Source organism: Bubalus kerabau, chromosome 1, assembly GCF_029407905.1.
Source record: "Bubalus kerabau isolate K-KA32 ecotype Philippines breed swamp buffalo chromosome 1, PCC_UOA_SB_1v2, whole genome shotgun sequence".
NCBI lineage: Eukaryota > Metazoa > Chordata > Mammalia > Artiodactyla > Bovidae > Bubalus > Bubalus kerabau.
Window position 1 is genome coordinate 179,255,956 of NC_073624.1, and position 72,089 is coordinate 179,328,044.

General features: G+C 41.0%; 1 protein-coding gene across 1 annotated transcript; it reads left to right on the forward strand.

Moving 5' to 3' along the window:
- Positions 1 to 5,036: 5,036 nt before the first annotated feature.
- LOC129621734 (adhesion G protein-coupled receptor E2-like) lies at positions 5,037 to 44,600 on the forward strand. Its single transcript, XM_055538507.1, has 17 exons — positions 5,037 to 5,103; positions 8,285 to 8,338; positions 8,871 to 8,990; positions 12,241 to 12,387; positions 16,668 to 16,714; positions 16,811 to 16,888; positions 17,297 to 17,474; positions 22,387 to 22,494; positions 22,679 to 22,899; positions 23,085 to 23,264; positions 33,436 to 33,633; positions 33,905 to 34,140; positions 40,056 to 40,122; positions 40,483 to 40,574; positions 41,570 to 41,738; positions 41,824 to 41,934; positions 44,583 to 44,600. The coding sequence occupies exons 1-17, from the start codon at positions 5,037 to 5,039 to the stop codon at positions 44,598 to 44,600; spliced, it is 2,091 nt and encodes a 696-aa protein (XP_055394482.1).
- Positions 44,601 to 72,089: the final 27,489 nt, after the last annotated feature.

A 72,089-nucleotide genomic window follows, 5' to 3' on the forward strand; every position in this document is an offset into this window, starting at 1 on the left:
AGATAAGGCTGACCCCACAGAAGAGATTTGATCTCTCTTGTCTTATACTTTCTGTCTCATCCTCCTGGAGACTGATTGTTTCACCTTTATGCAAAATAGAGCTTGTACCCACCACCAATCAAGAAAGGGAATGCAAAAAGGCATATACTCAAGACCAATAAGGTAATGGAACGTGTTCTGGGCATGTTTTCTTACCAGAGGCTCTCACTCAAGTCTTTAGCTTCCTCTTTTGCAGGTTTTTTCTTTGTTTGCCCTCTGCATGGCTTTTGCTAGCCACCATCTTGGACTCCCCTTTCCATTCTAACGACCTAATATATAATGAATTAACTTCCTGACATTTTTAAGTTCCTATATCTTAGTCTTCTATTAATTTCATTCTAAGTGAGGTAATGGAGAAGGCAATAGCAACCCATTCCAGTACTCTTGCCTGGAAAATCCCATGGACAGAGGAGCCTGGTGGGCTGCAGTTCATGGGGTCGCGCGAAGAGTCAGACATGACTGAGCGAATTCCCTTTCACTTTTCATTTTCATGCATTGGAGAAGAGAATGGCAACCCACTCCACTGTTCTTGCCTGGAGAATCCCAGGGACGGGGGAGCCTGGTGTGCTCCGTCTATGGGGTCACACAGAGTCGGACACGACTGAAGTGACTTAGCAGCAAGTGAGATAAATAATGGACTAATTCATATGTCACTTAAACCAACTGACAACAAAAATTTTTATATTAAAAATGAAAAAAGTATGGCAGCAAGAGTGTTAATGGAATATAGGAAGTTGACCTTATCCTATAGCACCAATGGCACTTTGAATGCCATTAAATAGAAGAGTTGTAGAATTTATCATAATGTAAAATATATATACTCTACAACCCAAGATTAGAACCACATAATGCCTCTTGTAAGGAAAATATCAAATGTTCTCCTTATGGTACTTTTGAGATATTCACTGCAGCATTATTTTATGGGCATAAAAATAGAGAATGAAAAAATATAATTTCCTCATGTTGTAAAATCTGGATACATGCAACAGCAGCAGAAAAGAAAAATGTGGATTTACATGCAATGACATGAAAGAACTCCCCAAGAACTGCTGCTGCTGCTGCTAAGTCACTTCAGTCGTGTCCGACTCTGTGTGACCCCACAGACAGCGGCTCACCAGGCTCCCCCGTCCCTGGGATTCTCCAGGCAAGAACACTGGAGTGGGTTGCCATTTCCTTCTCCAATGCATGAAAGTGAAAAGTCAAAGTGAAGTCGCTCAGTCATGTCCAACTCTTAGCGACTCCATGGACTGCAGCCCACCAGGCTCCTCCATCCATGGGATTTTCCAGGCAAGAGTACTGAAGTGGGGTGCCATTGCCTTCTCCACCCCAAGAACTATTGCTGACTAAAGAAACTTTGAAGACAAAGTTCATAGCATGAAAAACCCTACTTGAAACACAATGACATCCAAAATATGTATCAGTTCAGTTCAGTTCAGTTCAGTCACTCAGTCGTGTCCGACTCTGCAACCCCATGAATCGCAGCACACCAGGCCTCCCTGTCCATCACCAACTCCTGGAGTTCACTCAGACTCATGTCCATCGAGTTAGTGATGCCATTAAGCCATCTCATCCTCTGTCCTCCCCTTCTCCTCCTGCCCCCAATCCCTCCCAGCATCAGAGTCTTTTCCAATGAGTCAACTCTTCGCATGAGGTGGCCAAAGTACTGGAGTTTCAGCTTTAGCATCATTCCTTCCAAAGAAATCCCAGGGCTGATCTCCTTCAGAATGAACTGGATGGATCTTTTTGCAGTCCAAGGGACTCTCAAGAGTCTTCTCCAACACCACAGTTCAAAAGCATCAATTCTTCGGCGCTCAGCCTTCTTCACAGTCCAATTCTCACATCCATACATGACCACAGGAAAAACCATAGCCTTGACTAGATGAACCTTTGTTGGCAAAGTAATGTCTCTGCTTTTCAATATGCTATCTAGGTTGGTCATAACTTTCCTTCCAAGGAGTAAGCAGATCTGTAGTGATTTTGGAGCCCAGAGAAATAAAGTCAGCCACTGTTTCCACTGTTTCCCCACCTATCTGCCATGAAGTGATGGGACCGGATGCCATGATCTCCATTTTCTGAATGTTGAGTTTTAAGCCAACTTCTTCACTCTCCTCTTTCACTTTCCTCAAGAGGCTTTTTAGTTCCTCTTCACTTTCTGCCATCAGGGTGGTGTCATCTGCATATCTGAGGTTATTGATATTTCTCCCTGCAATCTTGATTCCAGCTTGTGCTTCTTCCAGTCCAGCATTTCTCATGATGTACTCTGCATATAAGTTAAATAAGCAGGGTGACAATATACAGCCTTGATGGACTCCTTTTCCTATTTGGAACCAGTCTGTTGTTCCATGTCCAGTTCTAACTGTTACTTCCTAACCTGCATACAGGTTTCTCAAGAGGCAGGTCAGGTGGTCTGATATTCCCATCTCTTTCAGAATTTTCCACAGTTTATTGTGATCCACACAGTCAAAGGCTTTGGCATAGTCAATAAGGCAGAAATAGATGTTTTTCTGGAGCTCTCTTGCTTTTCCCATGATCCAGCGGATGTTGGCAATTTGATCTCTGGTTCCTCTGCCTTTTCTAAAACCAGCTTGAACATCTGGAAGTTCAAGGTTCATGTATTGCTGAAGCCTGGCTTGGAGAATTTTGAGCATTTATTAGCATGTGTATAAACATCTTATATATCAGACAAACATAAGACTCTAAAAGATTTAGAGAAGCAAGATAGGACAAAAACAAGTTTGTAAATATGGAGAACAGAGGTCAGAGAGGGGAAGTGGGTGAAGGGGATCAAAAGGTACAAGCATCCAGTTATAAAATAAGTCATGTAGATATAACATGCAACAAAGCAACAATAGCTAATAATATTTTATTACAAAGTTTCTAACAAAGTAAACCTTTTTTTTTAATATTCCATTCAAAATTTAATGATTCTAAATCAGTCTTATCTGTTGACAGTAATCACAGTGAGAGGCGTTCTCTCTCTCTCTCTCTCTCTCTCTCTCTCTCTCTCTCTCTTCCTCCCTCCCTCCCTCCCTCTCTCCATACTCACCAGATTAAGCAATCAGGAAATTTATTGTCTTACATATTGGGAAGTTCTGAGGTCAAACAAACTTCAGCATTGGGTGATTCAGCTGATCAACAATGTCATCAAGGTCCATTTTTCTGCTCTGCCTTTCTTACTGGACTGGTGCCCCTTTTCAGGCTTCTGGATGGAGCCATTCCAGCATTGCATCCAGAAATTGCAATGCTCAGAAAGAAAAGGGATATCAGGGGTTTTTTCTTAGGAAGGAGGAATCTTACTAGAAGCCCCACAGCTTTTGGTCCTCATTGCAAGAATGGAATCACCAATCCATTCTGAAACCAATCTCTGACTGGGGATGGGGCACCGTAGCTGTTTATGGTCAAATAGAATGTACCTTAGAAATGGGGCGGGGGTGGAAGGGGGCGGTGGTCATCGTTGTTCATAACTGGAGCTCTTGGACCTTGATGACTAAGAAAATAAATGTGAGGGACATCAAAGAACACCTGCCTATGAGTTAACTTCCCTAATTCAGTTGAATTTTTTATTGAGTTAATTTTGAATTGGCCAAAAAGTTGAAATTTCCTATCACAAGCAAAAACAATTTGTAACTCTGTGTGGTGATGGATGTTAATGACTTATTTCGGTAATCATTTGACAATATATACAAATATCAAATAATCCCGTTTCACATTTGAAACTAATATCGTGTAATGTGCCCATTACAACACAATTTTTAAATATCCACTAATAAATAAGAAATATATAATTCTGCTCACTCTGACCTAAAGGCCTCACAGAGGTAAAAAGTCCAGTATGATTATTCATGTTGGGGAGGTTTCCTTATACATAGTATCACACCTTCGGAGAGTGAAAAAGTTTGCTTAAAGCTCAACATTCAGAAAAGAAGATCATGGCATCCGGTCCCATCACTTCATGGCAGATAGATGGGGAAACAGTGGTTGACTTTATTTTTCTGGGCTCCAAAATCACTGCAGATGGTGATTGCAGCCTAAAAGATGCTTACTCCTTGGAAGGAAAGTTATGACCAACCTAGATAGCATATTCAAAAGCAGAAACATTACTTTGCCAACAAAGGTCCGTCTAGTCAAGGCTATGGTTTTTCCAGTGGTTATGTATGGATGTGAGAGTTGGACTGTGAAGAAAGCTGAGCACTGAAGAATTGATGCTTTTGAACTGTGGTGTTGGAGAAGACTCTTGAGAGTCCCTTGGACTACAAGGAGATCCAACCAGTCCATTCTGAAGGAGATCAGCCCTGGGATTTCTTTGGAAGGAATGATGCTAAAGCTGAAACTCCAGTACTTTGGCCACCTCATGCGAAGAGTTGACTCATTGGAAAAGACCCTGATGCTGGGAAAGACTGAGGGCAGGAAGAGAAGTGGACAACAGAGGATGAGATGGTTGGATGGCATCACCCACTCTATGGAAATGAGTTTGGGTGGACTCTGGAAGTTAGTGATGGACAGCGAGGCCTGGCGTGCTGCGGTTCATGAGGTCAGACATGACTGAGTGAACTGAACTGAGCTGATACCAAAAAGATTAAAAAACCACCTTCAATGAGTATTTCAGTACAAATACTATGTGAAAGTCACTCAGTCGTGTCCCACTCTTTGTGACCCCATGGACTATGCAGTTCATGGAATTCTCCAGGCCAGAATACTGGAGTAGGTAGCCTTTCCCTTCTCCAGTGGATCTTCCCGACCCAGGAATCGAATTGGGGTCTCCTACATTGCAGGCAGATTCTTTACCAGTTGACCCACAAGGGAAGCCCAAATACTAATTCAGTATAAATACCATGCACATAGTTTAAAAACAGAACTGCAGTTTCTAAGAAGCTAATCATAGGGCAGATTAAAAGGGAAGAAAGAATCCAGATCAGCATTTTCCTCAGTCAACTTCTTCAAAGTGCAAATAACACTTAAAACAAGAAGTCTTTTCAACACACACAGACCAAGATCAGATGTCTTCTGTGGCTGGACTTGCTGGTCTCTACATCATGAAAAACGGCTATCTAAGGTTGCTTCCAGGTGTGTAGAATTATAATACGGTGTATAGACAAATAGAGCTGTTTGGGGACTCTATCCAGTCTGCAAATATTCTCTTCTTTCTTTCATCCTTGATATTTAACTTGCTTTCCTACTATCTCTATAAGGGATAGACAAGTAGAAATTTTAAGGATATTAGCACACTGATAGTAAGTTTCAAAGGAGAAAACTGGTCAAACTTACTTCTGGGCAAATTGGAGACTTAAAGATATCTCATTTTGCCACCTGTATTAGTCCAGGTTTTCCTGAGAAAGAGAATTCACTGGAATGTTTAGAGAGAAGGAAAGAGAAAGGGGTTTATTGAAGGAACTGGTTCATGGGACTGCAGAGGTTGGAAAGTTCAAAATCTACAGGACAGGGAGGCAGGCTGGAAACCCTGGGAAGACCTAATGCTGCTTCTCAAGTCTAGATGCAATCTGGAAGAATTCTCTCTTCCTCAGTGAGGTCAGTCTTTTTACTATAAGGTTTTCAACTGTTATTTGGCAAAACTAATACAATTTTGTAAAGTTTAAAAATAAAAATAAATTTAAAAAAAAGAAAAAAAGAAAAAGGATCACCTATATAATGGAGAGTAATCTGCTTTACTCAAAGTCTATGGATTTAAATGTGTGTGTGCATGCGTGTTTAATCTCAAAGTCATCTCAGATTCTTTGGGAACTGATGGACTGTAATCCACCAGGCTTCTCTGTACATGGGATTTCCCAGACAAAAATACTGGAGCAAGTTGCTACTTTCTTCTCCAGGTGATCTTCCCAGCCCAGGGGCTGAACCCACATCTCCTGCTAGGCAGGCAGATTCTTTACCACTGAGTGACCTGGGAAGCCCTGCTTTAAATGTTAATCTCATTTTTAAAAAGCAAAACAAAACTCCGCAGCAGCATCTAGACTAGTGTTTGACAAAATATCTGGGTACTATGGCTGAGACAAGCCTGGTAAACTTTTTTTTTTTTTCAGAAGAGTATAAAACCAACCTATGTGAAAATTCTAATGGCATAAGAAAAACACCATTACTTAATCTATAGGCTTTATGTGGGATGGAATGATTTGAGGGAAACCACTCCAGTATTCTTGCCTGGAAAATCCCATGGACAGAGGAGCCTAGTGGGCTGCAGCCTATGGGGAGGCAAAGAATTTGACACAACTGAGCGACCAACACTTTCAATAGTGAATTGGTGAAAAAACAGTATCAGAAAGGTCAGCTTAATTCTGATGAATCTTTATTTTCTTCACTGTTTAGAATAATACCTGTTACCTAGTAAGTCAAATGTTCCTTACATGTTGTCCTCATTGCTTGTAAATTGTTTTCTGGTTTTTATGAGAATGGCCATATTTCTTATCTTCTGATATGTAGAACATGACTTTCTTAATTCTGGGCACATTTGGGGAAAATTCTGTGCAGACTCACAGATCGTAAAAAATTTTCATAGGGTTCACTGGCTCCCATGGATAAGATAACAGACTCTAATACATGCTCCACATATTGCCTATAAGAGTAAATTTTATCTTTGCACCCATAGTTATTTTCTTTTTTATTCGTTTTTTTTTTTTTTAAACTTTCATTTTGTATTGGAGTGTAGCCAATTAGGGGCTTTCCAGGTAACACAGAAGGTAAAGAACCCACCTACCAATGCAGGAGACATAATGAGATGTGGGTTTGACCCCTGGGTCAGGAAGATCCCCTGGAGAAGAGAATGGCAATCCACTCCAGTATCTTTGTCTGGAGAATTTCATGGACAAAGGAGCCTGGCAGGCTGCAGTCCATGGGATTGCAAAGAGTAAGACATGTCTGAGTGATTAACACACACACACATATGTCCAATTAATAATGTGATAGCTTCAGGTGAACAGTGAAGGGACTCAGCCATACATGTACATGTATCCATTCTCCCCCGAAATTCCTCCCATCCTGGTTGCCACATAACATTGAGCAGAGTTCCCTGTGCTATGCAGTAGGTCCTTGTTAGTTATCCACTTTAAATATAGCAGTGTGTACATGTCCATCCCCAACTCCCTAAATATCCCTTCCTCCATTCTTCCCACCCCACCACCCACCCCCCAGCAACCATAAGTTCATTCTCTATGTCTATGAGACTCTTTCTGTTTTGTAAGTTAATTTGTATTACTTCTGTTTAGATTCCACATATAAGGGTTATTTTCATAACAGAAAACTTGATAGTAACTCATTTTCTCAGACCAAACTGGGAGATCAAGAAAAAAGGCTGTGCTCTTGATACACTATAGCAGGACCAGGAGTTCACTTGGAAGGAACCATAGAAGTCATTGGACTTCCCTGGTGGCTCAGATGGTAAAGAATCTGCTGAAATGCAGGAGACCCAGATTTGATCCCTGGGTGGGGAAGATGCCCTGGAGAAAGGAATGGCTACCTACTCTAGTATTCTTGCCTGGAGAATTCCATGGACAGAGGAGTCACCTTGTGGGCTACAGTCCTTGGGGTCACAAAGAGTCAGACATGACTGAGCCACTAACTCTTTCAGTTTCATAGAAGTTATTGGTGCTATATGTGGAGAGGCCATTTAACAAGGTTATAGTGACTCTACCTTAGTTCTTCTACCTTAGAAGTTTCCTTAGTTCTTACTTCTCATATGCTCTAAACTCCCTGTCTCCTGATTCCAGGGCTCCATGCCCTGCTGACATAATTGTGAGCTAGGGCTCCAACTCAGGGCTGTTTCATTTCTACTACCCATACCCATCTGTGTCATGTATGTTAAACGTGAAGAGAGATCCTGAAAGAGAAACCTTCAGAGCAGATTTCTGCCACTGTCAGAGAACAAATAACCTAGGTACAACAATCTAAAGAACTTTCTCCTCCACAATTTAACACTTCCACTGGAAGAGGTTGGAATTTCAAAGATGTGTTGCTAACATCAGCTGTCGGTCTATATATTGCCTGTCCTTTACCTGTAGCACCTGATTTTTCCATGAGGACTGTGTCCATTGTTGACTGACTCCTCAGGGAGACCCAAGACTCAGGTGAAAGGCTGAGTTCTTGATTCTGAGTGCAGTACAGGAGAATATGACATGCCACTGGAAAGCTGAAGGATACAGGGCTCAGAAACACATCCCCAGGTGGCAATGGCTATGGGGACAGGAGATGAAAATGAGTGTGACTCTACCCTGTCATCTTTCTGTTTTTCTGCCCCCAGGATTCTTGATTCTGCTGTTTTTGCCATTGGAATCCACATCTTTGAACAAGAAACGTAAGTTTGTTCAGCCAGCCCCATTAGTGACATAAGCTGTGGAGCATATGCTGGGGTCTGTGTCCTCTTACCAACAAAGGAAGAAGAAAGTAGGCTTATGCTGAATGTAAGGTCCAGACACAGTTTTATGAATGTAAAAGAAGCTATTCCTCCCCACTCCAACATGCTCAGAAGTTTTTGTCTCTTCCTATTCCAAGAGAGGGCTTCCCAGCTGACTCAGTGGTAAAGAATGTGCCTGCCAATGCAAGAGACACAGGTTTAATTCCTGGATCATGAAGATCCCCTGGAGGAGGAAAATGGCAACTCACTCCAGCATTCTTGCCTGGAGAATCCCCTGGAGCCTGGTGGGCTAAAGTTCATGGGGTCACAAATAGTCAGACATGACTTAGTGACTAAACAAAAGTAACTTCCAATGGAAGCCATCCCATCCTTTCCTTCCCTTCCTCTATTATTAGATCACCAGCCTGAAGCAGGCTTTGTTCATTCCTTGACAATTCCTTGACCTCCATCCCCACTGCTTCTTCCCTCACAGCCTGTGCTTGGTGGTGCCCTCCAAACCCTCCATGTGTCAACACTGATGCCTGCCGCTGCATTCCAGGATTCAGTTCTGTATCTGAGGACAGCTTCACCAGCCCCTTGAAGAGTTGCCATGGTACAGAGCCTTGGGGTGGTGGAAATGCTCAGACAGATTTGGGGAGAGGCTGTGGTACATCTATAGCATTCAGCTCTGAGGGCAGCACAGAAGCACCTTGTTGAGAATAAGAAAGGAGACACTTTAAGAAAGCATGAAGGAAGTGAGCAGTCCCAGAGGGGCTGCAAATTTAATTGATACCAACAATGGAAAAAAGTCCTGTCCTCCACATCATCACTAACACTTGTTCTTTCTTGTCTTTTTGATAATAGTTATTATAACAAGTGTGAGGTGATATCTGGTTTTTATTTCCATTTCATTGATTGGTGATGTTGATCACCTTTTCATGTACCTGTTGGCCATTTGGTAGTCTTCTTTGGAAAAACGTCTATTCAGATCATCTACCCATTTTTTACTCAATCACTTTATTGGTTCTTTTTTTTTTTTTTTTTTTTTATTTTTAGACTTTACATAACTGTATTAGTTTTGCCAAATATCAAAATGAATCCACCACAGGTATACATGTGTTCCCCATTCTGAACCCTCCTCCTTCCTCCCTCCCCATTCCCTCCCTCTGGGTCGTCCCAGTGCACCAGCCCCAAGCATCCAGTATTGTGCATCGAACCTGGACTGGCAACTCATTTCATACATGATATTTTACATGTTTCAATGCCATTCTCCCAAATCTTCCCACCCTCTCCCTCTCCCACAGAGTCCATAAGTCTGTTCTATACATCAGTGTCTCTTTTGCTGTCTCGCACACAGGGTTGTTTTTTGCTATTGAGTCATATGAGTTCTTTATATATTTTGGATATTAACCCCTTATGTATGTATGATTTGTAAATTATTATCCGATATTGTAGATTTTCTTTTCATTTTTTGGATAGATTCCTTTGCTGTACAGTCTTGCCTGATAGCTCAGTTGGTAAAGAATCTGTCTGCAATGCAAGAGACGCTGGTTCAATTCCTGGGTTAGAAAGATCCTCTGGAGAAGGGATAGGCTACCCACTCCAAAATTATTGGGCTTCCCTTGTGACTCAGCTGGTAAAGAATCTGCCTGCAATGTGGGAGACCTGGGTTCAATCCTTTGGTGGGGAAGATCCCCTGGAGAAGGGAACAGCTACCCACTCAAGTATTCTGGCCTGGAGAATTCCATGTGTTGTAGAGTCCATGAGGTGGGACACGACTGAGTGATTTCACTTCATTTTGCTGTACAGAGCTGTGTAGTTTGATAGAGTCCCACCTCTCTAGTTTGCTTTTGTTGCTTTGCTTTTGCTGTCAAATCAAAAAAAAAAAAAAAAAGTTATTACCATGACCAATGTCAAGGAGCTTATACAGTATGTTTTTTTTCTATGAATTTTATGATTTCAAGGTAGCCTGAGTTTTGTAATTAGCAAATTCAGCCTCAAAGAGATTGAGTGATGTCCAAAGTTATATAACTAATAAGGTAGTAAAAACAGACCATGTCTAAAGCCAAGGAGTTTTTATTCTTCAAAAAAATAGAACCACAAAAGGAAATTACTAAACATAAAGTTAAGATGAAAACTTTTGTTATGGATATTTTACTGCAATTTTTTTTAATGAGGGAAAAGAAAATTATATGATTTTTCATCAAGAAATATTCTTCATCTACTCAAAATAGTCTGAGTTATTGGTAATAAAATAAATTATTCCTAGCATATTTGAAACAATGAGTGAAAAAAAAAAAAGAAAAAACCAACAATATTCTAGAATACTAGAATTCTGGGTGATTCCCCCCCCTTTTTTTTTTTTTTACTTTTTCCCTGTTTGCTAAGTATCCATGTATTATTTAAAATTTGGGAGAAAGTAAATTTTATTAAAGAAAGGAAAAGATGTTGCAATTACTGCACAGCCCTTACTTGACCCTGGAAGTATCCAAAAGATTCCTTTGTAAACTTGCATGTGTGTGTCTCAAGGAGATATGCAGACTCTTGAACATGGAGACGAAATCTGGCTGCTGCTGTAACTGGATTCCAGCTCCTTCCTTGGACTACACTTGTCAGGTTGAGAATCTCCCATCCTTATGTCCTCTCCTTCCAGCATTCATTCCCATATGCCCCCATTCACTCCTCCCTATCCCTCAGCCTTTAATATGGGTCTCCATCTGAGAGGAGGAAATCTCAGTTGATCAGATGCGGGCTGAACAACAATTCCTCAGGTGTGCACATCTCCCCCTTCCATTCATATCCTTATGTTAATACTACCCACAACCTGGACCTGGGGCCTTAGAAGGGAATGTCAAAAGTCTGGATAAGAAACTCTGACCTGGGAAAGACCAGTTGTCTACCCTGACTGATCATGACCATGTGAGTCCTTCCAGGCTTTAAACGTCTTTGGCCCCCTGACTGGAAGGAGATCATATATGTACAAGAGCCAAACATTCTATTCCTGAATTTTTACTAAGTTGCTGTAGTTTTTAGCATTGGTGTCCAGCACTTGCTCTATGGTTCCCTGACCTATTCCAAGGGGACCTGGCTCATGGGCACCTTTCCTCCTAAGTTTGGAACAGGGAGAGGTAAAATGCCAGAGAATACCTGCAGCTGTGAGCTGCTTCCTCTTTCCCATGCATAACAGGCTCTGATAAAATGGGATTTCTACCGAAGTGGAGAGAGCAAGTCTCCCCTAGAGACATCCTGGGGAATCTCAAGAAGTCTTAACATGAGAGCTGAGGGAGCGCTTGATGAAGATTGTGGGGTGTACTAGGACTGCTATGACTAAAGTGGAGGTGGAGGGGATCAATGGGTAAGAGCCTGATCACCTACCCCTAACCTCAGCTGTAAATGATGGATATCACTCTGGACAGTCCTCCAGCCATGACTGCCTCCATTTCCTCAGCATCTTGGGAAGCCTTCAGTGTCACTGTCACTCACAGTTAGGAATGACTGGAGCTCAAATGCATGTCTCTGATGATGCAAACAGCAACCAAGAGGATGGTCCGGAACCAAGTCATTTTTTCTGTCTACCTCAAAAGGCTTGCAGCGGGGAGGCAGACCTCCTTTCAGTCCCCATATGACACAGCAGAGTGTTTGAATCAAGGTACATGCAGATCCAGTCAGAGAGCAGAGATGAGCAGAACAGCAAGCCAGCTTTCTGGAGCAACTGATGCTAGTTCAGCCTAACCCTACAAGAGCTAATGAGGAGCTGAGTCAGTTCAGTCTTGTGTCAAGATCAGGACGGAGGTGAGTGCCATGTGAATTCACAATGGAATTCATACCTTTGAGAGGTGACATTTTGTCCTATTGTGTTCCAGACATCAACAAGTGTGGACCATCATGGAACGTGTCCTATGGAATATATGTAGACTGCCAGAACTTTAACAACACAGAGGGTCGATGCAGAGGAATCATAACTCTTTCTCAAAAAGAATTTGAGGACGAGTGTACTAAGAAAATGTTTGGTAAGAAGGAATCCATTTCTTTCATTTCCTCATTCATTAAGTTTGGCCACTTACTCTAGGCCACAGAGGTCTGTTCTCAGCACCTACTTGTATTCCCTCTCTCTCCAAACCCCAAGGGTCAGAACCCCACATAGAGTGTCATTTCTGTAATATTGGATGCCCCCTTGACACTTGGCATCTTATTTTCTCAAAATAAACAGAAGAGTGGTATTCAAGACATTTCAGGAGTTGATGTCCAGTGCAATGAGTCCCAGGGAATTATCTGTATTCTTCATCATTAATTGCCAACATGAGACCTTTCTCACCTGGATCCCATACAGATTTGAGCAAGCTAGGGGTCCTTTCAGACTCTTCTGGAATGATGGACCTGAGAACTCTGTCTAGAAATGTTGGAAGGGGGATATTCAAGGGTGGTCCCATCTTCCCCAGCCAGCCCTGCCCCTGGGTAACCTTACCCAGTTCCTTGGCCACTCAGCCTTTGTCTATTTCACTATGCAAGTATCCACCATGCCCCTGATCAATAATTTCTATTAACAAGCCTATGGGAAACTCAAATGACTGGGACCGGGAGGATGTTATGTCAGAATGGGTATATGACATGAACCACACCACATATACTCAAAGTGGCTCCCATCTGGCATAGGTGGAAAGAGAGAGTGTCACTGGGCTTCATTGTCCTGGCCCAACTCTCTACTTAGGAGGTCAACAAAGGCCCTACATTGACTCAGACCATTTGAGCCTTGCGCAGAAGGAGCCCACAAGTTTGCATCCCTAGCTGGATGCCCAGGGCAAAGAAGACAGAAACACCAGCCACTCCTCATCCATCAGCACCTGCTTCCTTCTTCAGCCACCCAGCCCTCTCACAAAGCTGGCCTCACTCAGATGATGAGTCTTACCATTTCATTTCAGTTTGGAAAACGCCTTCCAAGGGTACAGGAAATGGATCCTCACAACACCAAGTCTGCACGGCTGGAAGTAGACCTCCACTGTATCCCCAGTCTGGTCCCCAGTGTCCAGGAGCCTCTAGCCTGTCTGGCATCATCTTTACACGCCTCACCCCTTCCTGAAAGCATATTGATGGTCCTGGCTCAGGGATGGGTCTTGGACCAGCTTCATGGAGCTAGAGTGTGAGCTAGCACGGACGGGAGAGCACTATTCTTTCTACAAACGTGTAGCACATGAGGTTCCACAGGGGCTGCGTCTATCAGTGACTGATCCCTCAAGAGGCTGAGAAATGGAGGGGAAGTGTTGATTCCTTGATTCCAAGTAAAGTACAGGAGCCTCAGGAATGTTGCTCAGAGTGATGGGCTATAGAGCCAGAGCCATCCAGTAAGAAGGCAAAGGCCATGGGGATAGTGGTTGCAATTAGAGCTCAACTCTCTCCTCTTTGTCATCTCTGTCTTTCTGCCACAGAACTGAATCTACTACTGCTGAAGACAAAGAACACTGCAGTCCAGAACCTTAAAAGTGAGTCTCTGCACCCAGCCTCATTGGAGACGTAAGCTTGAGAGTGTGTGCCATGGTCTGGGTCCTCTCACCAATAAAATGGGGAAAGGAGGTTTATTCTGCAAAAGTATCCTCTAAGGATACTAACAGCTGTTACTCTTCCCCATTATGTCCAGAGTTTTCTGAGGCTTTTCACTCCTAGTGGCAGCCATTCAACACTTTCCTCCCCTCCTCTACTATTGGGTCTCTAGCATGAAGCTGACTTCTTCAGTTTCTTGGGTCTTCTGACCATGATTTTCATCCACACAGCCTCTATCACAACTCGTTGTGCTCGGTGGTGCCCTCCAAACTCCAAATGTGTTGATGCCAACACCTGTCGCTGCATTCCAGGATTCACATCTTCAACTGGGGAAGTCATCACCAGCCGCTCAGAGACTTGTGATGGTACAGAGGCTTGGGGGTGGCATTAACTTGTGGGTGGCATATGCTTGGGGGTGGTATATAGAGATTGTGTGAGGACACAATGGGACCTCCAGAGCCCTCAGCCATTGGAGCAGCTCAAAAGTATTTTAACAAGCGTAACATAAAAGTGACAGCACAGGAAAGTATGAGGGGAGTGGGTAATCTTGTTTTCATGATCAGCTGGGAGAGGGCTGAGAGCCGACACAGCAGAGCTGGGCTACGACACAGGCTCTTTGACAGTTAGGAAGTTGCTTTCCTCTTTGTGCATTATTTGCTAGTCTGTAAACCAGAGGTAGTCGTTGTACCTACCCCATATGGATGAACTTAGATTTAATATTTACCTTAGTTAAGAAAAGCTAAAGTTTCAGTTCAGTTCAATTCAGTTGCTCAGTCGTGTCCAACTCTTTGCGAAACTATGAACCACAGCACACCAGGCCTCCTTGTCCATCACCAACTGCCGGAGTCCACCCAAACCTATGTCCATTGAGTCAGTGATGCCACCCAACCATCTCATCCTCTGCCATCCCCTTCTCCTCCTGCCCTCAATCTTTCCCAGCATCAGGGTCTTTTCCAATGAGTCAGCTCTTCGCATCAGGTGGCCAAAGTATCAGAGTTTCAGCTTCAACATCAGTCCTTCCAATGAACACCCAGGACTGATTTCCTTTAGGATGGACTGGTTGGATCTCCTTGCAGTCTAAGGGACTCTCAAGAGTCTTCTCCAAAACCACAGTTCAAAAGCATCAATTCTTCAGTGCTCAGCTTTCTTTATAGTCCAACTTTCACATCCATACATGACCACTGGAAAAACCATAGTCTTGACTAGATGGACCTTAGTGCAGAGAAAATTGTCAACACATGAGAGCTATTATCGTCATTCATAGTGTTACACTATTATTATTATCATTATTATGGCAAAAAGAAAGGAGGGGAATAAATGAACCAACAGAAGGAAAGAAACTCCCAGGAGGAAGCTCAGGCTCTCTCACTATCTCAAGCTCACCAGGAGCTCCTCCTCACTGACCATTGTGGTTTCCCACATCAATCCTCACAGCAGACCCAGGATGCTAGCACACTTAGATTTTTTTTCCCCACCTTCTCCCAGTATGCCCAACTGTCATATTTTATTCTAGGAGTTTTACATTTTCAAGGCAGAATCTTTTTTTCAATAATCATATTTGGGCCCAAAGAGCTTAAGTTATATATCCGAAGTCACACATTTAGTAGGGTCATAGAACCAAGATCCAGATCTAAAATTTAAAGACTTTATTTTCAACAACATAGGATCATAAGGGAAATTGTATTGCTTAAAAAGTTAATAAGATGGTAAATTTTATGTTTTATGAATTTTACAATACTAAAAAGTAGGGGAGAATTATACAGTTTTTACAAGAAATAATCCTTGTCTACTGATAAAAGTTTTTTGATGGACATTTATTGCTACTAAAGAAAAATATTCTTAATATGTGCAATATGATGAGAAAAAAATTTTGAAGAAATTTCTAGGGATCTGTGTAATGGACATAAGAGTGATTTTCTTTCTTTCTTCTTTTTTTTCATGTTTTAAATTATCTTTGTTTTCCAAGTATCCATGTGTTACTTAATATTTTTTATAAAAGTAGATTTTATCAGATTTTGTCAACAAAAAAGGTCTTTGACTGATGTTCAGTCTTTCTGTCACTCTAGAGGTATTCCCAGAGTTTCTTTGATGCATTTGTATGTGTGTCTCATGGAGATTTGTAAACTGCTGAACATGGAGAAGAGATTTGGCTGCTAGTCCCAGCTCCTTCCTAGGAGCACACTTGTCAGGTTGAGGAATTCAGATCTTCATATCCTCCCCTCCTCACACCCCATTTCCACTATCCTGCACTCAATTCCATCTCATCTCATCAACCTTTAAGACAGGTCTCCAGTGACTGCCACTATCTAAGAAGACAGGAAGAAGTCTCAATGCCCAGTTAGAGGTTGAACTTGAATCCCTCAGTTGTGCATCCCTCCTATATCTTGTTCTGTCTTACTGCAGACCCTCCACCTGGGTCTGGGGCCTTAGAAGGGAAACCCTTAGGTCCAGAGATGAGGACTCTGATCTGGGGGGACCAGACAGCTGCCCTGACTCATCATGATGTCATGAGTCCTGTGAAGCCATAAAGTCTTTGGTTCCCTAATTGGAATACACTGGATCAAGCATTCTGTTCCTTCTTTTTGATTCATTCTAACGTTCATGGTTCTTGTTAAACTGTTACTCTGAGGAACCAAATATTCAGGAATTAATGTCTGGGATGGGACCTGGCCTGACCTGACCCCAGATCCCACTCACAATATACACACACACAAATGCTCTCACCCCTAATGATCCACTGTACTGTTCCCTGCAGAGATCTCCATCCACACCTGGACTGCACCCTCAAGTATCAACAGCTCGGTGAGTGGCCCAGCAGACAACACGCAACAGGAAATCCCTCCATATAGCCCACCTATTTCCCCCAAGTTCTAACCTCCTCATATTCTTCTCCCCTAGATGCTCTCCTGCTTCTTCAACAGAGTCCAGAGTCTTAGTGAAAATGTGGAGTCAGTCCCTGTCCAGGACACTATCCAGGTAAGGGTAGGACCCAGGGAGGCAGGTGGAGGCTTCCCACAGGTCCTGTGGGAAAATCTGGTCCAGGAAGAGATACTTCAACATAATGGTGCACTGCTCCGAGGCCCTGCCTCTCCCAGGGTGGGTGGGAAGTGTGGACATGTGTAGTCACTCCCACATGCACCTTTTAAAAACCTTTAATCTTGCAGCTCCTGAATATTAGGCTTGTGTCATCCTTGGCATTCATGTACAAGATTGACCTCAGAATGGCTGGATTCCAGATGCAAAGACCACCCAAAGAATCCTACCTGGCACTGCCTTTATCCCTCAAACAGTTTCCAATCTCTGTTTTCTGTGAGTGAGTGGGTAATGGCTTCATACAACCTCTAAGGTGTGTGATCTACTGGCTCTGTGTCCTTATCTCCACAGAACCTCATACAGGGGGTGGATGAAATGCTGGAGGCCCCCCGGGACCTAGAAACCTTGCCCAACTCAGAACAGCACCTTGTGGCCTCTAACCTGCTCATTGGCCTGGAAACTGTCTTGAGAAGACTGAGCAAGTCCCTGAACAATGAGCCACTGCACTTCAGTTCACCTTCAGGCACAGGTAATTACCTGGAACAGCCTCCAAGCTCCTGCTCTGCTCATTCCTGTTTCATTCCTTTCCCAACCTCACTAGAGCCCAGTGACCAGGGTTGTATTTCAAGTTGACCTCATAAACAAAAATAAATTTTAAAAAATAAATAAATTATTGTGCTAAGCAAAACAATAAGACAGAGGAAGACAAATACCCTCATTTCTCTAATGGTTCAGATGGTAGAGTCAGCCTGCAATGCAGGAGACCTGAGCTTGATCGCTGAGTCAGGAAGATCCCCTGGAGAAGGGAATGGCAACCCACTCCAGTACTATTGTCTGGAGAATCCCATGGACAGAGGAGCCTTGCAGTCTACAGTCCGTGGGTTGCAGAGTCAGACACAACTGAGCCACTAACACTTTCAAAAAACTATACAAACACCAAGGTCATCAACATAGAGAACAGATTGGTGATTGCCAGAGATGAGGATAGCAGTATAGGAAATGGTGCAAAGAAGTCAAAAGGTACAAGCTTCCAGTTAAAAATAAGTTACGGGAATGTACAACATGGTAACTATAGTTAATAGTACTGTACTGTGTATTTTAAATTGCTATGAAAGTACATCTTAAAAGGACTTACCACAGAAAAATTTGGAACTCTGTATGATGACAGATTTTAGCTAGTTTTTGTGGTGATTGTTTTGCAATATATTCAAGTATGGAGTCACTATACCTGTCAATTATACCTCAGTAAGAAAAACATAAATGAATAAAATTATATATAATATACACTTTCATTGCAAATAAATTGTGAGCATAAAAATAATGATAATGAAAAGTTTAAGACAAAATAGAAATCGTTACAAAAGGGAAAATTTTTAATTTGGTATAACATAACTTTCTCATGTTATTTGTCATGTAGGTATAATCTGTTTCAATTGAGTATTTGTTTTGTTTAGCACAATTATTTATTTATTTTTTAAAAATTTATTTTTCTTTATAGTAGTTTCAGGAGTATAGCATAGTAATTTGGTATTTTTACAGAATACACTCCATTACAAGTTCTTACAGGACAATGGCTATATTCCTTATCCTAAACAATATATCCCTGTTGCTTATCTATTTTAAACATAGCTGCTGCTGCTGATGCTAAGTCGCTTCAGTCGTGTCCGACTCTGTGTGACCCCATAGACAGAAGCCCACCAGGCTCCCCCATCCCTGGGATTCTCCAGGCAAGAACACTGGAGTGGGTTGCCATAGCAGTTTGCACTTATTAATCCCACAACCCTAACTTGCCCTTCCACCCTACCATCTCCCTTTTGGTAACCACTAGTTTCTTTTCAATATCAATGAATCTGTTTCTGTTTTGCATATATTGGTTTATATTATTTTTATATTTCACATAGAAATGATATACAGTATTTGTCTTTCTCTATCTTACTTATTTCACTAAGCATAATACTCTCTAGGTCCATCTACAATGTTGCAAATGGCAGAATTTCATTCTTTGCTGTGGTAGATTAATATTCTATTCTACATAATCACCACATCTTTTTATCCCATTCCTCCACTGACAGACACTAAAGTTCACAATTTTAATCAAAGTGTAAAATCTAGTAGCATTTAGTACATCATAAGGTTGTACTTGGAGAAGGCAATGGCACCCCACTCCAGTACTCTTGCCTGGAGAGTCCCATGGATGGAGGAGCCTGGTGGGCTGCAGTCCATGGGGTCACTAAGAGTTGGACACGACCAAGCAAATTCACTTTCACTTTTCACTTTCATGCATTGGAGAAGGAAATGGCAACCCACTCCAGTGTTCTTGCCTGGAGAATCCCAGGGATGGGGGAGCCTGGTGTGCTCCGTCTATGGGGTCACACAGAGTCAGACACGACTGAAGCGACTTAGCAGCAGCAGCAAGGTTGTAATCATAACCTCTATTTATAAAATAACTTCAACTCTCCAAAAGTAAAAACTGTAGCCACTAAGCAAACACTCCTCAATCCTCTGTTCCGCTGGTACCTGCCAACCACTGATTTGTTTTCTGTCTCTATGAATTTGCCATGCTGGAAATTTTGTATAAATAGAATTAAAGATATATGACCTGAATGTCTAGCTTCTTTCACCTAGCATAATGTTTCCAAGGTTCATCCATGTTGTAGCATGTATCAGTATTTCATTCTTTTATGGCTGAATAATAATGTATTGTACATGGATGTACCTCCTTTTGTTTATCCATTCATCCATTGATGGACTTTGGCTGACTGCCACCTTTTGACTGTTGTGACCAAAGCTACTATGAATGTGGTGTTTCTTTTCTGTGCACCTCACAGCATATGGAAAGTAGGATCTTAATTCCTTGACCAGAGACCAAAACTGTGTCTCTTGCATTGGAAGCACAGAGTCTTGGAAGCACTGTACCACCAGGGAAGTCCCTGTAGCATAAGTTTTGGTTTGAATAACCGTTGAATAAAGTTCTTTTGGGCACATAATAGGGTGTAAAATTGTTTGGTGATGTGGTAGTTCTATTTTCAGCTTTTTGAGGAACCACCAATCTAGTTTCCACAGTGGCTATTTCTTAATTTTACATTATCAACAGCAATGTATGAGGGTTCCAATTTCCTCATCCTCAGCAACACATTACTTCCATTTTGCTTTCTTTTTCTTGTAGCCATTCTAGTGTGTGTCGGGTGATATCTCATCATGGTTCTATCTGCATTTCCCTAGTGACTAAGATGTTGAACCTCTTTTCATGTCATTGTTGAATTTGTCTATATTTTATTGGAGAAACATCTACTCGGGTATTTTTCTTTCTTTTCAATTTCAATTTTTTACATTTGGTTGTTAAGCTATAAGAGATCTTCATAGATCTTAATTTAGATCCTATCAGATATGTCTTTGCAAATATATTCTCCCATTCTGTAGAGTATCTTTTTACTTTTTTGTGGTCTTTTCACTTTAATGAATAGATATTTCCATTTTGATGAAGTCATATAATCTATTGGCACTTTTGTTGCTCCTGCATATTTTTTCCATATCTAATAGTCCATTTCCAAATCCAAGGTCAGGAAGAGTTACTCATGTGTTTTTGTCCTACTTGTTTTAGTTTTAACTTTTAAATGTAGATCTTTGAGCCATTTTGACCCCAATGGGTCTTTGACCCATTTCTTTATTAAAATTTATTATATGAAGTAGGTCACTGAATTCCTTCATTGCTTGTGGAAAGCTGGATGTCTCAGCATCATTGTTGAAGAGATTTTTCTTTGCCCATTGATGGTCTTGACACCCCTTTGTGAAAATCAACTGACCATAGATGCATGGATTTATTCCTGGATCCTCAGTTGTTTTACTGCTCTGTATTCATATAGCAATTTCCCACCATTTTGAATACTGTAGGTTGGCAGTAAGTTTTGAAATCAGAAACTGTAATGCCTCCAAATTTGTTTTTCACCTTTAAGATTGCTTTGTTTATCCAGGTCACTTGCAATCCATTATGGATTTTAGGATGAGCTTTCCATTTCTGCTGAAAATTAATTTAATGATGTCAGAATTTTGATACAGATTGCATTGAATCCATATACCATTTTGGGGACTGTTGAGATCTTAATATGATGGTTCTGATCCATGATCACAGGATGTCTTATGATTTATTTAGAGTATCTAATTTCTTTCAACAGTCTTTTGTAGTGTTCAATATACAAGTCTTGAGTTTCCTTGGATAAAAATTTTACTTGTATTTTGTTGACTATTTGTGTATCTATGTTCAAATTGACATTAGTTTATTGGGATTGCTGTGATGCATTATCTTGTTTTGTTCTTGTGATAATGATGGTCTCATAGAACTATTTAGGTAGAGCTATTTCTCTTCTATTCTATAGAAAAGTTTACAAAGGATTAGTATTAATTCTTCCAGAATGCCTGAGAGCATTCACTATAGAAGCCATCTGTTCTGGTCTTTTCATTTTGTAAAGTTTTGGATACTGATTCAATCTACTTGTCTGTTACTGGATTGCTCTGATTTTTCCATTTTTTTAAATCAACTTTTTGTATTTTGTGTCTCTAGGAATTTCTCCATTTTATTTAGGTTGCATTTCATGTTGTTGAATAATTGCTCATATGTTCTCTTACAATCCTTTGTAAATTTAAATGATATATGTATATACCACTATTATTGTACCAAATGATATTGCTTAAAACAATAATATCATTATTTATAATATACATTATTATAAATATTATTTATATATCATTGATAAAATGATACATAATCATTTATATGATTGCACAATCATTAAATTATTGCATAATCATATAAATGATTATACATATAAATCATGATATGTCATATGATTTAGATATTTTGACATCATATTTAGATATTATATAAATCAATGATAAAAAATATATCATTTCCTGAGCTGCCACAGAAGCCCATATAATATAAATTATGTAATATATAAACTGTCTACATATTTATATAATACATTAAGGGGCTTCCCTGGTAGCTCAGCTGATAAAGAATCTTCCTGAAATACAGGAGACCCTGATTTGATTCTTGCATCAGGAAAATCCCTTGGAGAAGGGATAGGCTACCGAGACTAATATTATTGAGCTTCCCTAGTGGATCAACAGTAAAGGTTCCAATATTAATCCAAAGTTTACAATGCAGGATACCTGGGCTCTATCCCTGGGTTAGGAAGATCTCCTAGAGGAGGGCATGGTATCCCACTCCAGTATTCTGCCTGGAGAATCCCCATGGACAGAGGAGCTTGGCAGGCTACCGCCCATGGGTTGCAAAGTTTTGGACACGATTGACCAAATAAGGGCAGCACACAGCACATAATATATTAAAATACTTATTTTTATGTATGCAAATAATGGTAGTATGTGTACAATCATAGCCACAATTACTAATCTAACTCCCTTCTATAACCCTCACAACTCAGAAATGTCGTTGAAGGCACAGGATAAAGAAGATAAGAATGTCACCTTGATTCAGAATAACATAAAGATGATACTGATCTGGGATGCAGTGCATGAATCTAATGACTCAGGTAATGGTTGTGGCAGGGTACAGATCCCTAGGAATTCAAAATGGAACACGATACTCAAAGAAGCAATACACAGAAATGTATACTTTAAAGGAAACTATGGGTAATGGTGGGGCCACAGGGAAATAGTTCATTAAAGGAGGAGTCATGGATATTCCAAGATATCAACCTTGCCCTTGTCCTGCAGATCCCATTGTGGTGGGCCTTGTCTCCATACCTGGGATTGAAAAGTTGCTGGATAAAGTCCCTCTGATTGTGGATGCTGAGGAACAGGCAGTTCCACATGAGACACATGGGGAATTGCTGCAGGAAATTCCCCCTATCCTGCTGTCAGATGTCATATCTGTTTTTATCAGCAACAGTAACACACAGAACCTCAGTTCTCCAGTCAAATTTGTCTTCAAACATGTGAGTCCTGGGGGGATAAAGCTGTGGGTGTGGGAGAGACCTGAGTCCTGGGCACAGCCTTTGTGCTTCAGGGATGTCCGTCACAGGTGCATCATATCCCAAGGAAATTCCATCATGAGCTAGATTTGGGTCAGCATTTCTGAGCAACAGAACCACCAGCTCAAACCTACTTCCTGTTTCTACAGTCAAGGACCCCTGAAACAAAGGGGAAGGTGCACTGCGTCTTCTGGGAGCAGGGCCAGAATGGAAGTGGCCATTGGGCAACCAGAGGCTGCAGGACGATGGACAGCAGAGACGACAGCACCACCTGCCAGTGCACCCACTTCAGCAGCTTTGCTGTCCTCATGGCCTACTACGATGTGCAGGTGACACCCCTCAGAGGGGCTGCATTCAATATCTTGATGTGGAACAAATTCTCACACATGTAAAACCTGAAAAAAATACTGTCTCCCAGTTATCGCACGTCAGTGATCTGGCACAGTATAGCGGCGATGTCTGCTCAAGTTCTTCCAAGGCTGAAATCATTCTTTCAGCCTGGACTGCATTCTGATCTGAGGTTTGCAGTCCTCCTCTAACTCTCTAATTTTGGGCACAATTCAGTTCCTTGTGGTGGTAGGACTGAGGTCTCCTTGACTTCCTATCTGACAACAGGTGTCCATGTTTAGCTCTTAGGGGCTGTGGGGATTTTCTCCCTGGGACTTGGAAACGACGAACCTGAAAGAACAACACTAGGACAGTCTCTTGCAAGGACTGGCAAATTTATTTCTGCAGTCAAGCCTTTTTATAGAAGCCGGAGCAAAGAGCTTAGAGTATATGGCCAGCAGAGCACGTAGTGGGTTAAGACATAGTCAGTAAAAGATATTTCAAGGACAGCTCCTTCTAAATGACCCAGGTGTTTATCCCATGATCCATTTTCTCAAGCAACATCTTTAATATTATTAAATCTTGGCTCTGAGCATAGCTAAAAGCAGGAGATGTTTTTCAGCTATCGCAAAGCCTGAGTACTCTGGCCCTCTGCCATTTTCCCAAGGACCTTCTCCTTCAAGGCTATTTTGCACTGCACTTCCCAACAGGGGCTACCTGCATTTCTTCCCATGTGGACCTCTCTTGGGAACTTTAATACAGTACAAAAATTAGTTAGTATTTTCCTTTTGTTTTTAGTTTAAGCATGGCAGCTGCTAGTTGGACTCCATTGTGAGAGGCATGGAGTCTTGAGTAGAGACATCTGTATCCTATAATCAATGACAGAAAAAGTAGGGTGATTAATATATATATATATATATATATATATTAAAATGTTGCTTCCTGAAAACCAAGTTCTAGGGTCTAGGGACAATAGGGTTTTAGTTAAAGTATCGTAAAATTGAGTGCTGTACAATTCCTTAGGTACCTCAACTTGAAAATTAGCTATTTGTTGTTTCAACAGATTGATGTCTAAACTTGAGTTGTCTGTGAGATCCTGCAAATGCACTTTAACTTTATCCCAAGGATACTCAGTGCTTTTATAAGGCATGTTAGTCAGACAAAAAGACGTAAAATTCCAGTGACAACGTATATGTGTTTGGAAAGTCAGTTGCTGCGTTTGATCTCCTAAGTGGATTATCATAATTTGTAACTCATTAATTCATGTTTGTAGTTGCTGATCTATCTGGGCTTGTCGAGTCCAAAGATCATGAGAGTCTTTGTGCCATGCAGTGATAAAATCATGATTTTGTATAGAATTGTGTAATGCCATACCAGACAGGGTTCCTACTGTAACAATGGATATTAGACTAAGAATGCCAGCAATAATCCACCCTATTATGTGCTTTGACCTTTTCAGACCATTTCTGAGCAGACCTGAAAGGAATATAGAGTTGGTCCATGGCTCTGTTAAATTGACAGGAAGCCATAGTTCAGACCTCTGCTTGACAATAGTGATGTTGGCATTGTGGTAAGAAATAGTATGGTTTAAACATGTATATAAAGCATACGCTGTACAATTAACAATTTTAGCAGAAAGATCTATATCAAAGTTACCTACAATAAACATGTATGGGAGGTGCACATAAGATTGGATACAACCTGTATTATTATACATAAAGGTATAGTTTTGGGGTTTTAAAGCCTTCACAGTCCCATGTATATTGGCAAAGTGTTCCAGTGCAGCAAGAATCTTCCAAATATGCCATTGTTCAGGTCCTATAAGAGGGACTATAATTCTGGGCCGAGGTGGAGACAACCCTCCATTATACTAGTTTAATAATACATCCTTATCAGTCCAAAAGCCAATATTGGTCTTATGGAATTCCCATGTGTTGACTCTATGATACCAGGAACAGCTATGATTTTTTTCTTGCTCCTCAGAACAATTCATAAATAACCCATGGGACCCCCAGTCCACGAATTTGAATATGGATTGATTTTGTTGTTTGATAGAAACCTTCCTGAACTGTCCCCAACAGTCAGACCAATATAGTGGTTGAATTGATCGTTTCTTTCTCCAAGATACAGCATCACATATTAGTTCTGCAGGCTGGAAAAGTGAGTTAGTATAGTTAGCTATTTGTCCAGGATAATGTCTTTCAGAACCATTTAAGAGGAAGGATGCAGTTGCAAACATTCCTATACTATAGGTGGAAACACTGTGTACAGAGTAAGCCCACCATTGTGGGAATATAGTCATGCACAAAGAGTGAGCTCCGAAGCATATAGGTAGTGTTTTGAATCCAATTGAAACATTTATCTTTTTTCTTTCATCTTCTTTGTGAATTGGCCTCTGTGCTGACCATGGGGCAGAGAAGTGCAGACTATCGTTGGTGAATACCATAGGGGCCTTGTCAACCCAATCCATTATGGATAACAAAGGTGGATTAGGTATATATGCCCAATAAACATATTCCACATTGCCGGGGTCCAGCCCCAGCTGATCCAGGGTATTCGAAGGAGAGACGGCGTAGGCGAGGGTCAGGGAACAACTGCTTAATTAAACGTTAATTAAGGATATAAAGAGTAATAGAATGAGGATAGCTCAGTAGGAAAATTCAGTGGAGAAAAGAGGCTGAGTAGCTTGGTTTATGCGGGGGACCAATAAAACTTCAAGACAAGAAGCTTGCACCACTTACGTAGGCCGCAGGCGTCCTTCCGTTCTCCCGAAGGAGAGGAGACACTGAGGCCTCCCCGGTCGGATCTTAGAAGCCCAGGCATAATTAGTAAGCATGGTGGGTTCCGCGCTCCAGATGGAGACTCAGCCAGAGTGAGAGAGAGACATGGGGAGACCAGTCTTTCGAGGAACTGATCCCAATTCTTTATTTTCCATGGTCTACTTTTATACACTGAGATGTTATGCAAAAGTCACGCGGGGTCAGCAGTCCTGACTTTTACCAAAGTCAGGTGCTTCATACAAATGTATACACAGGTCTTGGGGTGTTACATCATCTTCTGGCCAGGGGGCCTGCTAACAATTTATGACCCTCTCCTTGTGACAGCAGTCAGTCAACCAGGACACTTATTTCTCCAGGGGTGATTATTCTTAAAACAGACACCACCCAAATAAAGTTACATTCCTATAGGGAGAGGGTGTAGTGGGTTTTAGTTAAGGAAAGAATTTACTTAGCCTAAGGTCTAACGTGATTAATATCAAAGGTTAATACTTATTTCTTCTATATATTCATTAATGTGTATAAGGGCAGGGGATGTGGAGACTTAGCAACAAACATTGGCTCAACAAATGAAAAACCCTTCATCAATACAATTTCTAATCAGCCCATTATACTTATGGTTTTCTAACTTTTCTAAGGAACCTGTTTTTAGAAGGTTTAAAGCATCTCGTGCCTCTCACAGTTGGGAGGCTGTGAGCAATCACATGTGGCCGGACAAGCCTGTCAGGCAGGCTAAAGAACCTTCAGAGGAGTTTGTAGGTTGAAACACTCCTATCACGCCCAGGAATTATTATTAACTGGAGCTCTAGGTTAACGCCTTCTCCGAAAGAGGTGATGGGGGACAGCCCCCCATAAAGTCAGAGGTGTAGGTGAGAGCACAAAGTAGTAAAGTAGGCAGGCTCTGGTTATGGGGGTAGATGCTCGAGGATTTCCAGGGGGACTCCTGAGGCTCGATCCCACCTTTGCGTATGTCGAGCCTCCTTCCTCATGACCTTTGCCATGGGCGGAGTGCCTCACGCCGGCCCCCAACACCACATTTACCCCAGAGGAACAGGAAAGAACAACTAACATTGCCAGAAATAGCTTATCTGGAGTCATAGGAGTTCTAGTGTTCTTCAGTGTTTGCTCAGCCTGATGAATCATGTTTTTCATTTGAGCCCATATAGGGTAAGGATTCAGACGATGGTGTTTCCTCATTGGCTCCTCCAAGGTCATTGATGAGACCCTTCGTGTCAGCTTTGTCATTTGCCAAGGGAGTCCAGTCTTGGGGTCCTTCTCGGTAATGGACATGGTGAAGGGGAACCCAGATTTCCTCTCCATCTGCAACGACAAGACCATAACATTTGCCTAGGAGTCGTAAGATTCCTGGCAGCCATTGATTAAATTGCTTATACCATATTGATGTATTTATTGATTTCTAATTTGTTGTTTTTGTCTTCTGCAAAATGTCTATCTGCACGAGTGTTAGAATAATTTTCTGTTAAGTTTAAGAAATTTAGGGAATAAAGAGTTAAAGATAATAATAATTGAGGGTTCATAGGATAAGAAGTGTATCTCCTCTTCCAAATTCCCCCTTTCTGTTTTAATAAATGAGTCTTTAGGGTGTGGTGGGCTCTTTAAATAATGACTTGACCCTGGGGATTATAGAGTATTCCTGTAATGTGTGTGATGTTCCATTCCGATAAAAATGAATGAAATGAGTGCGAGATAAATGCAGGCCCATTGTCTGTTTTCAGGACTGAAGGAATCCCCATAACTGGGAAGGTGAGTAAGAGTGCGGAAATGGCGTGTTTGCTGGATTCTGAAGAGACAGGTATTGCCCAGATAAAGCTGTAAAATGTATCTACTGAGACAAAAAGCAAAGAAAACTTTCTTAGGGAGCAGTGAGTGAAGTCAGATTGCCAAAGGGAATTAGGTTATTGCCCCCTGGGGGTTAACTCTTGAAATCATAGTTCGTAAGTGCAGAGGAGCACAGACGTCATAGGTTTTAATAATATGCCTTGCTTCAGTGAGGGGAATATAGTATTTAGAGTGCAATCTGTTAGCATTGGTATGAAGATTAGCATGTTCGTCACTGGCAGACGTAAAGACGGGAGCTATGAGCCTGTCGAAGGCATCATTTCTTGCAACCAGAGGGCCAGGTAAACCTGAATGAGCATGTATATGTGCAATGAAGAAAGGTTCTGTACGTGAGAGAGTTAAGGCTTGAGTCTGTGAAAAGAGTATGTAATTCTTCATCTTGATTGTATAAAAAGGCAGTAACAAAGTTGGGGAAAAGGGAAGCAAGGTATTTGGAATCAGTATATACGTTGAAGGATAATGGTTGAAGAGACAAAAGAGCATATAAAACATAAAATTCAATTCTTTGTACTGAAGAATAGGTAGTGGGTAATTTCTCTTTGATATTAGGGCCAACAATCCCTGCTATGCCTTTCTTGTTGCTGTCAATGAAATAGGTGGGTGCATTGGAAATAGGCTGGGATGCAATGATATTAGTTATAATGAATTTAGTACATTGTAGAAAGTCCCATAATTTTCTTTTTGGCAAATGAAATGAGATAACATTTTGAAAATCATTTAATGCTATTTTCATGGTCCGGTTATACTGTAAGGCAATTTGCAATTCCTTTTTTGTCAAGGGGACGTGTATTGTATATGGATCAAATCCAGTCAAAGTTTGTACATGGCTTCTCCCTGACATGATAAATTGCCCTATTTTCTCAATATACAATACGATTTTTTTTAGACTGTTTAGTGTGTAAATATACCCATTCTATTGGGCTGTGTTGAGCTATAATTGCAGTGGGCGAATGTTCAGTGGGGAATATATATAAAGAAACCGGTTGATCATGATCTAGCCAAGTTGAGAAAGATTGTTGAATGTGTTCCTCTATTAAGGCTAGCTCTTCTCTGGCCTCTTTTGTTAGCTGCCTAGGGCTATTAGGGCTAAGGGATCTCTTTAAAATTTTAAATAGATTTTGTAAGGCATAGGTGAGGATGCCAACAGATGGCCGTAGCCAATTAATATCTCCTAGCAACTTTTGAAAATCATTCAGTGTGCGTAGAGACTGCACAGAAATTTGAGTTTTTTGAGGTTTGATTTTAGATTCTTCCATAACATGTCCTAAATAATTAAAGGGTGCTTTCAATTGAATTTTATCTGGCACAACAAGCAGGCCATGATTTTGAAGAGTAGTAGTAACTTCATTATATAACTGTTGTAAACAGAGTTCAGATTCCATGAAGAGAAGTATATCATCCATGTAATGAATTATGAAAGCAGTAGGATATTAATCTCTAATGGGTTGTAATAAAACAGATATGAGATATTGGCAAATGGTAGGAGAGTTCATCATTCCCTGAGGTAGAACCTTCCATTGAAATCTTTTAACAGGAACCATGTGATTTATAGAAGGAACTGAAAAAGCAAAGCGTTTTCTATCTTTAGGATGCAAAAGTATAGTAAAAAAGCAATTTTATAAAATAATAATTATAGATTAGCCTTTTGGTACCATGGAAGGGGAGGGTAATCCAGGTTGTAATGGCCCCATATGAATTATAGTATTATTAACATTTCTTAGATCTATCAACATTTTCCATTTTCTTGATTTCTTTTTTATTACATCAGTTTCATCCACTCCTAGTAGTCTAGAAGAGTCACAATTTTACCCCAATCAAGGGGCCATTCTTCCACTCTAATGATTGAAATGTTAGCTCCAGTATCTAGCATTCCTGTGAAATTTTTTTCCTGTATGTGTAAAGTGAGCATGGGTTTCTGATGTTCCTTTAACAAGGTGGATAGTGCAGCAGTAATGTTGGTACTACCAAAGCTTCCCTGCCGAATTTTATCAGATGCTTTCATTGGTTTGACATATGGTAAAAGTAATAATTGTGCAAAATGTTCCCCTTTTTGTAAATATACATTCCCCATTTTCACAACATTTACCATAACATGTATTTCCCCTTTATAATCTTCATCCATAACATCGGTCAATACCATTAAACCTTTCATTGTGCAGCTGTTATGTCCCAAAATTAGTCCCATCGTCCCGGATGGAATCAGGCCATAATATCCAGTGGGAATTTTGTGGAGGTTATATAATTCCATTAATTATATGTCATAAGGACTAGGTATATCAGTGCAAGCACTCTTAGATGTAGCTACTTGTAGCATCATAATGTTGGGTCCTCCTTTTGTAATGGGGCTAGAGGATGGCCCCTTTATTAATTTCCCTGTTGTTTTTGTTGACCCACCGGGGGTCAATATGTTTCCATCCTTATCAAATTTAGAATGACATTCATTCAGCCAATGGAACCCCTTTTTATATCTTGGACATACTCCTGGGGGTCTCTTCTTATTAGAAGTAGTATTATTTTTTCTGGTCTGTGTTGGCAGGCGGCATTGTTTTTTTCATATGGTTGGCCTTCCTGCAGTTAAAACATTTGGCATTAGTAGCTTTCTGTACATTAAAAGTTTCTAATGTCACCAATTTTGCTCTATGGGACATAGATCTGATATCCTTACAAACTTTCAAATATTCCATAAGAGAGCCAGTCTCTTGAATTGGTCTAAGCACGGATTGACATTCCTCATTAGCATTTTCAAAAGCAAGTTGTTTTAAAATAATATTTTGTAAAATCACATCCTTAATAGATTTTTGATTGCATCCTTTAATTTCCCTATAAATTGAGAATATTCCTCCTCATGTCCTTGAATAATCTTAACAAATGAACCATCAGAGTTCATGCTATCAACATTTGCCCACGTCCTGTAGGCAGTTTCTTTAATGAAATATAACATCTGAGGGGTAATATTAGCTAATTGCACAATCATATTGGCCATGGATCTTGTTCCAGTGAGTATATCATAGGTTAAATTGGCAGGGTTACCATGATATTGCTGGTCAATCATCATTTGTTGGGCCTCATCATTAACCCATATTTGCCATTGAAGTAATTGTTGAGGATTTTGAACCATCTTTGCTATTTGAAAAAAATCATATGGCATCCAATGATCAGCCCATCCTCTGAGGAGTTCTACACAGTAAGGAGAAGTAGGTCCATACAGAGTGCATGCTTTCTTAAAGCTAGACAACATGCCAAAATCTAGATTAGCCCAAGTATTTTGGCCTTGGGCAGGTTGATTAAACTGTAGTGGGAAAGCAAAAGTGCAAGCAGGCATCTCCCAAGAAGGAGTGAAATGATTAGTATGAGCAAAGTTAGCAACTGCTGCTACAGGCGGAGCAGAAGGAAAAACCTCAGATTTGGGCAGTCCATTGAATGAAATGACCTCTGTTCTAAGTGGCTTCAGTTTTGACACATCCTGTATATATATGTCTCTAAGTTGTTTTTCTAAGGATTGTGTCTGATTGAGCATAACATTCTTTTATCTCAAAGCACCTTGCATATCTTGTTCCTTAAGCTCATATTCATGTAAAGACTGAATAGTCTTTACTTCCAAATCAACGTTATGCCCTTCAATTTGTTCTATGATAGCCCGTATGAGTGACCATGTAACCCTTGCTGATATCCTCGCAAAACATTACTTTCAACCCTTTTCTACATGTCTAGATTGAGTGTCCCCTCTTCTGGGAACCATGAATTGTTCCAGTAAAATATGATATCAGTCATTCAATTGATCCCTTGAAATATTAATACCATTTTGTTTCAGAAAATGATGCATTATAGAAATGAAAGGAATCTTATTGCTATGTTGTCCCATCTTGCTTACCTCTTTCTGCAGGGCTCTTTGCTTTGTTTAGCCTTCCTTTCAAGTCCCTGTTCTGGCGCCACTTGTGGGGATTTTCTCCCCTGGACTTGGAAATGATGAACCTGAAAGAACAACACTCAGACAGTCTCTTACAAGGACTGACAAATTTATTTCTGCAGTCAAGCCTTTTTATAGAAGCAGGAACAAAGAGCTTAGAGTATATGGCCAGCAGAGTGCATACAGAGTTAAGACATAATCAGTAAAAGATATTTCAAGGACAGCTCGTTCTAAATGACCCAGGTGTTTATCCCATGATCCATTTTCTCAAGCAACATCTTTAATACTATTAAATCTTGGCACTGAGCATAGCTAAAAGCAGGAGATGTTTTTCAGCTATCGCAAAGCCTGAGTACTTCTGGCCCTCTGCCATTTTCCCAAGGACCTTCTCCTTCAAGGCTATTTTGCACTGCACTTCCCAACAGGGGCTACCTGCATTTCTTCCCATGTGGACCTCTCTTGGGAACTTTAATACAGTACAAAAATTAGTTTTATGCAATAAGCCAAACATTCTCAAAAGTTAAAGTGCATCAGAATTATCTGGAGGGCCAGTTATTTATTTCTAAACATTTCATTCTTAAACAAAATCGAACATAGAGACATGCTGCAAAAATAAATTTGGTGCTACCATACTCAATTGCTTTTTATCCAGAAGCACCTAATTTGCAGGTTTTAACATTCATTTTCTTCATCCTTTTTGCACCTCTCTCTGTCTTTCTCCCTCTCTCTCTTCACCCAGACTTATACTAAAAGGAAATTGGGAGATATTTTTCCCTTGTGCTCAGGTATTTACGGTGATTTCCAAAAAGAACCAAGCTTTCCCGGTGGCTCAGTAGTAAAGAATCCACTTGCCAACTTAGAAGACGCAGAAGACTCAGGTTCAATGCCTGGATTGGGAAGATCCCCTGGAGGAGGAAATGGCAACCCAGTCCTATATTTTTGCCTGGAAAATTCCATGGACAGAGGAGCTTGAGGGGCTACAGTCCTTGAGGTCACAAAAAGTCAGACACACCTGAGTGACTGAGAACACATGCACTCCAAAAAGAGGCAGACATTATCAATTTTAAGCTACAGCCAACATCCAAGCATAGCAGTTTTTCTCTTTTACCCAAGAGTTTAGCTCTAAATCTGTAAGGATTAGTGGCCAAACATGAAGAAATATTACAGGGATAAACTGTGCTGAATTAAGAGTTGGGAATTGATACCTGGACATCATGACAACAGGTAGAGACTTTGTCATAGATCATTACATTACGGGGATGGAGGATGGAGCTCAAAATGTAGCTTCTTGCCTCAGTGAACCTATTGAGGTAACTGAGAAGCTTAGTCATGCTCAAAAGTCTAGACGGAAATAAACCCTTATGAGATCCAGGTCTTGGTCTTCATTAGGACTTTCTTATCCCTCAATCCTTCCAGGCATAGATTTTATCATTCAGATCCCATAAATTTCTATATTTTTGAACCGGGAGAAAGTTATCCATAAACATAACATATCTGTAAACATATCCATAACATAATCTACTTAGCACCTCCATTCCTGATTTTTCTATGTCTACAAATAAAAACGGTGGAAGGGTCATTACCCCCCAGCAGGAAAGCATGACTGATCTTCTCTCTGCTGGGTCCCAGGAGGAGGATCCCACACTGACTGTGATCACCTACATGGGACTGAGCCTCTCTCTGCTGTGTCTCTTCCTGGCGGCCCTCACCTTCCTGCTGTGCAAAGCCATCCAGGGCATCAGCACCTCACTCCATCTGCAGCTCTCACTCTGCCTCTTCCTGGCCCACCTGCTCTTCCTGACAGCCATCGACAGAACTGAGAGCAAGGTACGTATACTGTCCCACACTATCCCTGCCCCAGGGATGCTGAGTTCATGGGGCCATACTGCATTGGACTCCTTAATATAGTGGGATTCCAGGTAATGTTAGGTGGATAAGTAGCCAATTCACATGGACGGACACAACTAGAAAGCAAACATTCAACTGATAATTCATTCATTTACATCAGAGTTATCCCCAGTGGCAAGTCATAGAAGAAGTCCTGGGGCCATGCTCCATCCTGACAAACCATCCAGGTGACACCTTCCTCCTCCCCCAGGTGCTGTGCGCCATCATTGCAGGTGCCTTACACTATCTCTACCTGGCCTCCTTCACCTGGATGCTGCTGGAGGGTCTACAGCTCTTCCTCACTGCACGCAACCTGACGGTGGTCAACTACTCCAGTGTCAATAGATTCATGAAGAAGCTCACGTTCCCAGTGGGCTATGGAGCCCCAGCTGTTATTGTGGCCATTTCTTCTGCATCCAGGCCTCATCTTTATGGAACACCCAAAAGGTAAAACCAAATTCCCGCCATCCTAACTTCTCATGCATGTCTATGGTCATTATAGAACCAACATAGCACTTTAATTTTATCTTTCTTAATTTATTCATTTTAATTTAAGGACAATTACTTTATGATATTGTGGTGGCTTTGCCATACATCAACATGAATTAGCCACAGGTGTACATGTGTCCCCCCATCCTTAACCCCCCTGCTTCATCCTTCCCCACCCTATCCCTCTGGGTTGTACAAGAGCATCGGCTTTGTGTGCCTTGCTGCTTGCATTGAACTTGCACTGGTCATCTGTTTTACATGTAGTAATATACGTGTTTCAGTGCTATTCTTTCAAGTTATCCCACTGTCCCCTTCTCCCACAGAGTCCAAAAAGTCTGTTCTTTACATCTGTGCCTCTTTTGCTGCCCTGCATATAGGATCTTTATTACCATCTTTCTAAATCTCATATTGTCTTTCTCTTTCTGACTTACTTCACTCTATATAATAGGCTCCAGTTTCATCCACCTCACTAGAATTGACTCCAATGGGTTTCTTTTTACAGCTGAGTGATATTCCACTCTGCATATGTACCACATCTTCCTTATCTATTCGTCTGCTGATGGACATCTAGGTTGCTTCCATGTCCTAGTAATTGTAAATAATGCTGCAGTGAACATTGGTGTATATGAGTCTCTTTCAATTCTGGTTTCCTTGGGGAGTATACCCAACAGTGGGATTGCTGGGTCATATGACAGGTCTATGACCCATTTTTAAAGGAATCTCCACACTGTTCTCCATAATGGTTGTACCAGTTTGCATTCCCACCAACAGTGTAAAAGTGTTTGCTTTTCTCTACACACTCTCCAGCATTTATTGTTTGTAGACTTTTTGATAACTGCCATTCTGACCAGGGTGAAATGATACCTCATTGTGGTTTGATTTGCATTTCTCTTACAATGAGTGATGTTGTGCATCTTTTCATGTGTTTGTTAGCCATCTGTATGTCTTCTATGGAGAAATGTCTGTTTAGTTCTTTGGCCTACTTTTTGATTGAGTTATTCATTTTTCTGGTACTGATCTGCATGAACTGCTTATATATTCTGGAGATTAATTCTTTGTCAGTAGTTTTATTTGCTATTATTTTCTCCCATTCTGAAAGCTGTCTTTTCATCTTGCTTATAGCTTCCTTCATAGGGCACAAGTTTTTTAAGTTTAATTAGGTGCCATTTGTTTATTTCCACTTTTATTTCCATTACTCTGGGAGGTGGGTCTTAGAGGATCTTGCTGTGATTTATGTCAGAGACTGTTCTGCCTATGTTTTCCTCTAAGTGTTTTATAGTTTCTGGTCTTAACATTTAGGTCTTTAATCTATTTTGAGTTTATTTTTGTGTATGGTGTTAGAAAGTGTTCTAGTTTCACTTTTTTATAGGTGGTTGACCAGTTTTCTAAGCATCACTTGTTGAATAGACTGTCTTTTCTCTGTTGTATATTTTTGATTCCTTTGTCAAAGATAAGGTGTCTATATATGTGCATGGATTTATCTCCAGACTTTCTATTTTGTTCCATTGATCTATATTTCTGTCTATGCACCAGTATCATACTGTCTTGATGACTGTAGCTTTGTAGTATTGTCTGAAGTCAGAAAAGTTGTTTCCTCCAGTTCCATTCTTCTTTCTCAAGATTCCTTTGGCAATTTTAGGTTTTTTGTGTTTCCATGCAAATTGTGAAATTATTTGTTCTAGTTCTGTGAAAAATAGCATTGGAGTTTCATAGGGATTGCATTGAATCTATAGATTGCTTTGGGTAGTATACTCATTTTCACTATATTGATTCTTTCACTCCATGAATATGGTATATTTCTCCATCTAGTTGTGTCATCTTTGAGTTCTTTCATAAGTGTTGTATACTTTTCTATATATGGATCTTTTGTTTCTTTAGGCAGATTTATTCCTAAGTATTTTATTCTTAATGTTGCAATGGTATATAGGATTGTTTCCTTAATTTCTCTTTATGATTTTTCATTGTTAGTATATAGGAATGCAAGGGATTTCTGTGCATTAATTTTATATCCTGCAACTTTGCTATATTCATTGATTAACTCTAGAAATTTTCTGGTGGAGTCTTTATGGTTTTCTATGTAGAGGATCATGTCATCAGCAAACAGTGACAGTTTTACTTCTTTTCCGATCTAGATTCCTTTTATTTCTTTTTCTTCTCTGATTGCTGTGGCTAGGACTTCTAAAGCTATGTTGAATAGTAGTGGTAACAGTGTGCACCCTTGCCTTGTTCCTGATTTAGAGGAAATGCTTTCAATTTTTTGCTATTGAGAATAATGTTTGCTGTGGGTTTGTCATATATAGTTTTTGTTATGTTGAGGTATACTCCTTCTATGCCTACTTTCTCAGGCAATGGCACCCCACTCCAGTACTTTTGCCTGGAAAATCCCATGGACGGAGGAGCCCGGTAGGCTGCAGTCCATGGGGTCGCTAGAGTCGGACATGACTGAGCGACTTCACTTTCACTTTTCACTTTCATGCATTGGAGAAGGAAATGGCAACCCACTCCAGTGTTCTTGCCTGGAGAATCCCAGGGATGGGGAGGCCTGGTGGGCTGCCATCTCAGGGGTCACACAGAGTTGAACACAACTGAAGCAACTTAGCAGCAGCAGCCTACTTTCTCGAGTTTTTATTATAAACGGATGTTGAATTTTGTCAAAGGCTTTATCTGCATCTATTGAGATAATCATACCATTTTTATCTTTCAATTTGTTAAGATGGTGTATCACATTGATTGATTTGAGAACACTGAAGAATCCTTGCATCCCTGGAGTAAAGTCCACTTGGTCATGATGTATGATCTTTTTAATATGTTGTTGGATTCTGTTTGCTAGAATTTTGTTCAGGATTTTTACATCTATGTTCATCAGTGATATTGGCCTGTAGTTTTCTTTTTTGTGGTTTATGTCTGGTTTTGGTATCAGGATGATGGTGGCCTCCATAAGGCTCAGACCCAGGTGTGCTGTGCATTTTGTACCCTTTGCAGGTCCAAGCAACTCAGGCGACCAGGTGCTTGGCGAGCACACTGTCCTGGGCGGGTCATGCATCTTATGCACCTCCCCAGTCCAAGCTGCCCAATTTCTCTGTTACACGAAAAGGGCACTATGCCAGGTGTGCTGTGTTTCTCCTCTGGGGAGCTGGTCTCAGACTGTGACACTCCCAGCCAATGTGAACTGTCCAGGATCCAAAGAAGATGTGGTTATTGACTGACAGCCTGCTCACAGTTTGGTGGGAAATGCAGTCTCTGGGGCCAAGATTGCAGCAGCCCCTTGCATTCCAGCTCTGGCTGTCACTCTCTGACTCCAGGGAAGGAGGGTCGTAAATGGCAGCAGCTTAACTCTCCTTTAGTATTCGCTGCTGCTGCTAAGTCACTTCAGTCATGTCCAACTCTGTGCAACCCCATAGATGGCAGCCCACCAGGCTCCCCCGTCCCTGGGATTCTCCAGGCAAGAACACTGGTGTGGGTTGCCATTTCCTTCTCTGGGCACAATACTTATTCTGTTAGCTCACCAAGTGTCACCATGCAGCACTTGAGCCTTCCTGCAGGAAAGGTCCTTTGGTTTTCTTTGTCTCTCTGGTGTTCACATGGTTTGGGTTGCTGTGTTACATTAGCCCCTTTTGATTGTCCACAGGGCATTCAAACCCAGTCCTTACCCTAAGAACCAGCCACGCAGCCCAAACCTCTGCACCCAGCCCCCACTAGCTGCAGTGGACTTGAGCATCTGAGCTGCTTCTCTGCTAGTAATTAAGGTTCAGCACATATTGTGTGGTGAATTTTTTTTTCTTTTTTTTTTTTTTTTTCTTTTTTTTTTTGGTTATGTTGCCCTCTGAGATTCCTGGGAAACCTGGCGTGCTGCAGTTCAGTTCAGTTTAGTTCAGTCGCTCAGGTTTCCCAGTCTTTCACTATCTTCCTGAGTTTGCTCAAACTCATGTCATCTAGTTGGTGATGCTTTCCAACCATTTCGTCCTTCTCACCGCCTTATCCTGCCCTCAGTCTTTCCCAGAAACAGAGTCTTTTCCAACGAGTCAGCTCTTTGCATCAGGTGGCCAAAGTATTGGAGCTTCAGCTTCAGCATCGTCCTCCCAGTGAATGTTCAGGGTTGGTTTCCTTTAAGATTGACTGGTTTGATCTCCTTGCTATCCAAGGCAGTCTTAAGAGTCTTCTACAGCACCACAATTTGAAAGCATCAATTTTTGGCATTCAGATTTCCTTATGGTCCATCATAGAAATTTGTTGTGAGTACCAGTTCATGGGGTCACAAATAGTCGGACACGACTTAGCAACTGAAGAACTCACAACAAATTCTTATGCTGGTAAAAATTGATGCCAACCTGCATCAAATGGTTTCTGGATCACTGGCCTTTCTAGATAGTTTAGCAAAAAAGTCAGAAAACTTTCCCTATAAAACACAAGGTAGTAGATATTTTGGTTTTGTGGGTCAAACAGTCTCAGTTGCAATTTTTCACCTCTGTCCTTGTAGTTCAAAAGCAGCCACAGAAAAGATATAAGAAAATGAGTTTAACTCTGACCCAGTAAAACACATTTCCAAAATCAGATGACAGCCTAGTGTGGACCACAGGCCGCAGTATGCCAGCCCCTGTCTGTGTAGCTCTCTCTTTGGTTCTTCCTGGTGGATCCAACTAGTATGGCCCTAACACCTCCCAAATCGCACACAGTTCCTATTTGGGATCAAGCACCAATTCTACCATTTCTATCAGTGTGAACTTCAGTTACTGACTCTGTATCCTTATGCCTCAGATGCCTGATTTGCAATCATTTGATAAGCTCTATTGTCATGAGGAATAAATTGTATAATGCACATGAGCCTGCCATAGCAGTTGTCAGGCTTACTGTTATTCTCTCTCTCTCTCTCTCTCTCAATCACTCCCTCTCCCTCTGTCTCTTCTTGGCTGTCCCCAATTTTTTCCTATCTACACCTACTCATCCTTCACCTCTCATCATAAACACAACAGAATTCTCTCAGGGAACCCTTCCCAGTATCAGAACCTCCTACAGGTTTGACTAGGTTATAGATCCACTTATGTGTTCCCACAGCTCCTCATATTTGATCTTAAGCTTCATCATTTTGATTGTTTCTATTATCTAACTATCAACAAGCCGACAGAGCTAGGAACTCCTTGAAGAAAGAGATCACTCTCTTAATCATAACTGGATCTTCAGAGCCAAGAACTGACCCTGATAGAAAAAGAGAGACTCAATATTTGTCTCATAAACCATAAATTAATTTTTATTGATTTTTTTCTTTAAAACATGTACATTTTTTTCTGCCAGCATATGAGGGCCAAGACTTAAAAGGGCTTTTTAAAATAAGTTTATATTTATTTAAAACCACTTTTTTATGTTGTGATTTACATGGAAAAAAGCTGCACAAGATTAATGTGTATAACCTGACAATTGGGAATAAGTATACACCCATGGCCTTTACTAATGCCAAGGACATACATAAGCTTTCAATTATGCAAAATAATAAGTTCAGGAAGTCTACTATAGAGCATAGTGCCTATGGCTAATATTATGATGTGTATTGAAATTTGCTAAGGGGGATCTTTTTTTTAATTTTTTATTTATTTTTTTTTATTTTTTAGCTTTACAATATTGTATTGGTTTTGCCATATATAAACATGAATCCACTACAGGTATACACGTGTTCCCCATCCTGAACCCCCCTCCCTCCTCCCTTCCTGTACCAGGGTGATCTTATGCAAAATATTCTGACCAAAGAAAAAACAATAATAATTATTATTAATAATAATACAGGAGCCAGGAAAAACTTTGAGGAATGAGAGAGATGTTCATCTATCAATTCTTTATCCACAAAGGCTAATATACTCTTGATTCTCAACCACCTCTCTTAGATGCTGGCTCAGCACAGAAAAGGGATTTGTATGGACATTTCTTGGCCCTGTCTGCACCATCTTCTCTGTGAGTAATGGATGACATCAGAGGATCTTTCCTCCCTGGCTGAGGGTGAATTAAAGCACAAGCAAAAAGAGGGCTATGGACAGGGTGACCAATTATTCCAGTTAGCTCAGGAATGAGAGGGTCCCAGGATGCAGAAATTTCCATTTTAAAACCAGGAAGGAGTATTTCCTTAGACACGGCATTCGTAGTGTTTAAACATGTAAATCCCCATGCAAAGTGAGTTACTGGTGTTCAGTCTGGTTTTCTATCACTGTTATGAAATACAAACCCTTCCTACCTGCTGATTTAGATGTTGGATGAGCCACAGGGAAGGATTAGCAGATCTGGATGCACTTAATATCCCTTGTGATGTTTCTGCAGATTAATTTAGTTTTCTTCCTGGTAACATTCTGGATTGTGAAAAAGAAGCTGTCCTCACTCAACAGTGATGTGTCCGCTCTCCGGAAGACTAGGTGAGATGGATCAGAGGTACACATCGCCACCCTACCCCATCACACCCCCACAACCCCGCACCATAAAAAGCATGGTCCAGGAGCAAGGACATAGAGTTCCAAGCTTCTGATGTCCCTTCACAGGGTTTCAAGGCGACTTGAGAGGAGGAGTTCAGCCACCCTTCTTGGAAGCTCGAATACTGTTCTGTTGCTGATACCCAAGTCAAAAATATTCCATTCATCTCTAACCCAAGAATGGAACTATCTTAACTACAGAGGAAATTGATTTTGTTCTGATAAACAGGGATTACCACCATGACCCTATGAGAAAAGTCCTGAGAATATATATATATAGTGCCTTATAAATCACTTACATACCTGACACAGGCCACATCATGCCCTTTCATGTCCATGTCTTTATTCATGTTTGTCCTGCTACCCTCATCTGCCCTGCTCTACCTGGTGAAATCAAGTTGATTATCCACATATCATATCTTCTAAGGAGCCAAGGATATCCTTTGCTTTCTTTTCCTTTACACAGAATGAATCATCTGACAAAGCATGCTCTGGGTCAGTTCATGGAGATGGAAAAGATAGGGACATCACTGGAGGGACCAGGGCAGAGGGACCTTCAATTTCACAAGTATAACTGACCATTTGTATTTGTCTTCCCACTAGGTGGTAAAGTTTGTGAAATCAGAAATCTTGCCTTTGTTATTTTTAATGCACAGGGCCAGCACAAAGCCATGTGCACAGAACATCCACAGTAATATTAGTTGATTGAAACTGGGGATATTCATCCTATTACTGAAAGCCACATTATGAAGTTTCACTACCAACTTCAGTCTAAGATAATACACCATTCTGGAAACAAAAAATATTTCTTTTAGATAATCATTCACAGTAAAGATCAGAGTGGCCACAACTGAGTCAGAGACATTCTTTGAGCTGAAAAAAGATGGACTTGATTGTGTTGGTCAGGGTGCATCGTGAATCTTTTTTGTCCTCCTACTCAGGATGCTAACATTTAAAGCCACGGCTCAGCTCTTTATCTTGGGATGTACATGGTGTCTGGGAATCCTGCAGGTGGGACCAGCTCCCCATGTCATGGCTTACCTCTTCACCATCATCAACAGCCTGCAGGGTTTCTTCATCTTCCTGGTGTACTGCCTCCTCAGCCAGCAGGTACCACTGTCTGACTCCTGCTCAGGACTCTTCTTATCCTCATTTCTCTCTGTGAGCTGATGCAGAGCATGCTTTGTCTCTACAGGTGCAGGAGCAATACAAGATATGGTTCAAAGGGATCAAGAAAAAGAAAACTGAGTCTGAGGAGTACACACTCTCCAGCAGGGCTGTGTTGGAACCCTCTAAACACAGTGAGGTAAGATCATGCATTGGCCAAGAGCACTTCACTGATTGATTCATTGAGCAGCACATTCCTATCATACTGGACAATTGGGTATAAAGCAGGTGATACCCTATGATGACTCACACTGGTTTACGTATAAACTCACTTAGGACATTCCTCTGTCATGAAAGACTGTCTTCCTCTTACTTCTGCTCATCGCATTTCTATTCTCATCTTGACTCTCATACATAATTATCTTCTTATTCTCCACCTGGTTTGAGCACCCATTTTGTCCATGCAGCATGGACTTTTTCATGCACAAACACTTAAGGAAGAGAATAGTCCTGTGTTAAGCTCAATAAGCAGTAACTGTGGATCTGAAGTACAGATGCACAAGCTAACCAGAGTCACAGGACCATCATTTAACCCATGTCAACCCCAGTACCCCTCTATATACATGTGTGTGTGCCAAATTGCTTCAGTCACATTTGACTCTTTGAGACCCTATGGACCATAGCCTACCAGGCTTCTCTGTCCATGGGATTCTCCAAGCAAGAATACTGGAGTGGGTTGCTATGCCCTTCTCCAGGGGATCTTCTCAACCCAGGTGTTGAATGCTTATCTCCCAAATCTTTCTGCATTGGCAGATGGGTTCTTTACCACTAGTGCCACCTGGGAAACCACCCCTGTATATAGAAAACAGTAAATACATGGTTTATGTACTCATAAAAGTAAAGTATAAGGATTACATTAGATTTGAGAATTTCCTTAAAAGTATCTAATCATTCTTGGGATTTGCAACACGCACAAATAATGCAAAACATCAGAAAATCACAGAGGTCGTAGAGAGATCCTGGCAGTGTGAATCTTACCAAGAATTTGTATTTTTGAGTTTACAAAAACAGTTCTCATGTTTTCTGTTCATATATTCTTCACATCACCACTTGAAGATAAGGTATTACTATGTTTATATTCGACAGGTGAAAACACAAAGACCCATGGGGTCTATATGAATTGTGCAAGGACTTCAGCCCACCATTTCTCTCAATGTTTTCACTCTCTCATAGTGTCAACTGATGCACAGAAGTTTTAATTTTTTAACTAATTTCTTTATTTTAATTGGAGGCTAATTACTTTACAATATTGTGGTGGTTTTTGCTGTACATTAACATGAATCAGCCACAGGTGTACATGTATCCACCCTCTCAAACTCCCTCCCACGTCCCTCCCCATCCCATCCCTCTGGGTTGTCCCAGTGCAGCAGCTTTGAGTGCCCTGTTTCATGCATCAAACTCGGACAGGTGATCTGTTTCACATATGGTAATACACATGGTTCAATGTTATTCTCTCAAGTCATCCCATCCTTCTCCCACAGAGTCCAAAAGTCTGTTCTTTACATCTGTGCCTCTTTCACTGTCTCGCATATAAGGTCATCGTTACCATCTTTCTAAATTCCATATATATGCATTAATATACTGTATTGGTGTTTTTCTTTCTGACTTACTTCACTCTGTATAATAGGCTCCAGTTTCATCCACCTCATTAGAACTGATTCAAATGTGTTCTTTTTAATGACTGAGTAATACTCCATTGTGTATATGTACCACAGCTTTCTTATCCATTCATCTGCCAGTGGATATCTAGTTTGCTTCCATGTGCTAGCTATTGTAAACACTGCTATGATGGACATTGGGGTACACGTGTCTCTTTCAATTCTGGTTTCCTACCTGTGTATGCCCACTGGTGGGATTACTGGGTTGTATGGCTGTTCTGTTTCCAGTTTTTTAAGGAATCTCCACACTGTTCTCCATAGTGGCTGTACTACTTTGTATTCCCACCAACAGTGTAACAGGGTTACCTTTTCTCCACACCCTCTCCAGCATTTACTGTTTGTAGACTTTTTGATAGCAGCCATTCTGACTGGCGTGAAATGGTACCTCAGTGTGGTTTTTATTTGCATTTATCTGATAATGAGTGATGTTGGGCATTTTTTCATGTGTTTGTTAGCCATCTGTCTGTCTTCTTTGAATAAATATCCATTTAGTTCTTTGGCCCATTTTTTGACTGGGTTGTTTATTTTTTGGAATTGAGCTGCATGAGCTGCTTGCATATTTCTGAGATAAATTCTTTGTCAGTTGCTTCGTTTGCTATTATTTTCTCCCATTCTGAAGGTTGTCTTTTCACCTTCCTTATAGTTTCCTTCATTGTGCGAAAGCTTCTAAGTTCAATTAGGTCCCGTTTATTTTTGCTTTTATGTCCATTACTCTGGGAAGTGGGTCATAGAGGATCTTGCTGTGATTTATGTCAGAGAGTGTTTTGCCTATGTTTTCTTCTAGGAGTTTTAAACTTTCTGATCTTACATTTAGGTCTTTAATCCATTTTGAGTTTATTTTTTTGTATGGTGTTAGAAAGTGTTCTAGTTTCATTCTTTTACAGGTGGATGACCAGTTTCCCCAGCACTTGTTAAAGAGATTGTATTTTCTCCATTGTATATTTTTTACTCATTTGTCAAAGATGAGGTGTCCATAGGGGCATAGACTTGTTTCTAGGCTTTCTATTTGTTCCATTAATCTATATTTCAGTTTTTGTGCCAGTACCATACTGTCTTGATGACTGTAGCTTTGTAGTAGAGCCTGAAGTCAGGCAGGTTGATTCCTCCAGTTCCATTCTTCTTTCTCAAGATTGCTCTGGCTATTTGAGGACTTTGTATTTCCATACAAATTGTGAAATTATTTGTTCTAGTTCTGTGAAAAATACCGCTGATAGCTTGATAGGGATTGCATTGAATCTATAGATTGCTTTGTGTAGTACACTCATTTTCACTATGTTGATTCTTCTGATACATGAACACGGTATATTTCTCCATCTATTAGTCTCATCTTTGATTTTGTTATCAGTTCTTTATAGTTTTCTATGTATAGGTCTTCTGTTTCTTTAGGTAGATTTATTCCTAAGTATTTTATTCTTTTCATCACAATAGTGAATGGAGTTGTTTCCTTAATTTCTCCTTCTGTTTTTTCATGGTTAGTGTATAGGAATGCAAGGGATTTCTGTGTATTAATTCTGTGCCCTGCAACTTTTCTATAATCATTGATTAGCTCTAGTAATTTTCTGGTGGAGTTTTTATGGTTTTCTATGTAAAAGATCATGTCATCTGCAAACAGTGAGGGTTTTACTTCTTCTTTTCCAATCTAGATTCCTTTTATTTCTTTTTCTGCTCTGATTGCTGTGGCTAAAACTTCCAAAACTATGTTGAATAGTAGTGATGAGAGTGGTCACCCTTGTCTTGTTTCTGACTTTATGGGAAATCCTTTTGATTTTTTGCCATTGAGGATAATGTTTGCTGTGCGTTTATCATATACGGCTTTTATTATGTTGAGATATGTTCTTTCTGTGCCTGCTTTTGGGAAGGATTTTATCATAAGTGGATGTTGAATTTTGTTAAAGGCTTTCTTTGCATCTATTGAGATAATTATATGATTTTTATCCTTCAGTTTGTTAATATGGTGTATCACATTAATTGATTTGTGAATATTGAAGAATCCTTGCATTCCTGGGATAAAGCCCACTTCGTCATGATGTGTGATCTTTTTAACATGTTACTGGATTCTGTTTGCTAGAATTCTGTTGAGGATTATTGCATCTATGTTCATCAGTGATATTGGCCTATAGTTTTCTTTTTTATGGCATCTTTTTCTGGTTTTGGTATTAGGGTGATTGTGGTGCAATAGAATGGGTTTGGGAGTTTACCTTCCTCTGAAATTTTCTAGAAGAGTTTGAATAGGATAGGTGCTAGCTCTTCTCTAAATTTTTGGTAGAATTCAGCTGTGAAGCCATCTGGTCCTGGGCTTTTATTTGTTGGAAGATTTTTTATTAGAGTTTTGATTCCATGCTTGTGATAGGTCTGTTAAGATTTTCTATTTCTTCCTGGTTCAGTTTTGGAAGGTTATACTTTTCTAAGAACTCATCCATTTCTTCCAGGTTCCATTTTATTGGCATATAGCTGCCAATAGTAGTCTCTTTTATGATCCTTTGCATTTCTGTGTTGTCTGTTGTGATTTCTCCATTTTCATTTCTAATTTTGTTGATTTGATTCTTCTCCCTTTTTTCCTTGATGAGTCTGGCTAATGGTTTGTCTATCTTATTTATCTTCTCAAACAACCAGCTTTTAGTTTTGTTGATTTTTGCTATAGTCACCTTTATTTCTTTTTCATTGATTTCTGCCTTAATTTTTATGATTTCTTTCCTTCTACTAACCCTGGGGTTCATCATTTCTTCTTTTTCTAGTTGCTTTAGGTGTAAAGTTAGGTTATTTATTTGATTTTTCTCTTGTAAGCTTGTAATGCTATGAACCTTCCCCTTAGCAGTGCTTTTGCTAAGGGGATAGGTTTTTGAAAACCTATGAATCCCATAAGTTTTGGGTTGTCATGTTTTCATTTGTTTCTGTGCATATTTTGATTTCCTTTATTTCTTCCATGATTTGTTGGTTACTCAGAACTGTGTTGTTTAGCCTCCATATGTTTGTATTTTTAATAGTTTTTTCCCTATTCAATTCAGTTCAGTCGCTCAGTCGAGTCCGACTCTGTAACCCTATGAATTGCAGCACGCCAGGCCTCCCTGTCCATCACCAACTCCCAGAGTTCACTCAAACTGACGTCCATCAAGTCCCTGATGCCATCCAGCCATCTCATCCTCTGTCGTCCCCTTCTCCTCCTGCCCCCAATCCCTCCCAGCATCAGAGTCTTTTCCAATGAGTCAACCCTTCGCATGAGGTGGCCAAAGTACTGGAGTTTCAGCTTTAGCATCATTCCTTCCAAAGAATACCCAGGACTGATCTCCTTTAGAATGGACTGGTTGGATCTCCTTGCAGTCCAAGGGACTCTCAAGAGTCTTCTCCAACACCACAGTTCAAAAACATCAATTCTTTGGCACTCAGCCTTCTTCACAGTCCCACTCTCACATCCATACATGACCACTGGAAAAACCATAGCCTTGACTAGATGGACCTTTGTTGGCAAAGTAATGTCTCTGCTTTTCAATATGCTGTCTAGGTTGGTCATAACTTTCCTTCCAAGGAGTAAGCATCTTTTAATTTCATGGCTACAATCACCATCTTCAGTGACTTTGGAGCCAAAAAAAATAAAGTCCAACACTGTTTCCCCATCTATTTGCCATGAAGTGATGGGACCGGATGCCATGATCTTAGTTTTCTGAATGTTGAGCTTTAAGCCAACCTTTTCACTCTCCTCTTTCACTTTCCTCAAGAGGCTTTTTAGTTCCTCTTCACTTTCTGCCATAAGGGTGGTGTCATCTGCATATCTGAGGTTTTTTATAATTCTCCCCACAATCTAGATTCCAGCTTGTGCTTCTTCCAGCCAAGCATTTCACATGATATACTCTGCATATAAGTTAAATAAGCAGGGTGACAATATACAGCCTTGACATACTCCTTTTCCTATTTTGAACCAGTCTGTTGTTCCATGTCCAGTTCTAACTGTTGCTTCCTGACCTGCATACAGGTTTCTCAAGAGGCAGGTCAGGTGATCTGGGATTCCAATCTCTTTCAGAATTTTCCAGTTTATTGTGATCCACACAGTCAAAGGCTTTGGCATCATCAATAAAGCAAAAATAGATGTTTTTTTCTCGAACTCTCTTGCTTTTTCCATGATCCAGCAGATATTGGCAATTTGATCTCTGGTTTCTCTGCCTTTTCTAAATTCAGCTTGAACATCTGGGAGTTCACAGTTCACGTATTGCTGAACCTGGCTTGGAGAAATTTGAGCATTACTTTGCTAGCATATGAGATGAGTGCAATTGTGCGGTAGTTCGAGCATTCTTTGGCATTGCTTTCTTTGAGTTGATATCTAATCTTAGCGCATTATGATCAGGAAAAAGGCTTGAAATGACTTCAATTTTTTTGAATTTACTGAGGTTAGACCTATGCCCAGAATGTGATAAATCCTGGAGAATGTTCCATGTGCACTTGCGAAAAAGGTGAAATTCATTGTTTGGGGGTGAAATGTCCTATAGATTTCAATTAGGTCTAACTGGTCCATTGTGTCATTTAAAGTTTTTGTTTCCTTGCTAATTTTCTGCTTAGTTTATCTATCCATAGGTGTGAGTGGGGTATTAAAGTCTCCTACTCTTATTGTGTTACTGTTAATTTCCCCTTTCATGCTTGTTAGCATTTGCTTTACGTATTGAGGTGCTCTTAGGTTGGGTGCATATATATTTATAATTGTTATATCTTCTTCTTGGTTTGATCCTCTGATCATTATACGGAGTCCTTCTTTGTCTCTTTTCATGGCCTTTATTTCAAAGTCTATTTTATCTGATATGAGTATTGCTACTCCTGCTCTCTTTTGCATGAAATATCTATTTCCAGCCCTTCACTTTCAATCTGTATGTGTCCCTTGGTTTGAGGTGGGTCTCTTGTAGACAGCATATATAGGGGGCTTGTTTTTGTATCCAGCCTTTGCCTTTTGGTTTCAGCATTCAACCCATTTACATTTAAAGTAATTATTGATAAGTATGATCCTCTTACCATTTGCTTTGTTGTTTGGGGTTCGAGTTTATACACCTTTTCTGTGTTTCCTGTCTAAAGAAGATCATTTAGCACTTATTGAAGAGCTGGTTTGGTGGCACTGAATTCTCTCAGCTTTTGCTTCTCTGTAAAGCTTTTAATTTCTCCTTCATATTTGAATGAGATCCTTGTTGGGTATAGTAATCTGGGTTGTAGGTTTTTCTCTTTCATCACTTTAAGCATGTCCTGCCATTCCCTCCTGACCTGAAGAGTTTCTATTGAAAGATCAGCTGTTATCCTTATGGGGTTCCCCTTGTGTGTTATTTGTTGCTTTTCCCTTGCTACTTTTAATATTTGCTCTTTATTAGTTTGATTAGTATGTGTCTTGGGGTGTTTTGCCTTGGGTTTATTCTGTTTGGGATTCTCTGGGTTTCTTGAACTTGGATGGCTATTTCCTTCCCCATTTTAGGGAAGTTTTCAACTATTCTCTCCTCAAGTATTTTCTCATGCCTTTTCTTTTTGTCTTCTTCTGGGACTCCTATTACTTGAATGTAAGGGTGGAGGTCTCTGAGGTTGTCCTCATTTCTTTTAATTCTTTTTTTCTTTTTTCTTCTTTGCTTCATTTGTTTCCACTAGTCTATCTTCCACCTCACTTATGCTATCTTCTGCCTCAGTTATTCTACTGTTGGATCCCTCCAGAGTGCTTTTGATCTCAGTTATTTCATTCTTCATAATTTATTGACTCTTATTTATTCCTTCTAGATCCTTGTTAAACATTTCTTGCATCTTCTCAATCCTTGTCACTAATTTATTTATCTGTAACTCCGTTTTGTTTTCAAGCTTTTGGATCATCTTTACTATCATTATTCTGAATTCTTTTTCAGGTAGACTCCCTATCTCCTCCTCTTTTGTTTGATCTGGTGGACATTTATCATGTTCCTTTACCTGCTGAATATTTCTCTGCCTTTTCATTTTGTTTAGATTGATCTGTTTGGGGTGTCCATTCTGTATGCTGGAAATTTGTGGTTCCTCTTTATTGTGGAACCTGCCCTGTGGACTAGTGGCTTGTCAGGGTTTCCTGGTTAGGGGAGCTTGCATCTGTTTTCTGGTGGGTGGATCTGGGTCTCTTCTCTCTGGAGTGCAATGAAGTGTCCAGTAGAGAGTTCGGGTGTCTGTAGGCTTGGTATGGCTTTGAACGGCCTGTCTTTTAATTCTCAGGGCTGTGTTCCTGCTTTGCTGGAGAATTAGCATGGTGACCAGGTGGAGAACATGGAGAGTCAAAAGGGGAAGGAGCAGTCTAGCCAGTAATCAATTCCATATGTGCTCTCCACAGTCTGGAAAACCCAGAAAGGTTCAGAGTTACATAGAGAAGAGAAGAGGGATGAGGAAGATAGAGGTGACAAGGAGGAGAAGAGGGGGGAGTCAAAAGAGGAGAGACAAATCTAGCAAGTAATCAGTTCCCTAAGTGTTCTCCACAGCCCAGAACATCCAGAGAGATTCACAGAGTTAAGTAGAAAAGAGAAGGGGGAAGGAGGAGATAGAGGTGACCTGGAGATAAAAGGGAGAGTCCAAAGAGGAGACAGCAATCAAGCCAGTAATCAACAGCCCTAAGTGAAAATGGATACTGAAGGTTAGGTTCTTAAAGGTACAAAATTGATAACAAATACCAAAAAGCAAAGATTAAAAATCTAGAGTAGAGGTTAGACTCTCAAAAATACAAAATTAAAAATACAAAACAAAATTTATAAAATATATATTTATGAAATATGCTTTAAAAATAGGTCTTTTTTTTTGCAAGGTAACTGTAGGTTGTAAAAATGAAAATCAAAGGAGTAATAAAGAACATAAATTTTTAAAAAATTAAAAAGTGATGATAGCAAAACTATATCTAGGAATTTCTCTGGAGCTGTTGTCGGCAGTGTGGAGTCAGTTCAGTTTCAAATAGTTCCTTGTTCCAGCTTGTACTTGTTCTCAAGGTCTACAAGCCCTCTCCAATGCTTAGTCAATGTTAACTACAAGGTTTTAATCTGTTGCACCTGTTACTTCCAGTGGTTCCCTCTTTGTTCATTTTGGCTTCCTCTGTTTGCAGGTCTCTTTGGTGTCTAATTTCTGCCCTGACACAAGGGGTGAAGGCGGTCACTTATTTAGGCTCACTTGTTCAGTTGGGTTGTGGGGAGGGAGGAACACTGCAAACAAATATTGCTGGCATGTGTGGGGAGTGCTCACAGTGTATGGACCACACTGGGTTTGTCCCAGGTCACAGCAGCATGTGCTTTCCCATTCTACACTGCTCAGGCTTCAGCGTGCTCTGCAGGGCACTGTCCAAAGTGGGCCCTGCATTTCATGCACTTCCCAGGTCTAAATCACTCAGGTCCAGGTTCTCGGGTAGTCCACAAGGGCACAGACTCGATTGGGCATGCGTTTTGTGCCCTTCCCAGATCCGAGCAGCTCAGACAACCAGGTGCTTGGCAACTGCACTGTTCCAGATGTACAATGCGTTTTAATCACCTCCCAATCCTGACTAGGTTTTCTGGAGCATGAGAGCACTGTCTCATGTGTGCTGTGTGTCTCTTCTGGGGAGCTGATGTCAGGCTGTGACCTTCCTGGCAGATGTCAACCATCCAGGATCCCAGGAAGATGTGGTTAGAAACTGGGAGCCTGCTCACAGTTTGGTGGAGGATGCTGGTCTCTGGGGCCGAGATTGGAGCAGCCCTTGGCCTTCCAGCTCTGGCTGTCACATGCCTGCCTCTCTGCCTCCAGCAGGGTGCCCTGTACACAGCAGGGGTGGTAGATCTGGGCTTCTGGGCTACTTCTCCACTGGCAGTTGTGGTTGGGCGCCTACTCTGTGGGTTGTTTTTTTTTTCCCCCTCCCAGTTAAGTTCCCTCTGAGATTTCAAATATCCCCACAGACCTGCCTTTGAGGGGGTTTCCTACTGTTTGTATACTTCCTCTCCTTCACGACTCCCTCCCCATGATGGGTCTCTGTCCCTAACTCTTTTGTTTCTCTTTTTGTCTTTTATATTTTGTCCTACCTCCTTTCAAAGAGAATGGGCTGCATTTCTGGGTGCCTGGTGTCCTCCGCCAGCATTCAGAAGTTGTTTTGTGGAAGTTGCTCAGCATTAAAATGATCTTTAGATGAATTTGTGGGGGAGAAAGTGGTCTCCCCATTCTATTCCTCTGCCATCTTGGGACCATCCCCCAGAAGTTTTCATTTTTGAAGAAATCCAGTTTCTCCATTTTTTGTTCACTTGTCCTTTGGGAGTCTTATCTTAAAACAATGGCCTGCAACAAGGTTACAAAAATTTGCATGCATGTTTCTTCCAAGACTTCAGAACTTTTAGTAATTGCATATAGGTATTGTCTATAGTAATTATATATAGGTATTGGTTATGACCAACTTGGATAGCATATTCAAAAGCAGAGACATTACTCTGCCAACAAAGGTCCGTCTAGTCAAAGCTGTGGTTTTTCCAGTGGTCATGTATGGATGTGATAGTTGGACTGTGAAGAAAGCTGAGCGCTGAATTGATGCTTTTAAACTGTGATGTTGGAGAAGACTCTTGAGAGTCCCTTGGACTGCAAGGAAATCCAACCAGTCCATTCTGAAGGAGATCAGTCCTGAGTGTTCTTTGGAAGGAATAATGCTAAAGTTGAAACTCCAGTACTTTGGCCACCTCATGGGAAGAGTTGACTCATTGGAAAAGACTCTGATGCTGGGAGGGATTGGGGGCAGGAGGAGAAGGAGACGGCAGAGGATGAGATTGCTGGATGGCATCACCGACTCAATGGGCGTGATTTTAAGTGAACTCTGGGAGCTGGTGATGGACAGGGAGGCCTAGTGTGCTGCAATTCATGGGGTTGCAAAGAGTCGGACATGACTGAGCGCCTGAACTGAACTGATTGCTTATAATAATATGGTTTTACATATAGTAATTGTTTCCCAGGTGGTGCTAGTGGTAAACAATCTACCTACAATGCAGGAGACCCAGGTTCAATCCCTGGGTCAGGAAGATCCCCCAGAGGAGGAAATGGCAACCAACTCCAGAATTCTTGCCTGGGGAATACCACGGGCAGTGGAGCCTGATGACCTAAAAACGATGGAATAACAAAGAATTGGACATGACTGAGCAACTAACACTTTCACTTCCATAGGTATATCAATTTGTAATTAACATTTTAATTGTATGAATTTTATACTTTTTTTGTGAGGTGCACGTTCTTTAGCATGTGGATATGCAGTTGTCCCAGCATCATTTGTTTAAAAGGTTATTCTTTCCCCCAGTGAACTGTACTGAAAACCTTGTCAAAATAAGTTACCCTAAATATAAGTGTTGATGTCTGTACTCTAGGCTCTTTCATTCATATATCTTGATTCCAGTATTTTGTAGTAAATTTCACTTTGACTCTATCAATAAGTATTTCTCAAGATTTTTTAACTATTTGGAACCCCATTAGTTCAATGCAGTTCAGTCGCTCAGTCATGTCCGACTCTTTGCGACCCCATGAATCACAGCACGCCAGGCCTCCCTGTCCAACACCAACTCTTGGAGTTCACTCAAACTCATGTCCATTCAGTCAGTGATGCCATCCAGCCATCTCATCCTCTGTCAACCCCTTCTCCTCCTGCCCCCAATCCCTCCCAGCATCAGAGTCTTCTCCAATGAGTCAACTCTTCACGTGAAGTGGCCAAAGTACTGGAGTTTCAGCTTTAGCATCAGTCCTTCCAAAGAACACCCAGAACTGATCTCCTTTAGAATGGACTGGTTGGATCTCCTTGCAGTCCAAGGGACTCTCAAGAGTCTTCTCCAACATCACAGTTCAAAAGCATCAATTCTTTGCCACTCAGCTTTCTTCACAGTCCAACTCTCACATCCATATATGACTACTGGAAAAACCATAGCCTTGACTAGACAGACTTTTGTTGACAAAGTAATGTCTCTGCTTTTTAATACGCTATCTAGGTTGGTCATAACTTTCCTTCCAAGGAGTAGCATCTTTTAATTTCATGGCTGCAATCGCCATCTGCAGTGATTTTGGAGCCCAAAAAAATAAAGTCTGACACTGTTTCCAGTGTTTCCCCATCTATTTCCCATGAAGTGATGGGCCCAGATGCCATGATCTTCGTTTTCTGAATGTTGAGCTTTAAGCCAACTCTTTCACTCTCCTCTTTCACTTTCATCAAGATGCTTTTTAGTTCCTCTTCACTTTCTGCCATAAGGGTGGAGTCTCATGTAAATTGTAAGAAGTGCTTGCCAATTTCTGAAAAAAGTTAGCTGAGATGTTGATAAGGATTGTGTTGAGTCTATAGATCAATTTGGGGGAATGCTGCCATATTAACTATATTGCCTTCTGACCCATGATCATGGAAAATTTATTTATTTCTTTGGGTCTTCATTGACTTCTTTTGACTATCTTTTATAGTTTTTGGTGTAAAAGTCTAGCACTTTCTAACAAAATACTATTTTTCACACTTTTCTTCTCAGGATAATTGAATCAGTCAGTAAACCAGATGATCTGGTATCCTAGACAATGAGGAAAATTCTAAACTGTCACCTCTGTAATGGGAAAAAAAAAAAGCAACACTTTTTCGTGTTTGTTACAAGTAACTCTTCATGGAACCATTGTGGAAGAAAGCATGAAGGGAATATACGATATTCAGATTGCTGGAGAATTTGGGTTTTCTGTTCCATATGGGATGCCTACTTCACTAACAGCATAATCAGGGAGCTATGACCCAATTCCCCATTTGCCTTGGATTAAATCATCTGCTTCAACCTTTTTTTCTACAAAGTTCCTCTAATTGAAAATATATGACAAGGAGAATGAGCTTCAGAAGTCAAACTTAAAATACAATAAGAGAGTAAATAGGTCAAACCCTACATAGAGGGTAAACAACTAATATGGTTTCCCAAAATTTTCCTGGATTATGTCCTAAAAAACATTTTCATTACGGGCAACCTTGGACAGATGGTCTCCATACATACATGCTTCAACTTCTTCACTCTCCATTTCTAAAGATTGCTAACTTATTCATTAGAAATATATATATTAGTACTCACCATATGCTCCACTAAATTAAGAGACTTTCAGTTTCTAATTTTACTTATATGATAAATAAAGTGCTTTATCAGAGTAAAATTAGAACCCTGTGAATAAAATCTCTTAATTTGTATATCTTGTAAACTGAGCTTGACAAAATAAAAGTGTATATTGTTACTGCACAGTTTTGTTTTGTTTGTGTATATAATAAGTTATTTCTTTCTCAAACTGTGACCTATTCAAGATCTAAACCAGAGGATTACACCTACAATAAATGTCCTGCAAACACCCACTAATCTCTTTGTATCACTTGAAACAAAATGGAAAATTACTGTAAGTTATCATAATATATAAACTTTAAAATATCCATGAGTTCTTGTTGTTGTTTACTCACTGAGTAATGTCTGACTCTTTTGAAACCCTATGGAGTGCAGCCCACCAGGTTCCTCTGTCCATGGGATTTCCCAGGCAAGAATACTGGAGTGGATTTCCATTTCCTTCTCCAAGGAACCCTCCCATCCCAGGGGTCCAACCCACATCTCCTGCATTGGCAGGTGGATTCTTTTCCACTGAGCCACCTGGGAAGCCCCATTAATGAGTACATGTTGTTCTTCAATCAGTAAGACATGTCCAACTCTGCATCCCCATGGACTACAGCACACCAGGCTTCCCTGTCCCTCATCATCTCATCATCTCCCAGAGTTTGCTCAACTTCTTGTCCATTGAATCAATGATGCCATCCAACCATCTCATCCTGTCTCTGCCTTCAGTTTTTCCCAGCATCAGGGTCTTTTCCAATGAGTCAGCTGTTTGTATCAGGTGGCCAAGTATTGGAGTTTCATTTTCAGCATCAGTCCTTCCAAAGAGTATTCAGGGTTGATTTCATTTAAGGTTGACTGGTCATCAAGACAGTATGGTACTGGCACAAAGACAGAAATATATAGCAAGGGAACAAAATAGAAAGCCCATAGATAAATCCACACACCTATGGACACCTTATCTTTGACAAAGGGGGCAAGAATATACAATGGAGAAACAACAATCTCTTTAACAAGTGACACTGGGAAAACTGGTCAACCACTTGTAAAAGAATGAAACTAGAACACTTTCTAACACCATACACAAAAATAAACTCAAAATGGATTAAAGATCTAAATGTAAGATCAAAAATTATTAAACTACTAGAGGAAAACATAGGCAAAACACTCTCCGACATAAACCACAGCAGGATCCTCTATGACCCACCTCCCAGAATATTGGAAATAAAAGCAAAAATAAACAAATGGGACATAATTAAACTTAAAAGCTTCTGCACCACAAAGGAAACTATAAGCAAGGTGAAAAGACAGCCTTCAGAATGGGAGAAAATAATAGCAAATGAAGCAACGGACAAAGAATTAATCTCAAAAATACACAAGCAACTCCTGAAGCTCAATTCCAGAAAAATAAATGAACCAATCAAAAAATGGGCCAAAGAACTAAACAGACATTTCTCCAAAGAAGACATACAGATGGCTAACAAACACATGAAAAGATGTTCAACATCATTCTTTATCAGAGAAATGCAAATCAAAACCACAATGAGGTACCATTTCACGCCAGTCAGAATGGCTGCTATCAAAAAGTCTACAAGCAATAAATGCTGGAGAGGGTGTGGAGAAAAGGGAACCCTCTTACACTGTTGGTGGGAATGCAAACTAGTACAGCCACTATGGAGAACAGTGTGGAGATTCCTTAAAAAAGTGGAACTAGAGCTCCATATGACCCAGCAATCCCACTGCTGGGCATACACACCAAGGAAACCAGAATCGAAAGAGACACAACTACCCCAATGTTCACACAGCACTGCTTATAATAGCTAGGACATGGAAGCAACCTAGATGTCCATCAGCCAATAAATGGATAAGAAAGCTGTGGTACATATACACAATGGAATATTACTCAGCCATTAAAAAATACATTTGAATCAGTTCTAATGAAGTGGATGAAACTGGAGCCTATTATACAGAGTGAAGTAAGCCAGAAAGAAAAACACCAATACAGTATACTAACGCATATATATGGAATTTAGAAAGAAGGTAACGATAACCCTGTATGCGAGACAGCAAAAGACACAGATGTATAGAACAGTCTTTTGGACTCTGTGGGAGAGGGCGAGGGTGGGATGGTTTGGGAGACTTTCACTGAAATGTGTAAAATATCATATGTTAAACAAATCGCCAGTCCAGGTTTGATGCATGATACAGGATGCTCGGGGCTGGTGCACTGGGATGACCCAGAGGGATGGTATGGGGAGGGAGGTGGGAGGGGGGTTCAGGATGGGGAGCACATGTACACTCATGGCAGATTCATGTCAATGTATGGCAAAACCAGTTCAATATTGTAAAGTAAAATAAATTAATTAATTGATTTAAAAATTTTAAATTAAAAAAAAAGAAAAAAGATTGACTGGTTTGATCACTTTGCTTTCCAACGGACTCCCAAGAGTCTTCTCCAGCACCACAGTTCAAAAGCACCAATTCTTCAATGCTCTGACTTCTTTATTGTCCAGGCTTACATCCTTAGATGACTACTGAAAAGACCATAGCCTTTACTATACAGACCTTTGTCAGCAAAGTGGTGTCTTTGCTTTTTAATACACTGTCTAGGTTTGTCATAACTTTCCTGCCAAGAAACAATTGTCTTCTAATTTCGTGGCTGTAGTCACTATCCACAATGATTTTAGAGACAAAGAAGAGGAAATACGTCACAGCTTCCACATTTTCCTCTTCTATTTGACTTGAAGTAATGGGACCAGATGCCACGATATTAGTTTTTAATATTGAGTTTTATGCTGGCGTTTTCCCTCTCTTCCTTCACCCTCATCAAGAGGTTCTTTAGTTCCTCTTCACTTTCTGCCATTAGAGTGGTATTATCCACGTATCTGAGGTCCTGGTAATCTTAATTCCGGCTTGTAACTCATCCAGCCCGGCTAACATATAAGTGCTCTGTGTATAAGTTAAATAAACAGGGTGACAATAAACAGCCTCATCGTTCTCCTTTCTCAATTCTGAACCAGTCAGTTGTCCATACAGAGTTTCAACTGTTGCTTATTGACCCACATACAGGATTCTCAGGAGACAGTTAAGATGGTCTGGTATTCACAACTCTTTAAGTTTTCCCAATTTGTTATGATTGACACAGTCAAAGGCTTTAGCATAGTCAATGAAACAGAAGTAGAAGTTTTGGAGGGAATTGCCTTGCTTTCTCTATGATCCAGTAAATGTTGGTAAATTTACCTCTGTTTACTCTGCATTTTCTAAACCCAGCTTAAACATCTGGAGGTTCCCAGTTCATGTAATGTTGAAGCCTAGCTTGAGGATAGTGATAAGAAAAGTAACAGCCAATAAATATGGAAGATTGGATAGAAATAGTTCATGATAACTTTACACTATTTAGTAAATCACCACTAAAAGCACAAGGGAAAATCTTGTTGAAAGACAAGACTATCCCACAGAATTTCCTAAGAGATAATTGGTTAATTACAAGGAACAAAGTGTTATTTTACACTGTTAGATTAGACAACCACCAGATGAATTAATAATCAATCTCAACATCAAAAGTACGTCTGACATTTTATATTTCCTGATAAAACGTGAGTTTACATCTCACTTGTGAAATAAAAGAAAGTGGCAAATCAGTCTAACCTAAAACCAATCCAGGCTTTATTTAGGTGTTTGAGAAGACCCTTGAGAGTCCCTTGGACAGCAAGGAGACGAAACCAGTCAATTGTAAAGGAAATCAGTCCTGAGTATCCATTGGAAGGACTGATGCCATAGCTGCTTTCAAGCTACAATATCAAGTTGAGAGCTAGTGAAAGAGAATGCAAGACTACAAAGCCAAAAATACTTACCTTCTGGCCACTTCTATAAAAAGCTTATAGGTACCTGTTCTTTGTGACCAGACTTTCAGTACACATGATATACAGGAGAAAGGCACACAAGTTAAATAACATCATGAGGAAACAATTAGGCAAATTCAGACTTCTAATGTCAGTATCCTTATAAAAGTTGCATAAGGCTATCCTAGATCAAAGTGACAAAATAACACGACAGTCAAATTTGATGTCAATTTTACTGGTTTGGATATATATTATAAAAATATTTTGGAGACAGCTGGGGTAATTTTACTTTGAAATTATTTATTTTGGGGGGTGAAATACTAGCATTATAATTATGTTGAGCATATTCTATAACTTCTTCAATATTTGATGAAGGCATTTTAAAGAATAAAGTTTTATAATGTCTCCACTGAAAATCAAGTATCAGCAGCAAAATAAACATATGTGTATACACATTATGCAAGATTTTATAATGTGGTGCTGTGTTAATAATTGTGGTCTCAGGGTGTAGTCTATATAAGATTTTAGTGTGTCATTGTACCAAATTCTATGTTTCAAATTATACATAAAATCTATCATAAAAGTAAATAAATGTATAATCAGTTATCAATTCCTTAAAAGCATATATACTCATAAATTTTTAGGTTTACAAAAGATGTCTTTTTTATACAAAACTAACTTTGTAAATTGATATAAATATATGAATTTGGCTCTATGTTGATGATTTAAAGTATAAAGCTTAAAATTAAAGCAAAATTTTTAAAATGTCAAAAAAAAAGAGGGTATTCACACATCTGACTAAGCCATTAAAAAGAATACATTTGAATCAGTTCTAATGAGGTGGATGAAACTGGAGCCTATTATACAGAGTGAAATAAGCCAGAGAGAAAAACACCAATACAGTATACTAATGCATATATATGGAATTTAGAAAGATGGTAATGATAAACCTGTATGCGAGACAGCAGAAGAGACACAGATGTATAGAGCAGTCTTTTGGACTCTGTGGAAGAGGGAGAGGGTGGGATGATTTGGGAGAATGGCATTGAAACATATGTAATATCATATATGAAATGAATCGCCAGTCCAGGTTCAATGCATGATACTGGATGCATAGGGCTCGTGCACTGAGACAACCCAGAGGGATGGTATGGGGAGGAAGGAGAGAGGGGGGTTCAGGATGGGGAACACGTGTATACCCGTGGTGGATTCATGTTGAGGTATGGCAAAGCCAATGCAATATTATAAAGTAGTTGACCTCCAATTAAAATTGAAAAAAAAAAGTCTGAAGCCAAAAAAATAAAATAAAATAATTGATAATGTAGCTTTCACTTTACAAAAGAGATATTGTGATAATTAATCCACCATTTTTATGCAAAACAAGGTAACACATTTTAACTAATAAATCATTTTTATGTGTTTTATAAAAAAAGAAAATGGAAAGAGGTAATATCAAGCTAGTAATGAGAAATAGTCTTAGAAACTACAAAGTCCTACATTTTCTTGGATACAGAGAGAGCTGATATACAACAAAGTAACCTAAACTCTAAGAAAAAATCATCCACAGAGATACCATCAAGAACACCGGTTGACATATGCAGTGCACACACACAAAAAAAATGATGTGACTATTACAGAAATGGTTAAGAGGAATTTATCTAAATTTTTTAATTAAGGAAAATGCTTTCTGCTTTCCACTGTTGAGTATGATGCTAACTGTGGGTTGGTTTTATATGTTCTTTTTCACAAAACTAAAACAAAAGTTCAATTTGTATGGAATAGCAAAAGCAATTCTGAGAAAGATAAACAGAACTAGATGAATCAGAGTCCCTGAAATCAGACTGTACTAAAACTCTGCAGTTATTAAAACAATACGGTACTGGCACGAAAATAGAAATCTACATCAATAGAACAGGATAGAACATAGAGATAAACCCACACACACCTGTGGTTATGTACTCTGACAAAGAAGGTAAAAATATACAGTGGAGAAGAGATAATCTCTTCAATAAATTATGCTGAGAAAACTGGACAGCTGCATGCAAAAAAAAAAAAATTAAAATACTCCATAACACCACACCAATAAATTCAAAATGGTTTAAACACCCAAATGTAAGGCCAAATACTCTAAGACTCTTAGAGGAAAACATAGGCAGAACACTCTTTGACATCGTAGCAATATCTTTTTAATCCCTTGTGGTCCAGTGGGTAAGAATCCACCTTGCAATGCTGGAGATGTGAGTCTGATCCCTGGGCAGGGAACTATGATTACACATGCTTGGTGCGACTGAGCCCACATGCAACTACTGAGCCCACACTGCAACAAAATATCCCACATTATGCAATGAAGATCCCACATTCCACAACTATTGATAAGATCTGACATAGCCAAATAAACAGATACATAAAATTTCTTTCTAAATGACAACTTCAGAATGGGAGAAAATATTTTCTGAAGCAGCAACTAACAAGGCATTAATCTCAAAAATATTCAAACAGTTCATGCAGCTTAATATTAAAATCAAATAAAAAAAGTGGGCAGAAGATCTATATAGACATTTCTCCAAAGAAGACATTTGTGGGTGCGTGAGTCATGTCTGACTCTGTAACCCCATGAACTGTAGCCTACCAGGCTCCTCTATCCATGGAATTCTCCAGGCAAGAATACTGGAGAACTATGGCTAATTCACGTTGAGGTGTGACAGAAAACAGCAAAACTCTGTAAGGCAATTATCCTTCAATAAGAAATAAATTAATTTTTAAAAAAAAGAATACTGGAGTGGGTTGCCATGCCCTCCTCCAGGGGATCTTCCCAACCCAGGTATCAATCCTGTGTCTCCTGCATTGCAGGTGTATTCTTTACCCATTGGGCCACCTAGGAAGCCTATGGAACCACATAGAGATGGCCATAAATGATGTGAATGATGCTCAACATCACTAATTATTAGAGACATGCAAATCAAAACTGTAAAGAAGTATCACCTCACACTGGTCAGGATGGCCATCACCAAAAATTCTACAAACAAGTGATGCAGAGGATGTGGAGAAAACGGACCCCTCCTACATGTTGGTGGGAATGTAAACTGGTACAGCCACAATGGGCAACAGTATGGAGATTTTGGGGTGTCAGTGGCACTAAGGAGCAGCACAGAAGCACTTCATCAGGGGAATGGAGGCCAAGGGAAGAGTGAAGGGAATAGGACACCGGTGTTGTCATGTCTAAGAGATGTAGCATGAAGAGCTCAAGCTTTAGAACTGGAGGACACCAGTGATCACTGCCTTTCCACATAGATGGGAAAGGGTCATATGAGGACACAGTGAGAATGGGGCCAGGTACAAGCCCAGAGAGGGCTTTCATCAGAAACCAACCCTACCAGCACTTGATCTTGGACATCCAGCCCCAGAACTGTGACAAAATAAATTTCTGCTGTTTAAGCCACTCAGTCTATATTTTATTGTGGCAGCTCTAGCAGACCTAATAAACACGGCCACATAGAAAAAAAAAAAAGTTAAAAACTGCAAACAAAGAAAATTATCATAATTCCATCACATAGACTACTGGAAAGTTTGAGGGGTATGCTTTTCTCATCTTTAAATGCATATCAGGAATATTTTCTTTCATCAACAAATATGAATCTCAGACTACATTAGGTCTTGTTGAAGAATAAAATCCTTAGCTTTAGACCTGCCAAGGTTAGGGATGCTGCAGTGGCATGAGGGAGATCTTTGTGGTGATGGAATACTGATGTGTTTTGATTGCAGTGACAGTTACAGGAATCTAAACATGTGATAAAATGGCATGGAATTATATACACATTGTACCAATGTCAATTTCTTGATTTAGATATCAGACCTTTTGTTGTTGAATCACTCAGTCTGTGTCCAACTCTTCACAACCTGATGGACTATAGCCTGCTAGACTCCTATACCCATGGGATTTTCCAGGCAAAAATACTGGAGTGGGTTGCCATTTCCTTCTCCAGGGTGTATTCCCAACCCAGGGATCAAACCCATTTCTCCTCCATTGCAGATGGATTCTTTACCACTGAGCCACCTAGGAACCCCGGATATTGGACTATAATTACATAAAAACACAATCTTTGTGAGAAAATGAATAAAGATTACACAGTATCTTTGGTAGTGTTTTGCAACTTCCTCTGAATCTATATTTAAAAATAAACTTAAAAATAAAAAAATTTGTTAATAAGTAATAAATAGATATTTCTATTCACTCTGAACAAAAGTCCTTATAGGAGCAAAGACCAATATAATGATTCTTCATGTCATAGATTATCCTATATCAAAAAGATATAAACACTGGCCTTTAGGAGGCTTGCAGTGCAAATAGTAGTAATGCAATATAAATACTCTGAAATTTCAGAGATGTAATGAGGGGAAAGAAATCATCCAGACCTGTAGTTTCCTGTCAGGTCATGAAAAGCATAAGTCATACTGAAAATACCAAGATAAAAGGTCCTCTATACTGGGTTTGCTGGTTTCCACAGCTTGAGAAATGGACATCTAAGTATGCTGCCAGGTAAGTAGACATATGGGCTTCTCAGGTAAAGAACCTGCCTGCCAATGAAGAAGACATAAGAGAAATGGGTTTGATCCCTGGGTTGGGAAGATCCCCTGAAGGAGGGCATGGCAACTCACTCCAGTATTCTTGCCTGGAGAATCCCATGGACAGAGGAGCCTGGCTGGCTACAGTCCATAAGATCGCAAAGAGTTGGACATGACTGAAGTGACTTAGGACACTCAAAGGCTAGCAAAGTAGAACCATAACAGTGGAGACAGACAACTAAAGCTGTCTGGGACTATTTATCCAATTTCAGAATGTCCTCTCTTCTTTGATTTACATCCAGCTTTTGCTTTATTTCTAGCTCTCCCACTATTTATATAAGGGAGAGGAAGGAAGGAATTTTAAGAAGGGTATTAACTCAATTATATTAAGTTCTCAAAAAAGAAAGTTGGTGAAACGTATTCCTAGGGAAGTGTGGGGACCTAACAGAGATTTCTCATTTTACCACCTGTGTTAGTCCAGGTTCTCAAGAGAAATAAAACCAATAGGATGAATCTATAGAACAGAGAATGGAGAAGGCAATGGCACCCCACTCCAGTACTCTTGCCTGGAAAATCCCATGGACAGAGGAGCCTGGTAGGCTGCAGTCCAGGGGATCGCTAAGAGTAGGACACGACTGAGCGACTTCATTTTCACTTTTCGCTTTCATGAATTGGAGAAGGAAATGCATCTCACTCCAGTGTTCTTGCCTGGAGAATCCCAGGGACGGAGGAGCCTGGTGGGCTGCTGTCTATGGGGTCGCACAGAGTCGGACACGACTGAAGTGACTTAGCAGCTGCATAGAACAGAGAAAGAACTTTGTTTAAGGAGCTGCTTCATGAGATTGTGGAATCGTGAGGAAATGGGTTGAAATTGAAGCTCCATTTTCCTATCTTTCTCATCTCTGTCTTACTACCCCAGGACTCTTGGTGCTGCTGTTGTTGCCAGTGGTACCTGCAACTCCAAATACTAGAGGTGAGCATTGGGAAGACAGAGACTACATGCCAGGACCTGGGTTCTCTCACCAACAAAGGAGAGAAGGAAGCATATTTTTCAAATGAAGTTCAGCAATGGTTCTCTGGGAATAAGAGCAGTTGTTTTTTCCTGCCCAGAGTGTTCTGAACTCTTCCTCTTTTGATGGTGTCATATCTCTCCCTTCTTCCCTCCCTCCCCTCTCCCTCCCTTCCCCCTCCATTCATCCTTCCCTCCCTCCTTCTGCCCTTGAACCACTAGCTGATAGCTGGTTTCCTTCATTCCTTGAACCTCTGAAAAAAGTCTCCATCCCCACAGCCTGTGTTCCACGGTGCCCTCCGAACTCCTCATGCATCAGTGACACCACCTGCCACTGTGCTCCAGCATTCAGTTCTTCATCTGGGGAGATCGTCACCAACCCCTTGGAGAGTTGTGATGGTACAGAGGTTTGGGGTGGTGGCGGGACATGCAGAGATTGTGGAGTATACTCCAGCACTTGTGGAGGACGTGGATGTTGGTTGCGGGCCCCAGCCTTCCTCCTCAGAACTGTCATCAAGGACTGAAAAAAGAGAAAAGAAAAGATATGAAGGTGGAGAGATAAGAAGTGAGTAAACTTAGCTTCCTGGGGAGGAGAGTGTCTCCAGGAGTCTGAAGTTTGTGCCTCAGTTTATCCTTTCAGCAATGAGGAGGGGAATGCAGAGCTTCCACCCACTCCCCACATCAGTACTTCCCACTGTGTCCCATCTGGGGTGCCAGCCAGAGGACCAAGAAAAGCAGAGCTGGGCTGCACAAGCTTCAGGAACGGTTTGCTCCTGCTGCAGCCTAGACTCAGCAGTACTGCCCAAGAGTCTAATTCTTTCCAAAAAGACATGGAGTAAGCATCAGGCCCAGAGCTGGGGAGTCAGGTAAAGTGTGGGGATCTCAGCCTTGAGACATCACAGACTTTAGGGAAGTGACAATTTTTCTTGGTATGTTCACACATCAATGAGTGTGGACCCTTAACAGTGTGCTGTTGGAAATTAGCACACTACTGGAATATGGCAGGGGGCTTCTACTACATGTTCATCCAAAGATATGAGCTTATTTTTGGGGTAACAACGTTCAGGAATGAGAGTGGGAACACATGTTGAGGTAAGAATGACCCTGTGTCCTCCACCTCTCCATCCGTGAAGTTTGGGGTCACCCAAATGCTGAGTCATTCCTGCAGCATCCAGGGGGCAGGACCTGGTTACAAGTGCAGCACTCAGATCTCAGTTGGGACAAGTGTAACTGTTCCTATCTCACCTGCACAAAGAGGCAGGGTGGCATAATGAGCCAGGGACCCAAATCCTGGCTTTGCTACCTGATAGCTGTGAATTTGACACTGGCCAGGATACTGATTCAGAAATATTTCTTAACTTTTGAGATGTGATGGTATTATTGTGATTTAATGTTTTCTTTTTTAAGAGTTCCTATCCATTACAGATAAAAACAAAAGCAACTTTTCCTTTTGTTAATTGTGTGATCTTGGACAAATTATTTCAAATCTCTGTGCCTCAACTTATCTAACTATTAAAAAAGGGATGCATAAAAAGGGGTAACCATGGTGCTTACTGCAGAGAATTGCTGGGAAGGTATATGAGATCACAAAGCACAAAACAGTGATGGTGATTGGGCTTTTAAATTATGGTCATAATGACCTAACACACCCTCTCCTGGATGGTCATCCTTGGGGGCTGTGTCCAGTGTGGGTGTTCAAGAGCAGTTGTGTTTGTCCAGCCCCTCACCATGGACATAGGAGGAGCCTAGCCTCCACTATCAGTATGCTTTGCCCCCTTTCCATGGAGAACAGGCAGGGGAAGGAGCAGAGGTGGCCAGCAGTGGGGCAGACAGAACTCCAAGAGGTGTCCATGAAGAGGGTTAGACTTGAATACCAAGGATAGGGAGGGAAGGAGAGTGAAGGTGGGAGATGAGGAAGTGGCTAAGTCCAGGGTCCAGAGGACTCTGAAGAGGGTCCTTTGACCCACCGTGCTGCAGAAAGAAGAGCCCACAACCTTGATCTCAGCCCCTTCCCTCCTTCCCTGCAGATGGAGGTTGGCATAGCCTCCCTGGTGGGAGAAATGAGGGGACCTGCATCTGTGTGAAGGCTCTGCTGGTTCACAGGGTCCCCTGTGGGTGGATATTGCACTTTAAACATGTAGCCTTGGCAGAATTCAAAACCTTCATGTGAATTGGATAAAGGCCCCTCATCTCCAGGTGAACGCTGCGTGTTTGGGGAATGGAGATTGAGCTGGTTTTCCTCTTCCCATTTGACTCCTTGGCTGGACACCCTTGTGCAGTGAATAACCTGCATAACTGCACATGATGGTCATGAATTCCACTCACTGTTTCTGGACTGTGAGTATCTCCCACCCACTGTTGCCAACCCCTACAGAGACGTGCATGAACAAGATTGAGGTGAGATGGGACCCTAACAGACCTCAAGGTGGTTGACTGAAAGAGCAACCTGTGGCTTTAGAGCAAAGCCTGTTACCTGAAGACTTAGCCCTGTGACAGGCTCAGCTGGACTGTCTGTGCACCAGCACTTCAGCATTCCAGCCTTTGCTGCACCTGAGGATGTGTCTACCCATGACCTGGCGTGGGGTCTGCTATGGGCAGGAGAACTGGGCTGCTCTTTGGGCTTCTTGTCCCACTTTCTCCAGGCATTAGAGGGCCATCCTGTGCACCTACCTGGTCTCCCAACCCTCTCTGAACCCTAAGGATCAGAATCTCTGCAGAGGGTGTCTTCTGGATGTTCAGAACATCCCCCCACCACCTGGCATCTTATTTGTGTAAAACAAAGGAGAGCGTGACATTCAAGATACTCATTGAGGTCACAGCACTGTGGTTTCCAGAACAATATCTGTCCTCTTCACCATTGATAGTGACTGCTGGGAGGACATCTGCCCTCAATGGGGCCTTCTCAGACCCCCTGTGTCATGGTGGACACAGGTGACCTGTTCAGAAATGTGGGAGCAGAAAGTATCAAGGAAAGGCCCACTGTTTCCAACTGGCCCTTCCCCCAGTAAAAAGCCCACCCGGGAAAGACAACACCTGTCATCCTGACCCCACATCTCAGTTGCTCAGCCTTCATCTATTTCTCCACCCAAGGCTCCACCCTGACCCTCCCCATTAATTTCAGTTCATGGACCTGAGGCAGCTCTGATGACTGGGACCTGAGAGGATGTTGTGTCAGGGGTGTGTCAGGGTAACATCAATGCCCAACCCACTGGAAGAATCAGGTAAATGAAGAGGCTTCCATCTGGACCAGATGACAAGAGAGGTCATCAAAGACCACTGCCCATTGCCTGACCCCCTACTGAGGAGATCAACTCAGATCCCACGATGACCCAGAACATATGGGGACAGAAGGTGGAGGCTGAGCCCCACTCAACAGGGTGCACAGGTCTACATCCCTGGTGGGAGACAAACTGCCAGATGGCAGAAACACCTGCCACCCTTCACCCAAGGACACCTGCTCCCTGCTCCAGCCACCCAGTCCTTATCCATTGAAAGCCTTGATCAGCTGTGGATTCTCACCACTTTCTGCCAGCCTGGGGGAAGCCTTCATGGGAATCAGAAAAAGGCACTTTCACAGCCCCAAGCCTGTGTGATCAGACATCAGCTCCAGTGTCCAGCACAGCCTGGTGCCCACTGCCCAGAGGACCACGGCCTTTTTACCATCATGCTCATTTTCTGCGCCACTGCCCACAAGCCTCATTCTTGAGCAGCCTGGCTCAGGGGTGGGTCTTGGCCCATATCCATGGAGCTGGAGTATCAGAGTTAGCATGGGCGGGAGAGTGCTGTCCTGCCAGGGTCAGCAGGATCCAAGGAGAACTAAGTTGGCAGCACTTGCCCTGGAGATGTCAGACAAAGTCCATCACTGGGAGCTAATATGGGCCTTGTTCAGGGACCACAGCATTTCCTCTGCACTCAGTTCCCAGGAAGGCCCACCCAGGCCTTTGTCCAAATCCTTAGCCTGTGACACATGCAGCTGTGATGTCCCCACCCAAGCTGGGAGATTCCAAGAGAGGTTAAGGTAGCCAGAGCTGGCAGACGGGGTGGACCTGGGTCACTTTTGGCCACATTGGGACAACAGAACATCTGAGCCACCATGTTCACCATAGGAAGCCTCCATGGGAATAAGAAAAGGCCCCCACAAACTGGGGAAGAGAGACCGGGCCCTTCTGGATGCTTATACCAGGAAACTTGGCCAACCCCCAGCCCAGAAAGCTGTCTACAGCCACAGGTATCCATCATACTCTCCTTACCCTTGCAAATGTGGACGAATGTCTGCACAGACCCAGAGTCTGTAAAGGCCACAGCATCTGCATCAACACCTAGGGCAGCTACACCTGCCAGTGCCCAAAACTTCTTTAATGTGCTCACGAGATGTTTTCTCAGTCTTGGGTCAAATGAGAATGAAATCATCTTCATTTGAAAAAAAAAAAAAGAAAGAAAGGGAAAAAAAAAGGAATTCCCAGGCACCATTTCTACATTACCTAGAGGAAACATAACTTATCTTGCCAACTTGAGCTGTATCCACTCCTACTCTGCTCAGTGTGGATGGAGATGAGAAAGGCATGAGAGTAACACAGCCTAGGAGATACCAAGGTTCTGTCCACACCACAATTTAAAGCTTTGAAGATCTGAGTAGACTAATCAAGATACCATCCTAAGTCTGCCTTGGATGAAACTTTAATTCAGGATTGGGATAAGGTGATGGGAGTTCTGAGCTCTAGAAGGCAGGAGAATTCATGGAGATGGAGAAATAAAAAAACTGAATTCACCTAGCCTATCAGATAGACTCCTACTGTTGTACCCAGCCTATTGGTAGTGATGCTATCAGCTAGGAGTGCCTCAGGCACTCACCTGTTTCATATTATTTATAGCAAGACCCCAAAACATTTTCTTCACTGGGGTCAAGGTTGTGGCTGGATCAGCCCATGTGGTTCTAAATAAGATCACAGAACTCATTTCAGAAAAAACCATCAGGGAGACTTTGAGAAACAAGATTTAATACTGACATGTTCTAGAGTTTACACAGCATGCTCAAAACCACACAACAAGGTTTGTATTCGATTTTACATTTCTACTTTTGTATACTCTAGAACATGAGCCCTACCAAAAATTTTGTTTTATTCATCACCATACTGTTGATCTTATTTACTCATTTCTCACTGTACACAACTCCTTTCCCTCTGGCAAACACTATTCTGTTCCATGTATCCACATGTTTTTTCCTTTGGTTTGGATTGTTCATTTATTTTGCTCATTTGTTGTTTATATTCCATATATGAGTTATTTCCCTTTACATAATATCTTCAAGGCCAATCTCTGTTGTCATAAAGGTTAAGATATCATCTTTTTAAGGCTTATCAGTATTCCATTGTGTCTATAAATCACATCTTCTTTACCTATCAAATCACTGATGGATACTTAGGTATTTCCATGTATTGGCTATTGTAATTAATGTCATGATTAATATAGGGGAGCATATATCTATCTTTCTGGAAAAGCATTTTCATATTCTTCGTATAAATACCCCCAAATTGGATAGGTGGATCACATGACAGTTTTATTATTAATTTTTAAGAAATTTCCATTCTGTTCCCCATAGTGGCTGCACTAAAGTATATGAGGGTTCTCTTTTCTCCACCTCCAATCCAACACTCATTATTTATTGCTATTTTGATCATAGTGATCCTATTGGGCATAAGGAGATTGCTCACTAGTTTTTTACTTGCATTTCCCTAAAGAGAAGAGGAACTAAAAAGCCTGTTGATGAAAGTGAAAGTGGAGAGTGAAAAAGTTGGCTTAAAGCTCAACATTCAGAAAACGAAGATCATGGCATCTTGTCCCATCACTTCATGGGAAATAGATGGGGAAACAGTGGAAACAATGTCAGGCTTTACTTTTGGGGGCTCCAAAATCACTGCAGATGGTGACTGCAGCCATGAAATTAAGAGATGCTTACTCCTTGGGAGGAAACTTATGACCAACCTAGATAGCATATTGAAAAGCAGAGACATTACTTTGCCAACAAAGGTTCGTCTAGTCAAGGCTATGGTTTTTCCTGTGGTCATGTATGGATGTGAGAGTTGGACTGTGAAGAAGGCTGAGTGCAGAAGAATTGACGCTTTTGAACTGTGATGTTGGAGAAGACTCTTGAGAGTCCCTTGGACTGCAAGGAGATCCAACCAGTCCATTCTGAAGGAGATCAGCCCTGGGATTTCTTTGGAAGAAATGATGATAAAGCTGAAACTCCAGTACTTTGGCCACCTCATGCGAAGAGTTGACTTATTGGAAAAGACTCTGATGCTGGGAGGGATTGCGGGAAAGAGGAAAATGGGACGACAGAGGATGAGATGGCTGGATGGCATCACTGACTCAATGGACGTGAGTCTGAGTGAACTCTGGGAGTTGGTGATGGACAGGGAGGCCTGGCGTGCTGTGATTCATGCGGTCGCAAAGAGTCGGACACGACTGAGCGACTGAACTGAACTGAACTGAATAGTCAAGTGGGCTTTAGGAAGCAATGCTAACCCTAACCCTGCACATGGACATCACCAGATGGTCAACACCAAAATCAGATTGATTATATTCTTTGAAGCCAAAGATGGAGTAGCTCTATCAGATCAGATCAGTTGTTCAGTCGTGTCCGACTCTTTGCGACCCAATGAATCGCAGCACGCCAGGCCTCCCTGTCCATCACCAACTCCCGGAGTTCACTGAGACTCATGTCCATCGAGTCAGTGATGCCATCCAGCCATCTCATCCTCTGTCGTCCCCTTCTCCTCCTGCCCCCAATCCCTCCCAGCATCAGGGTCTTTTCCAATGAGTCAACTCTTCGCATGAGGTGGCCAAAGTACTGGAGTTTCAGCTTTATCATCATTCCTTCCAAAGAAATCCCAGGGCTGATCTCCTTCAGAATGGACTGGTTGGATCTCCTTGCAGTCCAAGGGACTCTCAAGAGTCTTCTCCAACACCACAGTTCAAAAGCATCGATTCTTCGGTGCTCAGCCTTCTTCACAGTCCAACTCTCACATCCATACATGACCACAGGAAAAACCATAGCCTTGACTAGATGGACCTTTGTTGGCAAAGTAATGTCTCTGTTTTTGAATATGCTGTCTAGGTTGGTCATAACTTTCCTTCCAAGGAGTAAGCATCTTTTAATTTCATGGCTGCAGTCACCATCTGTAGTGATTTTCGAGCCCAGGAAAATAAAGTCTGACACTGTTTCCACTGTTTCCCCATCTATTTCCCATGAAGTGGTGGGACCAGATGCCATGATCTTCGTTTTCTGAAGGTTGAGGTTTAAGCCAACTTTTCACTCTCCACTTTCACTTTCATCAAGAGGCTTTTGAGTTCCTCTTCACTTTCTGCCATAAGGGTGGTGTCATCTGCATATCTGAGGTTATTGATATTTCTCCCTGCAATCTTGATTTCAGCTTGTGTTTCTTCCAGTCCAGTGTTTCTCATGATGTATTCTGCGTAGCTCTATACAGTCAGCAAAAACAAGACCGGGAGCTGACTGTGGCTCAGATCATGAACCCCTTATTGCCAAATTCAGACTTAAATTGAAGAAAGTAGGGAAAACAACTAGACCATTCAGGTATGACCTAAATCAAATCCCTTATGATTATACAATGGAAGTGAGAAATAGATTTAAGGGGCTAGATCTGATAGATAGAGTGCCTGATGAACTATGAACAGAGGTTCATGACATTGTACAGGAGACAGGGATCAAGACCATCCCCATGGAAAAGAAATGCAAAAAAGCAAAATGGCTGTCTGAGGAGGCCTTACAAATAGCTGTGAAAAGAAGAGAAGTGAAAAGCAAAGAGAAAAGGAAAGATATTCCCATTTAAATGCAGAGTTCCAAAGAATACCAAGGAGAGATAAGAAAGTCTTCCTTAGCGATCAATGCAAAGAAAGGGAGGAAAACGACAGAATGGGAAAGACTAGAGATCTCTTCAAGAATATTAGAGATACCAAGGGACCATTTCATGCAAAGATGGGCTCGATAAAGGACAGAAATGGTATGGACCTAACAGAAGCAGAAGATATTAAGAAGAGGTGGCAAGAATACACAGAAGAACTGAACAAAAAAAGAGCTTCCCGACCCAGATGGCAAGAATACACAAAAGAACTGAACAAAAAAGAGCTTCATGACCCAGATAATCATGATG

What these genes read in the sequence shown, in the direction of transcription:
- LOC129621734 (XM_055538507.1), top strand. Translation starts at nt 5,037, where the DNA reads ATGTCTTCTGTGGCTGGACTTGCTGGTCTCTACATCATGAAAAACGGC. An exon ending in CTGTCTGCACCATCTTCTCT is followed by an intron (nt 40,123 to 40,482) that starts GTGAGTAATGGA and finishes ATGTTTCTGCAG; the next exon opens with ATTAATTTAGTTTTCTTCCT. An exon ending in ACTGCCTCCTCAGCCAGCAG is followed by an intron (nt 41,739 to 41,823) that starts GTACCACTGTCT and finishes TTGTCTCTACAG; the next exon opens with GTGCAGGAGCAATACAAGAT.